The sequence below is a fragment of the Squalius cephalus genome (genome assembly GCF_949319135.1).
Source record: "Squalius cephalus genome assembly, chromosome: 9".
Lineage (NCBI taxonomy): Eukaryota > Metazoa > Chordata > Actinopteri > Cypriniformes > Leuciscidae > Squalius > Squalius cephalus.
The window spans coordinates 14,099,352-14,171,440 of record NC_137130.1 but is presented as its reverse complement, the minus strand read 5'-3'; the positions used below and the strand labels follow the sequence as shown (position 1 = coordinate 14,171,440).

The 72,089-nt window shown below is 37.4% G+C and overlaps 1 protein-coding gene across 1 annotated transcript; it reads right to left on the bottom strand.

Moving 5' to 3' along the window:
* Positions 1-22,590: 22,590 nt before the first annotated feature.
* Positions 22,591-66,773, bottom strand: satb2 (SATB homeobox 2; the record flags this gene model as incomplete). The annotated part of the gene is given in 15 exon segments (XM_079881164.1): positions 22,591-26,471; positions 31,811-32,005; positions 34,281-34,433; positions 35,220-35,306; positions 36,223-36,435; positions 37,192-37,769; positions 37,881-37,916; positions 39,114-39,216; positions 39,933-40,056; positions 41,568-41,694; positions 51,025-51,207; positions 54,617-54,832; positions 64,927-65,114; positions 66,656-66,687; positions 66,690-66,773. Coding segments are annotated over 15 exon segments (2,940 nt in total). The 3' UTR covers positions 22,591-25,850.
* Positions 66,774-72,089: the final 5,316 nt, after the last annotated feature.

Sequence of the window (72,089 nt, the reverse complement as noted above, 5' to 3'; positions counted from 1 at the left end):
TGTAGTTTAAATCTTTTAGAGGTCAAATAAACAATTAATTTCTTTTGTTGTTTTGTTTTGAATCTTCTATAAGTTGCATTAGAATTAAATATCATATCTATAGCATATCACATATTACATCATATCATATTTTCATATAACGATAACTTTTATCACAGTATTGAAATTTGTTTGTTTAATACCTTTTTCAAATAACAAAAAGAAAGTTTAAGTATAATAAAACGATACACAAAAATGTATAAAGTAAACCGATTTTCAAACAGATTAAATAGCAAAAGAATTACAGAGCACAATAGTTAACATTTTAAAGTGAGGTATATGCCAATTGATATATATATACACTATATCTATCTATCTATCTATCTATCTATCTATCTATCTATCTATCTATCTATCTATCTATCTATATATATATATATATATATATATATATATATATATATATCACTAATAAATCCAGTTTCAAAACAAAACTATTGTTTTGTCTTTATCATGTAAAAAATCTAAAACTATTTCTTTCACAAAAAAGTTAAATTGAAAAAATATTTATAATTTTTTTATTATTATTGTTATTATTAACAATTTTAAAAAACATTGCAGTTTATTGGTAACACATTTCAAATACGGTTTAAGTTGCTAGCATTAGTTATTAGAAATATTGAGAAACATTTTAAAGTTATTATTTATTAATGTATAAATTTATAAATATTCTATTGTTCATTGTTATTTCATGATTGGAAGTTAATTTGAACAATATATATATACAAATATATATATAAATATACAAATATATAAAATTAAGATTTTTTTTTCAAATTAAAATGTATCTATATTAATTAAAGCTGTAAAAGTAGCCCATTCTTCATTGTTAGTTTATAATGCAATAACTTATGTTAACAAATCGAACCTTATTGTATAAGGTTACTTTTTTTTCAGTCTGCATGTGTAAATCAATTAGTCTATTTGTCGAAAAAGCAGATTTACATGAATACAGGGACCAAACCATTAAGGGCAGGCTGCATTTTTCACATAATCTATTAGTCCTGGTTTGGGTGGACAGTGTTTGGTCCTGGAGGAGTTGCGGTAATGACAGGGAACAGCGCACGCTCGGCACTGAATGAGACACGGCCGCGTCTGCAGACACGTCGGCCCACAGGCAGCCCTCCAACATTCAACCTCAACTGCTCCTTAGGGTCACTTTAGCCAGAGTGCGTGGTTCCTGTTCCGCCCTGTGTCGATCACTGTTCACACATACACACAAACACACACACACACGCCAATGAAGCATTGTTCTGGTTCATAGGCACATAAACGGACAGTTGGTGTGTTTTAAGGAGAATGTAATTAGTATATTCATAGAGAGGAACAAACATCACGGAAACAATTGCCACATGTATTATTACGCGCACACACACACACACACACACACATAATAGAGGTTTGTTTAGACAGGGTGGGTAAATTGTTTCTGTTTGGAGGATATTTATGATGCACGGCATGGCCCTGTGGTCCAGTGGCTTCTGTAATGGGTCTGATTAATGGAGCCTTATTAACAAAAGGTGGTTTGTTCAGACCCCGCAGGCGCCATGTAATACTGCCACTCAACACTGCTGTAATGAGCTGTTTGAGGAACACTGTGATTAAACACCATTACATGCATACTAAACTCTTTAACTACACTCAACAGAACTGGGTTAGAAAACAATGACGCTTCAAAACAAAACGAAGGATGGACAGACCGATCAATTGAATGATGGACAGACAGCTGGCTAAGTAAGTGAATGAATATGTAAATAGTATGTACTAATTGGAACAGAGAGAGCTAAACAATAAATAACAATAGTTAATAACAATGAAAAATGATGCTGTAAATACATTCTGCTATAATCTAGTATTTTTGCGGTAGGAGGAGTCATTGATGCGTGTTGGCACAGTTCCAAACGCACTCCCTGGACAGACTCCTAATTACGGCCGCCCGAGCTGAGGCCGCCTGCGTGTGCTGCCACTAACCTCATTCCACAATATCTAGTCCTCGCCGTTAACTAATCCAATCAGAGCTCATTTCAAACTTCACACTGGAGCACTAATAGAATAATGCCATCATATCAGCTCTGCACTGAAGGGGGAGGCACGTTCTGCGACCTCTCTCTCTCTCACACACACACACACACACGGATAAGCCGTATTTCTGGCCCTCCCCCCTCCACATCCACTGGCACCACAGGGCTGGCAATAATAATTATTATGTAAATAAATACGCCAGCGGTAATCACATTCGTGCCACTGATCCAATTAGAGCACTGATACTCGTGGGCTCTGTGCAGACCGGTGCCTGATAGGTAGAGTCTATATGTCTGTTTGGCCCCTAATGCTGGAGCCAAACTTCTGAGCTCACCTGCTCCATAAACATCCATTTACTTACTGAACACAACTCGACCATATATTCCCTTCCAAGGCTGTTTTCTTTTAATCAAAGGCAAACATAAAAATGACGTGTAAATAAAAGATAATAAAGCATTTTAGGCTTATTTGTTAGTTTATTGTATTGTTTTTCTGATTAGGGTGTCACTTTATTGTTATTATTATCAAACTACTGAGAAAATTCTGAGAATAAATTATTACCACCTAAAGGCCATGTCAAAGTATAGGCCTAAGTGGGAAAATAGTTTATTCTTAAATCTGTCAAACAAGTACATTTTTATATAATATAGAAATTAGAAATATTTATTAATTTATTAATTAGATATACAACAATATATATATATATATATATATATATATATATATATATATATATATATATATATATATATAATTTAAATTATAGGCTATGAATTTAATAAAATTATAATAATAAGAATGTTTATTGACCTACAAATCATCATATTAGAATGATTTTTGAAGGATCATGTGACACTGAAGACTGGAGTAATGATGCTGAAAATTCAGCTTTGACATCACAGGAATCAACTATATTTTAAAATATATTCAAATAGAAATCGGTTATTTTAAATAATATTGTAATAATATGTCACTGTATTACTGTGTTTACTGTATTTTTGATCAAATAAATGCAGCCTTAGTGAGCATAAAACTCATCTTTCAAAAACATTAAGCAATCTTACAAAGCCCAAACGTTTGAATAGTAGTGTATATAGATTGTTTTATTAAAATATATATATTTAAATATATTAGTATTTATATATAACAAGCCTGTATATATTGTATGTATAATATATCTGTGTATACCTGACAACAACAAAAAAAAAAAAAAACACCTTAGAAAGATGTACAATATAAGTTACATTAGCTGTATATTTTTGCGGAATTGTACAGTATGTGAGTTTGGCATTTGAATTTTAGACTTCTGCTTTGTTGTGTTCACTGTTGTTAAAACAGATATATATTCTTATTATGATAGTATTTTATCAGCATTCCTACAACATATCAATCTTGTTTTTTATAAAGCACAGCATTGAAGGCACTTGCTTTTGCCATCACATCTGCTTATGATTTTTGCAATTTTTTTGTTGTTTATAGTGACTCTGAATTGTGCCATTGCATTTGTTTCATGTATATGAGCAAACTGCTGTATTGAGTTACTCGCAGAAAGGCAAAGTGTAGCTTCAGAGGTGCTGTAAAAAAAAATGCTGTAAAATAACAGGACATTTTGTACAGTAATTTGCCGTTCTTCATAAATGCAGTTGAATACTGTAAATGACAGTTACCTTTCATGAACAAACTATTAACAGCAAGCTACTGTTTAGTCTTTACGGTATAATACAGTATTTTATCATTTAGTCAGGCATGCGCACGCTGTTGCTTAGCACGCTCGTAACTCATCTGAGGAAAATCACGACATCAAGTCCCATCAACAGTCAACAGGCCTACAGTCAGATATGTTTAAAATTGCAGATCTATTTTATTAAAGAGAGAAGAAAGAATACAAAGCATGATTAAAGGAGAAGATTTTTATATTTTATATCCATGGGTCTTAATGGTAAACAAATCGGCAAACTATGTTAGATAGCTTGTTCGTTAGCATTTATTTGCAATCTAATCAAATGTCTGAGGTATATGTTTTCATCTCGATTTGTTGTCAAATCTGCGTGAGAGACTGGGCCTTATTTGACCATTAGTTGTGTGATTTATAGAAATGTGCACTATGTAGCTCACAGTTACTCAACTGGCTGTCTCTGTTTTCAAGTAATTTATTATTCTGTGAGAGAGTACCTTCAATATTGAGTTGGACTAGTAAGATTATTTTGCTGTTAAGGTCTGTAGGCTGCAGTATAAAAATGATAACTTGTAACATATGTGCTAAGACCTGTAACAACATACTTTGTATATGTCAGGCACATGCAAACTCGTAGTTTTCATAGTTTCACGCAAACTCTTTTTTTTTTTTTTTTTTTACTGTTGTAAGTTTTGTTTAGTGTTATTTTTATGCCTGCTATGACTGTATGCACAATTTCATTCTTAAACAGTATACCATTGTCCATGATCTACAGATGTCTGCCACTGCACAGATCAGATCGAGCCCACCCTGCAGTCCACAACTGATAATGCTGGGTAAGTGTCAGATAAGCAAGGCGGAGTATACAACATATAAAACAGTATTGAACAAACCGTCTAATTAATATATTTCTTTAGAGATCTTTCTTTTTCATTAACTGTATTTGTTGTCTTCATCAGTATTGAAAGCCTCATCATCTGTGAAGGCATCCAGCAAAGCTTCATCACAGGGTTTGCCATCTTGCCACCTACTATGTGTTCAACTTACAATACAAGAGGAAGCTTCAAGGATATTGAATTTTGTTCAAAGGTAAATCCTCTGCTAGTCATTAAAAATCATTATTTGGATATTTTGCCCCTCTTCCCAGCTCCGTTCAGGAATTTAGAATTGCCATTTAATTTTAGGGTTAGTTCACCCAAAAATGAAAATTCTGTCATTAGTTACTCACCCTCATGTCGTTCAAAACCCGTCAGACTTTCGTTCATCTTCGGAACATAAATGAAGATCTTTTTGATGAAATCTGAGAGCTTTCTGTACTCTCCATTGACAGCTACGCAACTTCCAATTTGACGCTTCCAAAAGTTCATAAAGTGATCATAAAACGAATCCATATAAAAGCCTGAATTCAATGTTCATCATATAAAGCGATCGAGTCTCTTTAGAAAATTTGGACTAAACCACTCAATTCATATGGATTAGTTTTGCGATCTCCTTATTAACTTTTTGAAGCGCCAAAGTGTAGCTGTCATCTGTCAATGGAGGGTCAGAAATCTCCCAGATTTGACCAAAAAGATCTTCATTTTTGTTTCGGAAGATGAACAAAAGTCTTACGGGTTTTGTAGAAAATACAGTCTGCATGGTTCTGTCACTGGCAGATCTGTTCTTGCTATTAAAATGAAACTATCATTGCACCAGCCATGTGTAGAGCTCTATGCTACAGCATGACCATTCTGAACAATACACTTTAACTAACATAGTTAATTGCTTTAAGGCACTTGTGTGTTTCGGAGAAATAAAGAGAGAGAGTTGCGAGAGGGAGGTAAAGACAAAGAATTTTATTTCACATTCCAAATACTGGTCTGAATTTATTTAAGGATAGCATTGTAACAGACATTTTTATCTTCAAGTTTACAGGCCATAGTCCTAAATATCTGTCTGCTTAACACTACTGACAAAGAAATATGTTGCCGTCTACATTACTCAAAGATACTAACGTCTCCTAATGTCTCAAATCGTAGTTAAAGATGAAGATGACTCAGATAATTGCATAATGCAACAACTTATATGGTGAATGTAATGGGTTTTTTTTCTGTCTTAAGTGCAATTAATCTTACCTCAACTAGTATCTTATATTTCTCTATTATTGCATTTTAGGCTCATCAGTGTAAACTCTTGAGATGGTAGAGAAAGGCTAGCCAGGTGAATGTTGTGTCCAAAACACAGGGAAGCTTGTGCAGAAAAGGCAGCAACTGTGAATCCCCATGTAAAAAACATGTAAAAGTCACAGTATTGTTCTACAACCAGATGCTTATGTTAAGTCACAGCATGGTGTTCTGCTCAGTCCATTCTCACTGGTGAAGTGGAAATTTGATACAATATTAGCTTTAATGAAAGCATAATGTTTTAAGGTCATTTGTTTGCAAGCAATTTTTAGACGTTTTCATTTTAGAATGGCAGTGATTACAGTACTTTAATACATTTTATAGTAATAGATAGTTTTATGGAGATTAGAGTAGGAACATTAAAATAACAGTAAAATGGCAACCACCTGACAGTATTATACCGTACAGCTTATATTTATATATCTACAGCACAGTACTGTCATATTTTTTACAGTAATAAACTGTCGTTGCAGATGTACACTGTGTACAGTGTTATTATTGTTACACTGTAAAATTACAGCATTGTACAGGTAACTCTACTGTAGCTGCCTTGACTGTAATTTAACAGGGAATTTTTTTTTTACAGTGTATGGCACATCACTAGTAGGTGGTGAAGTCAATCATCAGTACTTGCACAACAAGTCACAAGTAAACAAGAAACAGCCAGTCCTCATGAATATACTCTGTCGTGCCTCTCGAATGAATATGTAGTAATGAGAAAGGCCTATTAGTTTAAGCGGTCCCTGTTTAGCGTGCATAGTGCCATAGGCCCTGCCGAAAACACTATGGTTAATGCATCATTCTGACGAATGGCTCCCAGAGCTGAGTCCCTGCCTTTTACATCTCAATCAGGTCATTCCTGTTTATTTATGTATTGTACGGGAGGAGGGGGAGGGGACAAGCCCAATGAATAGTGCATATTTTTTTTCTCTCTATTTAGTAAAAAGCTTTCACAATGACTGCGTGCATCCATACGGATTCAACATCTGAAATTTCCCATTCCCTCAGAGAGAGAGCAAGTACATGCGCACACACCGAAAAGAGAGGGCAGAGGGGCTAAATAGATAAAAGAAATCTTATATACAGATGTGGAAAATGTCTGCATGAATTTCCCCCATATGTATTCTTTATATCTACTTTCTCCCTCTCTCTCTGCCTCTCTTTTTTCTCTTATATCCTTCTTTTTCCCAGTTGGTCGCACGCTATTAAACAAACACTCTTAATATTTGGGCTGGCTGGCAGTTTGAATTTCATCTCATGGACGCATCTTGTTTCTTTCAAACCTTGACTGTTTTGACATTCGCTTCAATTAAGATATAAACAAGCAGGCCTCTTGATGGTGATGGCGGAGCCACTAATTTGCCTAATTGTTTGCAGTTGTCTGGGAAGCAGGGGCCTGATCGGCTGAACCAGAGAAGGGGAGACGAGGAAGGAGAGAAGGAGAGAGAGGGGAGGGAGGGAGGACGTAAGAGAGAGAGAGAGAGAGAGAGAGAGAGAGGGAGGGACTGAGTGATTAAGGCTCTAAAGACTTCCTTCGCCTGTTTATGTGCTAGATCAGCTTCAAACACGGCCATTAGACCACAATTACAGATTTGGACAAGGCAAGAGAGGCTCTGGGGAGGCAGTGGAGTGAGGATGTGGCCCTGGAGGGTGGGCATCCCAGACCCTAGGGACTAAAAGATTCATCCAGATAAGCACCTCCAGTAAAGTGGTGATAAGAATTTATCAGCTGCTTGGACAGGCGAAAGAGTCGAATGACAGAACTGAAACATAACCTTTTTGAAGGAGACAGTGGGGACTGGCTATGAGACCATAAGTGTGCTCAGATTTTTTAGTCAAGTGGATTTTGAAAACAATTTAAAAACAGTTGTATTAAAAGTATTTGCATTTCTATAAGTTGTATAGTTAAGTTGATTGGTAAAAAAGTATTAACAAAGCAGTCAAAGCTGATGTTTCAAGTTTAGTTGAAATGTATTTATGTATTATACTGTAGATATGTTTGTGTGTGTATACAGTATATATATATATATATATATATATATATATACTGTATACACACACAAACACAAACATATATATATTAGGGCTGTCAAACGATTAATCGCATCCAAAATAAAAGTTTGTTTTTACATAATATATGTGTGTGTATGGTGTATAATTATTTTCTATATATAAATACACACACATGCATGTATATATTTAAGAAATATTTGCATGTATATACTGTGTATATATATTTATATTATATATAATTTATATTATATATAAATATTTTATATATAAATAACAAATTTTTCTTAAATATATACATGCATGTGTGTGTATTTATATATAGAAAATAATTATACACCATACACACACATATATTATGTAAAAACGAACTTTTATTTTGGATGCGATTAATCCCGATTAATCGTTTGACAGCCCTAATATATATATATATACATATATATATATATATATATATATATATATATATATATATATATATATATATATATATATATATATATATATATATATATATATATATATATATATATATATATATATATATATATATATATGAGAGAGACAAAGATTGTACCTATATAATAACCTTTATAATAAAAAGCCTTTCTATTAAGTTCTAGTATGTTTTTAAAGCAAGTAAGGAACGTTTGAACCCAAATAACCTCTAAACACGATGATCCCTTTGTGAAAGATAGTTTCATGTACATAGTTGCATGTTTCCTAAATTAAATGATTAACTTTTATTTGTCATTGTACTAAATCCAAAATAAATGATTGAAATATTATGTGGAAAATATTTTAACACTGTTATATTTTAACAGTGTTAACACTGTATCTTTTTTCTACAATACAAGAGAAACATTTTTCAATTCAGTCTATTTGAACTTTTCACAATAAATATCATTAGCAGGTTTAGAGAAAACTGTGCCATTCAACTAGTGAACAAATGAAAGGAAAAACACTCTGAAAAGATGCGACAAATAGGCGACAAACTGTTCTTGATTGTATGTACTGTAAGTTTCATTCAGTTCCTTAAAAATATGTTATTGAAACATTTTTTTCATTGTAGGCATTCCAGGGGTTAAGTGTCTTCCTCAAATGCGTGATGGTTATGGCTCATAGCTTTCTTTTTGCAGTGCTCAAACTAACAACCTTCCAGTTACCAGCCTTGAGTTTTGTCCATCACACCACCTAATAATTAAAGATGCCAGGTATAAGATATCAACTTGACCAGATGTTGCAAAACCAGAAGTCAGTTGCGAGAGACAGTGCTGACCTTTGGCTGAATTTGTCACCTCTTTCCCTGGTGAAAGTGTCCTTAATGAATAAACCAATGATTCATTCACAGATAATGATGTGTGTTGGGTGAGTGATGACTGTTTGAGTGGTCATCTATTAGGGAGAAGGTCGCTGCCCTTAAAACCCATACAGTTCCACTCAAGTGTGGAGACCCGATTCATTATTAACACACACACTTGAGCTGAAAGTGAAAAGAATCATTACCCTAGTGAACTGTTGACAATTCAAATTATTTTTGCCTTTTTACTATCAGTGGAACAGATAGGGCAGGAAATGGATTTCTGTCATGACAACTCTCTCAGTATTTGGCATGGTAATGGGTATGACAGTGTTGATATGTTTGGTCTTGGCGTAATAGATCTGCTACGCTGCTGCTGCTTTTATTGCTACAGCTGCTGCAGAGTAGGTTTTGCCAATACACTCAACACGTTGCTGTGAGTAAGTAAGAAATGCTGCTGCTGTACAACATAATGTAGGAATTACCCATAGCAGATCTATACAGGTGGAGCTGGGGAAGGTGGAGGGTTTCGAAAAGCATCGTATCTGATGCTGACTCCTTTTATGCTTCCGGAATTCCTCCGTGGGGCTCGAGACCAGTGTGGCTCTCAGGTGACACTCATTAGCACTCATGCCACCAGACTCGCTCCATTTCCATGGCTCTCCGACCCGCCTCGTTTACCACAATAACTCGTATTGCAATCTTAAAAAATTCCAAAGAACCAAAAAGCAACATAAAAAACTATTTAAGTTAATTTAGGTGGATAAATGATACCCCTAAAAACTTTGAACAAGCCACAAACCATAAGTACTAGAAGTAAATCATGATCCTGGGATTTACAGGATTTACAGTGGATTAGAAGAGGACACTTCCCTGTTAGCTCCAGTTAGCACTGTTTTCATTGTGACCAGTGTTTGTCTTCCCTCTATTGTGATTATTTAATGCAACCCTAACCTGTATGACCTCTGTTTTGGACAGGCCATAGTAAGGCAGTGGGTGGCCGGAAACAGTTTGTGCCCTTACTTGCTTTTGCTTGGTATCGGGCCAGGAGATGTGCAGCAGATGAAAGTGTCCCGGTGCAGCTGTGAATGCTATCATACCAGCCATCTGCAGACAGAATGCTGCATGCTGGAGCTGGAGAGGAGACAGCAGCTCAATGCTATCACCGGGGCCATCAGCCAATGGCAGCAAACAAGAGAGGCAGCCCTGCACGCGCTCAGTGGCGGCTAATTGAGTGTGACCGTGGGGACATGAGGCATTGTGCCGCACAGGTGAGCTAATACAGCCGCCCACACAGGGTAATGCAAAGACAATGCCCACACGCACGATCGCACACACTCATACATGCATGTACGCAAGACTCAAAATAGCGTATCGCACACACTCACACGGCATGTAAGCAAGACTCAAAGTAGCGTACAGTTCAAAATATCTCACATCAAATCTTAGCATGAACATAAATAAATGAATGGACTGTGAGTAAGGTCTGTATCTTGTAGCCCTCTTTTCTAGTTATCATATTTTTTTTTTTCGCCTGGAAGATCTCCATGATTCCTCTGGCCGTATTTATGTAACCTAGACTGAAGGTAGAAAGGTAATACCAACTGCTCAGACTGTCTTAATGACTGACATACTGTATAGCCCTTCACTACTGTGGGGTCAGAAATCAGCAGTGTTTCTCGTACATACTGGCCTGTGAACTCATTGATCACCACTAAAGGGAAGAGAAAGAGATGAGGACAAAGAGTAGTGTGAGAAAATGTTACATATTGATTCACATATGATTCTCAACTTTTGTTGTTGTCTTGGGTACCTCCTGTGCCCAATCAGTAAGGCTCACATACCCCTTTATCAACACCAAAGCTTTATCATTATTATTACTAAAATGTCCATTCATAGAATTAATCACTTTTAAACTGAAAATAATGCTTATCTTCCACAAGTTTTGAAAACATTTTTAGATGTGCAAAAAAACTTTCGGATATTCACTAAATTCATACAAATGGTAGGAAGATAAAAAAATTCATACAAATCTTTGCTTCCTCAATTAGGTGCTGAATATGTTAAGGCTGGGGTTTTCAGTCTTTTTCAGGCCAAAGTGCCCTTAGTGGATAGACAGACAGAGCAGGACATCCTTTACATATTTTATTAAACTAAGCATTACATTTACATTTCGAGCCTTGCCTATGATACGTTGGGCCCTATTTTAACGATCTAAGCGCATGGTCTAAAGCGCACGGCGGAAGTTCACTTAGGGCGCGTCCGAATCCACTTTTGCTAGTTTAACGATGGGAAAAATGGTCGGCGCGCCCAGCGCATGGTCTAAAAGGATTGTCACTATTCTCATAATGAGTAATGGGTGTGTTTTGGGATTTACGTGTGTTAAACCAATCAGAGTCTCATCTCCCATTCCTTTTAAATGCCAGTTGCGCTTGTGCCATGGCAGATTCGCTATTTACATGATGGAATTTGATACCGAACGCATCTCCAGAGCGCAAACGGAACTGCTCGTGCGCAAGGTAAAAGTGCGCAAGCAGACCATCTACAGGACAAGCCGGATTCCACCATATCTTTATGTACACAATAATAATATTTTACATTGTAATCCTTTTATTTTAAATATTTGGCATGTCTGTGTGCTGCTGTGCATCCCTGTGTGTTTAATTGTGGACCCGCCTATTACTAACGCCTTCATTAAATAACAAAAAAGTTATTGCGCCATTGACTTTAGACCAGGTTTCAGTTGTCGGTGGCGCAGTCTATTTCTGTTGCCTCAATATAGCAATGCGCCAGAACACACCTCATTTTCAGACCAGCACGCCCATGGGCGCACAAATGGGCGCAAATGAATTTGCTATTTCAACAATGTGACGCAGGACGTGAAAATGATAACTACGCCGGACTGAAACTAGCAAAAAAACACTCGTGTCGCGCTTGGCGCTGCATTGCGCCGGGTGTAAGATAGGGCACATTGTGTATAATGTCATGTACTGCATTTACATGCTTCACAATGTTTGCCTATTGTAATTTTTCTAATCAAAGAATATTGTGGTTTTCTATAGAGTATTGTACTTAACATAGAGTATTTGGTTTACTTACTATTCCTAAATGATAAACCATTTCAGGCACATTTCTTGAGAATACATTTCAATACAGCTTTTCTGTTATAAACACTCAAACTAACAAGCAAATAATGTTAGTTGGATTTTTGCACTAAAGAATATACAAAAATTATTATAAAAAAAAAAAAAAAAATTGTGGTTCAGTCCCATTCGCCCTCTTCCCAGCATACAGTGGAACATGGGTCATTTATGTGGTTGCATTGTTTGACTATTTGCCAGTTTTATTTACAAAGTTATTTAGTAACTGAGTTTTCTTACCACTGTTGTGTTTCACATACCAAAAGTTGATGTCTGTGTGTGGCTTTTTTGTGTGTTAATGGGATATTGTCAGCATTTTAATAAAACAGGCAGGCACATTGTTCTTCGTTACACAACACTCATAGAAAACTTGAGATAAAGTTCATAATGATTCCTTGAAAATTATATACATAAAGGCTGCAGTTTGCGTACATCTTTTGTAAGCTGATACAATTTAATGTTTCAGTTGGTTATTGTTATAATGATGGCAGATTATATGTCATGGCAACTTGCAATTTTAAGACAATCCCTTAAACTAATTAAGTAAATGAATTCAACTCAGTAAAATCCATGCATTTTTCTATGAACACCATTTGAATACTTTGTATCAGGGAGGGCCGCTGTTCTCTCAGCTTACTGGACTCGGGCTATTCTGAGCCCTGTTTACGAGCTCTGTGTCTTTTGCTCGGCATTCAATGCTGACCTTTAATACCATGAAGAGGCACAATGAGCACCAAGCCCATCATTATTTCCTATTTTTTACACAGACTTTCCTGACCAACAATCACTGAAGCCCACAGATTGTAAACGGCACCATCCGCCACAAGTGTCCACAGAATGTGGCCTCACGGGCGATGTTTAAGACGGCTATAGATAGAGCCCCTCTAAAAAAACCTCCATTCCACAGTGGCTGGGTTAGCAGGAGGGGGAGATTAGAGACATGGCTGGCTCTTGGGGTTGGTCTGCTCTGTCAGATGTTAACCAGCGTAGGGTGATTGAGTTGGCGGAAGAAGTGTATTATGTGACAGCTTGCTGATGAATATTGAATAATGTGTGTTGCTACATTAGCGTGGGATTGTGTGGTAATGTGACAAGTGTACATGTGTGTGGCACACATATACAAAAGAGGGTTCAAATATTTTCTGTGGGTGTGTGGATGTAAGGCAAGTTGACCACATGACCTGGTGCTTGCCGCTAATCTCAGACTATTCAATATTATGCAATATGCATTAGTAATGGGGATTTTTCACTAAATCTTTCTGCAGGTTACATCGTCACATTAATAGCTAGCAACAAGTGACTCACTTTATGAGTGAGTCAGTGAATCATTCACTCAACCGATTCAAAACACTGATGCATTCAGGAACAAAACAAGTGACTGTAGTTATGAGTGAATGTTTGAATAATTTATTCAACGATCAATCCTGATTCATTCAGGATTGAAACAAGTGGCTGCATCCGAAATCACATACTTCCCTACCATATAATAGGTGAAAAACAGTATGTGACAAGAGTAGTATGTCTGAATTCACAGTACTCATTAAAAAGTACAATGAATTCAATGGACACTTTACTATCCCATGAGGCCACGGGAGAGGATTTGTCAATGGAAGTGAACTGACGTAATGCTGGTAAATGTAGTACGTCCGGATTAAACAACACTCGCTCATTCTGATTTATTTTACCAGGGTGGCTCAGTGGGTAGCACTGTCGCCTCACAGCTAGAAGGTCCCCGGTTCGAGCCCCAGCTGAGCCAGGAGGCCTTTCTGTGTGGAGTTTGCATGTTCTCCCCATGTCAGCGTGGGTTTCCTCTGGGTGCTAAAGACAGTCTAAAGACATGCAGGTAAGGTTAATTGGATATGACAAATTGTCATAGTGTGAGTGTGATTGTGAATGTGTCCCAGCACTCTCAGTGACAGGAAGGGCATCCGACGTAAAACCTTTGCCAAATCATGTGTGAGTGAAGCGGACCCTGCAAATGAGCGGGAATAACGCTAAGACAGAGAGTCACTAAGAATTTATTTTACCAACGCTTATTATCTTTTACTCGTATTTGGTGCTTGGTGAGTTCTATTTTGTCCCTGATCATATTCCTCTACCACAAATGTATTCCCAATAAGGTGTTAATTGTAACCATTAACAGATTTCAAGCAACCCAAATGCTGCATGCCCTTATTGTGTGTTCGCACAGGGTGTCACACTTTAGTTCTTGGTATAAAGTTATTTTTGCATAGTCAGTCTTTACAAGTATCTGCTTACTTGGCTAAAGGAACATATTAAGTTTAATATCAGGCTGTGAAAGACACACTCTGATAGATAAAAGAATGACAGCCATCAGTCTGGCTTTAATAAGGTAAACAATAAAGGGACAATCAGTGACGGGGAGATGGGCTGCTCAGTCACGTCTGGTACTGTGGTTAATGTCTGAAGCGAGTTCAGCACTTGCCAATGTCACGTCTGAATGGGTCAATCATTCATGGATGATGTGTCACTGCATAAGGAGGATATTAGAGGGAGCATATGGAAATGAGAGAATTACATGTTAATGGACAGCCCATTGTTTCGATACCATGTCCATAGCTTTGCTCGTTTGCGGGTGTGTTGTTAGGAGTACTAGTATGTTGATCTTTCATGTTTTCAGGGTATAATTTCTATTAATATTTAAAACTTGTTTTATCTTTTTTATCTGTTTACATTTTAATTTTAGTTCAAGTTTTAGTAATTTAGTTGTGCGTCTTTATTTCAATATTTATTTATTTGTCATTAACACAGATGTCTCAAGAAATGTCTACAAAGTACTATGTTCTGAACTGTGTTAAATTTTGCAGCTCTGTCCTCATAAGAGTGCCCAACTGTCAGAAAGCATCAGCTATAGAGAAGTGGAGGTGATACACCCCGGGACCCCCTCGGGCAGGCCTGCTCCGCACACCTGTCATCATGCCCTGGCCGCCTTTGGGCATGAGAGCGGAGGCTGTGATGGCATCTCAGAGGAAATCTGTGAAATGCATTCCTTTATCAGAGCCATTCACATACTCAGTACTCCTATCGATCTTAGCCTGGTTCAGGCTCATAAGCTAATACAGGAGATGTGCTTACATAAAAAGATGTTGAACTAGTCATATGTTTTCTGTGGGTCATGGGAGCTGAAGAATGTAGGCCTTTGTGTCTGTGAAGAATGTGTGCCACTTGTGGCACAAAACAGAATTGGAAAAATAAGTAGTGTTTCTAAACGGGTTTCCCAAACATTAATACTGTCTGCAGTCAAGACTATATAGAATTTAGCTAATTTCTAAAAAGGTTATTACAAAGTTAAAGATCTATCCAGGCATACTCTCTTCTATTTTCCCCTATACTCAGATATAGTTTACTTGCAGTAGCTACTATAAAGAGGTTATAGTTAGAATAGTTAAAAAAAAGTTGATAAAACTCTAGAAGTTAGGTCAATTTAACAAAACCTTTTACATATAGCTCATCCCCATTTACTTTGTGGACGGTGTAAACTAATCTAATTGAAATATTATATGTTCTACAATGGTTTTTTACCAATACATTCTTTCTGAATTACAGGAAAACTGCAGATTCTGAAAAGTTGAAAAATCCCATCATCTGTAATGTAGACGAGGAGTGGGCAGCGCTGGTTAACTCTCAGATAGTGTGTGGCCGTCTAATGTGTGAGCTGGTGTGTTTGTTCAGGTTTTTGATGGATGAAATCATTACATTTCCTCTCATGTTTTTTTCATGTTACAGAGGAGATTAGTTATTCTGGGATTTAGAGAAATGTGGCGCATTATACATTTTTAATTGCAGCAGCTGTTTGGCCTCTTATATTGAATATTGTGCTTGACGGGGATACTGATTAAATCAGACAAATCAAAGCCACTGCAACCCTTGTTATTTTTTACCACAAATAGCTTCTTTTTTTTTCTTTTTGCCACACGTATCTGACCCCTCCCAATGCATCTCCTGCGCGGACTACATAAACCAACCAAATCTAAATATCCCACTTAGTGAACAAGGTATCCCACCAGGTCCTTGCTTTTGAGGCCAGATATAACTTTGCGAAACGCGGAATAAAAGTATTCCTGTGTTTGTCAGAAGCCATTTCTATTTTTGCTGTCAAGCTAATTAGGGGCACCAATCAAACGGAGACAGTTTTGATTTTCATGCTCGGTTGAGGTAATTGAATGTTTGTTCATGAGAGCTGATTGGGTTGTGCTCATGTGAATGTTGTTGTTTGGTGCATTAGTGTCGTCGTATGACACTCTGATACGGGCCAGTGACAGATGCCCTGCTTTTGCCCGATCTCCCTTGGGACATCATCATGACAGCTCACATTTCCTCCCATCCTCAATCTCTCACTCAAATGATGAGCAGGAACTCCACTGAGCTTCTCTGGCACTTATTCTAGTGTCAGAGATCTTTTCGTCAATCTTGATATTCGTGCTTAAAGGGATAGTTCACCCAAAAATGAAAATTCTGTCATAAACATTTTCCAAACCTGTACGACATTTAAAAAAAAAAAAACATGTGGAACACCAAAGAAGATAAAAAAAAAAAAAAAAAAAAAAAATTCATTTGACCCCCAAGGGGCAAATCACGCTCGCTACCCACCCCCCTAATCTCACTCCTGCACATTAATACACACACTGATAAACACGCTAATACCCAGAGTGTGCTTCCTCTCAAACTGTTTGGCTTTTCTCTGCTCCATGTATGTCTCTAAAACAGATTTGTTTTTGGTCACGTTTAAAAATGTACACAACATTATTCCGCATTGTTTTTTCAAATATAAGCTATATTAAATAACCCATTTGTTCAATTCCATGTTTAAATAGATGGTTCACCCAAAAAAATCTTATTATTTTTCACTAAAGCAACAAATACTAAAAGCCATACTGGTTTGGAACAACATGGGAGTGAGTAAATCAGTGTTATTTTATTTATTTTATATGCTATTATAGTATTTCATATTTTAAATTAGCTTTAATTTGTATATTTTCAATTATTATACATTATATATTTTCAATTATTATATATTTAATTTAAATTTTAGTATAAGTTTTAAACAATAATACATTTTTAGGTTTAGTAATTTTAATACTTTACCTGAAAATTTTCAGTTAGCTGCAAGACACTAAGTGGACATTTTTCATTTAATTATTATATTTTATTTTAGCATTATTTCAGTTAACAACTTTTAGTATTTGTTGCTTTAGTGAAAAATAATAAGATTTTTTTGGGTGAACCATCTATTTAAACATGGAATTGAACAAATGGGTTATTTAATATAGCTTATATTTGAAAAAACAATGCAGAATAATGTTGTGTACATTTTTAAACGTGACCAAAAACAAATCTGTTTTAGAGACATACATGGAGCAGAGAAAAGCCAAACAGTTTGAGAGGAAGCACACTCTGGGTATTAGCGTGTTTATCAGTGTGTGTATTAATGTGCAGGAGTGAGATTAGGGGGGTGGGTAGCGAGCGTGCCAACGGGAGACCACAGGTGTGTGTTTGCGCTTCACCCCGCTGAATTCTGGGTAATAACAGGCATTGGTGCACCTGCGTCCTGTGCCGCCCCCTCTCTCTCACCTCTAATGGCCCCTAATCACGCTGCCATCAGGCCCTAATACCCCAGCAGCAGTGCCCTGGCAGCTGCCCCCTCTCCCCTGGCAGAGAGCTGTCAATCTCAGTTCATCTGTTTTCTGTCCATCACCCTCCATTCTGTGTCTAATCGCTCAGTTCCCATCTAAAAGACACAACATCAAAACTCCATTAATCTCCTAGACTAGATGTGTATTTGATGTCATGCAATCCCGTAGTGTTGCAAACCATTGTTTTGCAGGATGTTTTTGTCACTTAATCAGGAAATACGAGTCCCTGGTACAATTTAAAAAGCATTAACGAGGGCTCATACAACAAACAGAATCAAAGTATTTGTCAAAAAGGCCACACACAGACCTGCTCACAGACACATTGATGTAAACACAAAGCAACACAGTGTAACCGCATACAGCCACGACCTCACAGCTCTCCGTCACATGGAGTGCGACATCTAAACCTTTCCCACAGAAACAATGATGCCTTTTATTGTGTCCGCTTAAATCCCTTGGCCACATGGGCCCCTTGAGTTTCCTCACACGCACTTTTCTGTGGTTTGATAATTACAAACAGACAGCACAGTTTTAGCAAGTTTGGATGGTGCTTTGGTGGGCCAATATTTATTCAGGGGTGCGTGCTTCGCTCATGCCCAAGTGATGCCCAGTTACCCAGAGGGCCTGACCTGATTATCATATCCACATGACAAACTGAAGAAGTTGCTATGATCCCTCCAAACAGTGTCCAAATGAGCATACTGTGAGCATACAAGTCAGAATGACATGCAAAGCGACCAACCACAGTTACATGATTTTAGATTATACTTCAGTGATAGGCTGCATCCGATAATAATCGTAAACTTCCTTACTATAAAGTAGGCGAAAAACAGTATGTGACTCATAAAAGAGTAGGCAAAAAGTGCCTTCCAACGAGAAGTGTGCATATGATGGACACTTTACTATCCCATGAGGCCACAGGAGAGGATTTATGAATGATTCCAGATTACATTCGTACTACACACTCATACTATATCGAACATACTTATTTTAGCTGTCGTGAAGCAATTAATTATTCAAAATAAGACAGTTTGACTACTCAAGAAAGTGTGCGATTTGCCCATAATTTAATTCATTTTTTCAAAAATCATTTTATTATTATATTAATATTATTAATGTGATTGAATTCACCCCTTGAATTCACACACCCCTGATGGTGTGAGCATGCACATATAGGCTTTTAGTGGTTTGAGGGCTTTTTTTTCCAGGCTTTTTTTTTTTTTTTTTTTACCTTTTTCCTATTTAAGATGGCCAGCATTCTTTCCACTGGGCGATGCAGTATTTGTGGACTTTTATGAATGATCTCAAAGAGCAGGCACTGGTATTTGTTTTTTTGGGTCACATTTTATATTAGGTGTCCTTAACTACTTCATACTTCATACAGTACTTATTGTGTTCATATTGTATTGCAAAACTGTAATTGCTGCTACTGAGGTGGGATGCGGGTAAGGTTTTTGTATGAGTGGGTTAAGGGGTAAGGGTACTCAACAGTGTAATTATAGATTTAATTACAGAAATGAATTTCAGGTGTAATTACATGTAGGTATTTTTGAAAATATAAATACAATGCAAAAACAACACAATAAGTGCATTGCATCAAATGTTAGTACATAGTTAAAGGAGACACTTAATATAAAGTGGGACCTTTTGTATGTATTTTCTGAAGACTTACAAGGCTGCCCTTATATTCACTTTGCCACAGGATAATATCCATACAGTTATGGAATAACTCTGTCCTATTGATATGCGATAAAGAGCATCACACAGATGGCCATTAAAATATTTACATCAGAGAGAAAGAAACAGAATGAAGGAGCAGAGAGAGAGATCCAGGTCGCAAAAGCTATCAGCTGAGACTAAAACTCATCAGCCAGAAAACAAACTGGGCCACACATCCCTCTCTGGGTGGTCTGGCTCCACTGCACTCATAGAATGAGCGCTGACTCTCTTCCAGCGGATGCAACTGCAAATCCTGCCAGGGACCACGGGTTTATTGCTACACCCCTCCAGCTCCTGACGCTCTCGCTGCGACCGAAAAATCCTCTGGCTAATGACATACAGGCCTGAACCTGGAGGGGGAGAAAGGGTTAAAGCAAGCCAATTGAGCGAATAATAAGTTCAATTTAGGAGATTGGAGGGCTGGTGTGGAATGAAAACCAGAGGACACCACTGCAAGCTGTTCTGGAGAGAAGGGAACCATGGGATGGAGGGAAGCCTGGCAGGTGGCCAGAGACAGGACGCTGAGCTTGGGGTTGGCTTTAGTTCTGCGGGGCTGCATGAGGTCAAGGGAGTGATGGGGCCTCACGTAATTAAACCAATTCTTACTATTGCACAAAATAATAAATAAGAAAAGTGGTCATATATGCTGAGGCAATTCAGTGGGGTTAACGCCAGTGGAAGTTTATCACTTGTATGCAAATGTGCATTTCATAACCCACAATAAGCCCAAGAGAGCACACAATGGAATGAATGCAAAGAAGCCTCCAGTAATCACGTTGTAAAATGCAATAAGGCGTGGAATTATTGATGCAGGAAACTTTTCCTCAGTGTAGTTCTTGTTTATTGTGTTGAAATGAAAGTCAGGTTTGTTTTCAGTTGGGACAAAATGGATATTTTGAATAATGTCTGATTCTAAGGAATTTACTTATGCAAGAATGATTTATAGAGACACTTCAGATAGACATTGAAGCAATATGCTAGAATATTTTTCATTACTCACTAGATTGCAGTATCAAGTGGTTTATTTATTCAAATTCTCCTAAATGGATAAGCACGAAACAGTACATTGTCATTTCCAGTAACATTTTTCCTATTATGGTTTGTTTGATTGCTTTAATGTACAAGCGAAACTGTATTTTGTTTCTTTCCACTCATTTGTCTCCACTTCTAATCCCTCTACTAAATACAACATAGCATTGTGCATTAGTCACTACTTTCTTTTAAGTTCTATGACTGTAATGTGGACTAAGGGTAAAGCAATTTGAGCCATAGACTTGTAGACCACCCAGTTCAGTCAAGAGTTTGCAGGTAGAACAAACCCACACGCAATAGTTCTATAATTCCTTGAATGCACTTTATTTAAACAACAGCATTTGAAAAACAAAATCAAAGAACAAAACATTGTCATACAAACAAAGAAGCCAAATGATGCACATAAGTTAATTATCACTTAGTGATAATGACAATGCATTCGATTGACAAGGAAAGTACCAATTCAGGAGTTGCAATCCTGATTCACATTGTAGGCGTTTATGAGTACAAAAACGATGAAAACAATGATGAAAATTATGAGATCGTCTAATTTTGTCATCTCCGAAGCAAAGAACTGGAGCATTGTGCTTAGTTCAGAGGCACTGTGAGATAAACGAAAGCATTAGCAAGACGAGCAAGAGCATCCTTCCTCAGAAATCCATGGGATATTGAAATTTTCTTCCTCTTTTGTATGTGATATTCTTGTGTACCTGTACATTTAATATCTAAGTCACACACTATAAACACAAGGAAAATCAATGTTAGGAACATTGTCCAAATCTAATTGTCTAAATAATGTGTGTAAATATTAGAAAGTGGCAATGGAGACCTTCAGCTTTTCCACCCAAATCGTGAAAGTCAACCTAATGTTATAGTGGCTTTGTAGATGAACAGATACCAAACTAATGACTAAAGCCTTTGTCTTAACCGCAACACTTCTCAGACATGCCACTCCAGGAGCCTGCTGCCTCTCAAGAAACGTCCCTCTCCACAAGACATGATCACCTCCACTTAACCTCGACACCACAGCATGAGAGACAACGATTACTTTCCCGCCTGGTGAACGAGAAAATGAGGGAACCGAGAGATGGTACAGAGAACTGAAAAGACAGAATGAAAATGAAAGACGTGGATAATTGGGCAGTGACCTTGACCTAGTACTCATCAGGGACTCTTGGAATCTTCTTTGTTTTCTCTTTGGCGTCACTCTCACCACTAACTCTGACAAAGATGAAGAGGAGGAGGTGATGACGTAGAAGAAGTGCGTGGTTGTTCGCTCCCGCTGAGTGGTAAGCCACCCCCATGGTAGGTTAAACACCAGTCTAGGACACACAGACACATGCGTGCACACGCTCTCAACATTTATGAGGGTAATTTGGGAGGTGTATATGGACAGACTCATCAGAAGTGCTTGTCTCCAGCTGATCTTGGCTCAGCAGGGTGGCGGGATTTGGAGAAGATGCTCGGAGTGTAACGAAAGAGGCGGTGCAGGCCTCCAAAAGTGACTGATGATTGACGGGCTTAAGTAAGATGTAGATCAAGCAGGCAATCACTACCTTGTTATTAAAGACCTTTTGCAAAACCTGCAGGTATCCAAGATCTCCCAGTGAATATTGTGTATCTTGTCTTTCAATGCAACATCCAGCATTCGTTCCATTTAAGGTTCAGAAGAAGACAAAGCATGTTGACCACTTAGAGGGGAAGATAATACTTAAATGTAACAAACTTTAAAAAGTTATATGGTGAAATAACCTACGAGACTGTAGACTGCTGTCAGTGAACAAGAAGAAAAGTTGCTGATTTAAGAATTTAAGATTTTTAGGGGGATTACGATGACAGACAGGGAGGTACGTACTGTAAGATTTATAACCACTTATGATTGACCATAAAGATCCGATTTGGGCAAATGCAGACCTGGGAAAACTCAGACAAACAGCAAGAGTGCAATCAAAACAAGGAGACAATGCAGATGGGTAAATTGGTTAGAAAATGGCTAGAAGAATTCAATCTCTCTAGAGAGGTGAGCAGCAGAGAACCACAACACACTCTTGGGCTGTCAATAGTTGCCAGGTAAGCACACCAGGCTCTTATGCCACTAACACTTTCATGTGAATTATTGTTACTCCCTGATCTTATCAGCTAGCTCAAGTCTTTAAGGCCTTACTTTGTTCTTCACTTGAATATAAGTGAAAAATGTAGCATGTGAAATCATAAAAAGGTACAAATGATCAGCGCACTGGATAACAACTTCTCAAGGTTATATACTTACAATACAACCCAACAGACATAACAGTGTGACGTTTATCCTTGTGATTGGGATGCCATTTTCTATAATTTCTGATAAAAATATGTTTATACCCATTTTTAACTAATGTTCTGCTGGAATGCATTACTCATAGGCATGTGCAGGTGTGGACACTGTGACTGTGTGAAAAGGGGCTTTCGCACCGGGTAGTTCCAGGAACTAGCAACCAGGGTGGTTCCCCGAGAGTTAAATGTTCCTATAGGGTCGTTGCATTCGCACTGCCAGTAGGAACTCTGAAGTGACGTAAACCGCACTTGTTGTTGTGACTTTTATTTTGATGGCGCGACGGACATTCATTTTGTAGGCGCTGAGAACGCCAGAGCCTGAGCACACAACACTCGCATTCTCCATCTTCATTACTTCACGATCTGTATAACATTCCTGTCGAATACGTTATTAGATAGAACTGTTATACAAAGAAAGTAAACAGTGTCTGAAAAAGTATTAGTGTTTGCCATGTGGTTGATGTCCAATGTCGCTAGCTGAGTCCCCTCAAAGTCGTATTGCATTTTCTCAGTGTAAAGGTAGAGTTAGTTTGTGGAGTAAATATACAGCCTATAATATGTGTGTGTACATGGATTTTTAAAATGGCAGGTGCTAGTGTTTTGCATGCGCTCGGCCAATCAACGTACAATTACTTCACTGGTAGTTCCTATTGTGCTGGGTTAGACCCTTCTCTGAAGTAGGAGCTAATTTAGTTCCCCCCCAAAAGGCATTCCTAGAACTAAAATCATTCCCAGTTCCTACGGTGTGAAAACGGCAAAAAGTGGGTACTTCCGCCATTAGTTTTAGGAACTATGAAAAGGTTCCTCCGGTGTGAAAGCCCCTAAAGAGTCAGGATGCTCAAAGTAATTGCAAGAACTACATCAGCATTTTGCACATTAAAGATTCTAAATAAAACATTTCCATTTGAAATAGACAAAACATGGACATAGACCACAATTATCACTTGTTTAAAACAAAAACAGTTTAAGGGTTAGCATATGGTTAACAACAATATTTTGTCTATTATCTGTGAAAGAGCAAGTAGCAGCTGATTTTTTAAAAACAAATCAGAACCCTGGATCCAAATGTTTTGCCATGGTGTCATGGACGATTTGCAACAGGTGGCCATGTTGCCTCAAGTTACACTGATCAAATTTTCAATCAGAATGCAGAGTTCATGCTTGCTGAGTTCTGATTGGCTCAAAAGAAGGATTGTCATCTTATGCACAAAAAGATCATAGAAATTCCAACGATTCCTCTTAATTCTATTGTTTTAATATTTAACGCCTCATCTGCCAAGTGCTGTTCTCTTTGGAAAAGTACATAATGCTGATAGAATTGACAGTATATATCACATGATTCACTCAGTAACTGCTTCTAATTCTTTCCTCTGTGTTTTGGCAGTGTTTCTTTCTTTCACAATGTCTATCATCACCAAAACATCTGCTGCAAGCCAAGAGCTGATATTAGACCATGAAAATAGAACTAAAAATAACAGCAAGAACAACCATAATAACAATAATAACAATAACAACAATAATAATTGAGGGTGAAGATAGCAATAAATAGTGCTGTGGAGATGGGCGTGGCTAAGTGTGGTCAAATCAGGACATTGTGGGCAACAGTCAGTAAAAGAGAGAGCAGTGGGAGGTGACGGAAGAGAGAAGGACTACCGCACTTTCTCACAAGCGCATTTGCTTGAAATGGTTCATTTTTCTCCACTAGGTCAGAAGCAGATGCTGTTAGACTACACCCTCAACATTGTCCTTCTGTCAATAGCAGTCAGTCCTTCTGCCTATTACGTTTTATTCTCTCTGTCTCTGAGAGAGCAAAACTCTAATGAAACCAATGGTTTAAACATATCTGTATAAAGCAAACCTTACAGATTAGTGATGTTGTGCGCAGTCTGTGTTGGGTGTGCATAGGTGGTGGGCGTAAAGGAGTGATTTCTTGAACTGTGTGGGACTGCTTGGAATGGTCGTTGTGGCTGGTTGTGGGAGGGATGGAGCGGTCTTCAAAAGCGCCATTGCGCTAACTGTAGACCTTTCAGCACACCACATGTTTATAGTAGGGTTCCTGGGCTGGGCTGATGTGTACACCCAAGAGCTCATCTGTACCTCCAACCCAACTGACTGCTTTAGCAGTCAAGCACGGCCCTCCGTTGGCGACCGACAATGCCCCATCATGGAGGGGAAGATGAGGACAGCCACAGCCGCCCACTAGACTCCCTGATCGGGAAGGAGTAAAGTTGTTGGTGTCCTATAGGAGATCCATGGCTCATCTAAAGCTCTGTCCCTGCCATTTTAACCCTGTAGAGGTGAAGAGGGGTCATGGATAGTGGTATCTTATAATAGATCCTCTGCTTTCGGATTAGAAATGAAATACTTGGTGAAAGACTGTCTTAGCATGCAAGTTCGAATGCTTGTGACAACATGGGGTTAAGGCAGCCATCTTGAAACCTGCCTTAATTTGACGATTTACATCTAGGAAATGAAAGCTTTCCAGCACGCCAAATACTTTCCTTGTAGTACACTGTAGGGATACTGTAGCTTCTCTACCATTACATCCCTGTAAGTAACTAGTGAGGTATGAGGCCAGGAGTAGCTCACAACTAATTTTTCTACATCAACACTAACATGCCTCCTTAATCAAAATGCAGATCTTGTTTGATTTGGTCCTAAGAGGACACTCTGTCTTTGTCAGTACATTTCTAATCTATCCGCAGCACTCTCCTCTCCTACAGAATAGTTGTAAGTGCTCACTCCTTGCCTCTCCCCACCTACAGTATAGTCTTTGTGGAGGCTGTTTTATCTCTGATATTCTGCCTGATCTCGGGGACTTGAGGATGAACCACATGGGGGCAGGGAGCTGGGTCTGGCTGACCCCAGAGGCTGGCCTTTGTCTTTATTCTCATCTTGGCCAGAAGAAACAGCTGGAGTTGAGACAGAGTTGGCCCCTCCGGCCGGCACACTCTCATGCCCACCGTAGATCTCCTCGTGCCCATCTTCACTGGACTCTGCATCCTCTGAACTGGAGAGCAGCTCCTCATCGCGGTATTCGGACACGTCTACACCGCCGCCCTCAGATCCAAGCTCCTTCAGTCGGCCATGATGCTTCACATGATAGCGCTGGTTCTGAAAAAACTTAACGATGGTGTGTTTGGGCAGATCCAATTGGGCTGAAAGGGTGTGAATCGCTTCCTGGTCAGGGTAGAGGCCCACATCTTGGATAAAGCTCTGTAAAATGCCTAGAGCCTCTAGAGAGATCTTGGTGCGGGAGCGAGGTTTCTTGGTAACGTTGCTAACCCCTCCACTGTTGCCTGAACCTGCATTAGTCTGAGGGTTCTCTTCGGCTCCAGAACTGGGAACCGGGTCCTCTCGGATTGGAGAGTGGTCCTTTAGCGGCTGCATGGGCTGTCTGTGAAGTGCCTAGTGAGAAAGATGAGAAGTTTTATTAGTAAACTTATAAGCAAGAGTCAGCAGTATGGAATAATTGAAAACTGCTTAAAAGTTCAAAGTGTCCTTTCAATGAATGTCTCTTGGAGTTAATGTCCTCTCTGCACTTAAGTATGTGATCAACTCTGGTAAAAATCAAACCAGACTGCCCCAGGCTATGATTGTTTAACTTTTTATATTGTACACATAATTCCACAAGATTTAATATTTTGACATTGCATCGTGTTTTGAGGGCATCAAGGCAACTAACAGCATCTGAGCTGACACATCAACCGCATTTAATTCAACAGAGGAAGAAGCTAAACAAATACTCGCCAAAACCAAAATAAATTGCATCAAAAGAATCTGTTATGAAGAAATGAGCTTTAAAACAACATTACATTTGATGTATAGTGACAAGTTGGTTTTCATGTCATTTTGACAGGGATACATCCCGTCCCTGTTAGCATAGACAAGTGACTGCTAAATTTAACAGAAAAAGTAATGCAAACACCAAAACACAGACAGCCAGAAATGACACTTTTGACTTTGACATGAGATGTAAAATTGTTAGCATATGCTATATGATATTGTCTTGTACAAACACAGGGTAACTATTAGCATTTTCCAACAAGTTAGCAGGCTAACAGAGCTACACTATTGTTTTTACAGAGGTTCTGAGGCCCTCCATATGTTTCATATGTCAATGAATCTGCCATTTTCTTCTTGTGTGGGTGGCAAAATACATAGGTATAGGGAGAGGCACGGAAGGGGGATTGGGGGAATAGAGTGCAAAACAGTGGTAAAATAGGATTAGGAGTAAATAGTATATATTTAGTACAGGAAAGAAAGAGGTAGGCTATCTGTGAGCTCTGATACAAGGGAAGGTGCAGTGTGTCACAGCTGAGCTATCAAATACTGTGGCGCTGTCCTGCTGAGTTTATGACCAGGGTGGGGTGCCCAGTGCCTCCACACTGGAATGCTAAGCTATAAATCTGCGGTGCATTAAAATTAAAGGACCTACATAAAGATAATAGTCATGCGCCTCTCTCTCTGTCTCTCTCCTGCTCTCTCTCTATTCCCTAAATAATAACAGGGTATTTTTTAAATAATATTGAGGGCAGGCCAGACCATGAAATTGCTCCGATTTCACTTGTGGGGGCTGTTTTGGGCTGGCGCTTTACAGGAAGTGTGTAGGTTTGTTCTTTTTTTCTTCTCTATTTCTCCATAATGTATTACTTTCCATGTCTCAGAGAAACAAACAGAGGCCACAAGAAAGGATGAGAAAAAGAAATTTGAAGAAGTTTAAAGATGGTGAATAATTATATTGACCACAAGGCATAACAGCACAAAATACTCGTTAGCTTAGCTAAAGAGACCACACACACACACACACACACACACACACACACATTGACAAACCCATTCATCCTGTATATGTTTGCTTGTTGTGTATATTATTTTATGAAATTCTGGGAACGAGTTAGTTAAGTTTCAAAGACACATGTACAGTACAATCCAAAATGCACAACACACACATTTAATAGCAACTTACATAGCATTGTTTTGGCATCCTAAGAGATATTTTCAAATTCAGAGATGGAGCGTGAGTCCTCTAAAATCCCATTCATATTAAATCATCTAAGAGGCCTGTTCCTGTGCTCTAATGGTGGACGCTAAAGAAGAGTTTTTCTGCCAGGCCAGATGAGTAATTCCATTTTTAAAATCCTGCTTTAGCTATAAAGCCAACCTCCGATTACCCCCATCATCCAATTCATTCACCTACTCAGTTCTTCTCAACCACAGGAGTCACATTTGGACACAAGGCCATTTTATTTTCCTGAACTCTTTTTTTCTTTCAATGTTCCATTTTCCCCCTGAACTCTCTTTTCAGTGTTCATCTCCATCGCTTCCTACTTTTCTAATTCCATGGACTCTGAATTCATTGCATTAAGAAAAGTTTTTTTTTTTCTTTAAACACAAATCAAGGCAAATTATGGTGAAGTATGAAAGAATTATAGAACATTAAAAATTCAGTTGATTCTTAATGAGGACTGGCCCTCGTGGGGGCGGAGGCAGGATTAAGTGGGGCTGTGTTGCCACTGGAGATGCCATTAACAGGCAGATAAATATGTAATGATGAGAAAGACACTTTCCTGTTGGTTTGCTTGTGCATGACTTCACCTTCTCCAATTATCATGTGCATCATAATTTTTCTTTGCTACATTGCAATACCTCAGGAATGGGCGAGTGATGTATGTGTGTGTGTCTTGATATATTTTAAGAATAAGTAGAGTTCAGGCAATCCACAAAAATAAAAGAAACAGGCAAACTAAGTACAACATGATGATTAAACCTTATTTATCAACACAGCACACATTAATCACTCATCCTAGTATAAAAGCATGTTACTGCCTCAGAGTACAAAAAAACTTCAATTTTATCTCAAAATTTCTATTATTTTCTTTGTAAATGCAACATCTCACAAAGTGACTTTATATCTCGTAATTGTGACTAGTACTTATTTCAAACTTAATCTTCCTATTACCTTTTTTTACTTTTTCACACTGAGGAAGAAACAGGCTTCCATACCCTATTAAATTAAATCAATACTATATTATATTAAATAAGATAATTGATTAAACACTAGCTGCAGGAATAAACTTGTTCACTGAGCTCTGAATAAGTGAATATCTTAATATCTTTATTAGAGGGTCAGTGTTGTCCGTGAAAATGTTTGCCATGCTAAGTGTGTGTATAAGCAAGCAAGTATGTGCATCCAACCCCAGCACTCAATTGGGGTCCCAATCCACATGGCAGGGTCTAGGGGGCACTCCAGTGCACATCGCAGCATCCAATTTAGCAAAAACAAAGGAGAAATTATTCATAAGAAATGTCCTGCCAAATGAGCAAAGAGAGGCACTTAAGACCACGCACACACACTGCAGAAACAGCGTGAAGACGATGTGGGACCGGGTCGGCCATCTAGATTGTGTTAGTGTGACTGAGTTTGTCCCTAAGGTGAGATAAGCTGCACCCAGGGGCTCACACGGACCCATCCTGGAATGGTTGAAACCTTTAAGCTACACGGGGGGACAAAAAGAAGAAAAATTTGCCATGATTCATTTTTTAAAAATGGGATGCAACCCGCATCCCCTTGGGTGCTAGAGAGTCCGCAAAAAAGGTCAGACTTTTTTTGATTTGATAAAAATCAAAGACAAAAAATACAAAATGAATGACAACATTCTTTATAAATCTGATTTGGAACATTATTTATGTTCATTATTTATGCTCTATAAAAGGTCTAAATGTATTCTAAAAGGGTAGAGAAAACATACACTGTTCATTTTATACAAAGCAAATAATAATAGTAGTAATTAGCTTTTGCTTAACGACAATAAAAAATTCTGCAATGCTCTTCTTTTCAAGGATATCCATATACACACCAAGCATTGTCTTATGAGACAACACAAATTACCTGATTTATTTGGTCTGGTCATGTGGTCATGTGAATGTAACAGGATTTCATGGTTTAAACCAGAGGAGGACTTATGTTTGATTATCTTATAAGGTTAAAATAAATACATTAGTGTAGTCTGTTGGTCACACTGAGGTGGTTCCTGTTAAATAAACTGTATACATGTATGTGTTGCATGTGTATTCATTCATTAACATGCTCATGCATAAGCAGCTGGGACACATGTGTGGTGGCAGGCAGGCTGGAGCCGAGGGGGCTGCTGGGGATCTAAAGAGGGTCCCTCATTACTACATCAACAAAAAAAAAAAAAAAACCCAACAACAGCAACATGCTCATGTATGGTATTTATGTGTTGACACAAAACAATATTGTCAAACCTGTCTAATTTTTACACAAATCTATACACAAAAGTGTCAACAATGGCTCAGTGAAGTGTAATTTAGGAATTTATTTAAATGATCAATACATTAATATTACATCACATTAAAAGAATACTTTAAAAAGTGTGTGTGTATGTATATATATATATATATATATATTTATAAATTAACGATAACTATGAATATGAATACAACAATGCTTTAGTAAATGCTGACTTTCCTTGTTTTTATGAAAAAAGTTGTGCAATGGGCCAAAGTCATTGTGGAGTTTCTAAAGAAACTTGAGTCATTACACGCGCGTGTGTGTGTATGTGATTTATGTCTGTGCGAGTGTTCCTTCTCTTCCCGTAATTATTAATATCAGGGCTGTGGTGGCACTGTCTGTCAGGGTGTGTCCTAATGGGGCATTTCCTTCTGCGCCCAAAACACATAAATGAGTATATTTACACACATACACATGCTGCCAGCAGACTGTTTATTCCACTAACATAAAAGAGTAAGCATGCGAGAGAGAAAGAGGCGCAATGGCCTAGCACAGTAACTGAGAGTCACTCTGTCTCCATTTGTTAGTACTTAATCTTAATACGGCTGCTTAACTTAAGTTAATAAATGTTAATAAACAGCAACCATTGTGAGTGAATTAAACCGCAATGCTTTACTGGCAGGGTGAGAAAGAAGAGTAGGTTAAAAGAAGGTGGAAAGCATTGATCCCAGTGTTTGTAGATTTATGTGTATGCGGTTTGTGTGTGCATGTATTTACATACAAGTATTAGTGTGTAGATGTGTGTGCATACTGTGAATGAATGCGTGTTAATACTGGAAAGGTGTGTGTCCACAGTCTATATTATAATGACCCTGGCTGGCATAGGGGAAAGTCCATTTAATCAGTAGCGCGTTGTTTGGAATTCTGTGTATGTGTATGTGTGTGATTAAAGAGGTTGGGGTGTGCTGGGTTATTAGATGTTGGCAGGAATGCTGCATGAATGATGCTGATATTAAAAATGAAGTGTCAAAGAAGTGTGCCTTCACACAATGAAAACACATTCATATTATATTAAGAGAATTATGCTTAAAATATTTATGTGGAATTCGCTTTTTTTTACTTTTAATATTTGATAAAAAAAAATATATATATATATTTGCAAAAAAAATGACAGGCAATAGAGAGAACTTTAAAATAAAATAAAATAAAATGCTGAAAAGTTAGATTGTTAAATTATTTATTTTTTAATAATAGACTGAATATCTGGTTTTGACATAAATGCAGGCAGTTTTGTTCATTTCATCTTCCTGTCATCAGAAAGTTATAGAAGATCAAACTGAACATTTAATAAATGGTCAATCTGTACTGAGAGGAATCAATGAACATTTCATTTCTCCTAATATGACCATCCTGTAGTGCAAACGCCACATTCAACTGCTTTCTTTTGCCATACGTATTTGAAGTATGCAATCCGATGTTACAAAAAACTCACCTGAGGGTCAGTGGGCAAGTGTAGTACAGTGTGCAGCCGTTCGCTGTGGTGATGGCGGGACTCTTCCTCGTACACTAGATCCCTGTCTGTCTGCGGAAGGCTCAGAAACCTCCGGATGGTACACAGGTTCTCCCAGAGAGTCCTGTTCTCTGGGCTGGGACTCTCTTTCCACCGAAGCAGCTCGCATAGCCATCCCTAAAGAAAGGAAAAGGGTTCATTGCATATCTTGTTTAGCTGAAGGTATTTTTCCAACAATATCACTAAACAGTATCAATATATGCCTTGTCTACTTAGTTGGAGCGGCTACCCACTAAAGCTCCGCTATAGGGACTTTCTTCTCTTTTTGTGCATTTATGTCACTTTAATATATAGGAATGATGGGTAGAATGTGATGTGAAACAACTCACCCATCATTCATGTTTTTTTTATGACTGTAAAGTTTACTTAACAGTAAACAAGTACCACCACAAAGCATCACAAGTGCACTGAGAGAGCTGAGAGTGTGTGAAAGAGAGAGTGAAATGGTGAGAGATTAGGAAGATTTAATTATCTCTGCTAGACTGGTCCAGTCTTTGACACCAGCTGTTGTGTGCAGCCAACCTCTTCCAGCACACATTGTTAATGACCTGAGCATCTCTCTCTCTCTCTCCTTCTCCCTCAGCTCCTCCTGGCCAGCTGCAGCAGATGGGTGCGTTCAGCCGTGACCCCCCACCCGACCCCAGACCTGTGAGACCTAACCACATCTGTCACACACATTCATTCATATATATATATATACACACCACCAGAGCAGCACTTTGCTGACACATCTCATACACGCAAACATGCAAAGATGCCCCTGAAACATGCCTTTAGATGAGGTGGTCACACCTGCAAAGCCATGCCGCAATGACACAGAGTTCCTCAGTAAAGTGAGCAGCAGAGACCAAAGCTCTCTCAGGCTATTACATGGTAAGAATTAGGCGCAGCTGGGAGTGGGATCATATTTGACTAAATCAATTATCTCTCTTTGATCTAAATGAGACAGAGACAAACAAATGGTCCAATAGCTTTTGAAAAAAAAATCTTTATCAACACTCTGAAATGAATGCCTTTTCCAGCTAAATAATTAGCTGAAAGAAAATTAAAGAAAATGATCATTGTTGTCCTTTGCACTCAGACAATGTGGCCATTAACCTTTTTTTATACCTGTCAATGAAAAGTGAATTTAAAACAATTGGATATATGGATGGATAGACAGATACATAGATATCCACTACTGTTCAAAAGAAATGTCCCCAAGGCTGCATTTATTTGATCAACAATTCAGTAATATCAGTAATATTGTAAAATATTATTCAAATATATATTTTTGGGGGGTTTGCCAGGTGTTAATTATGGACTCTGGTCAACTTTATGAATAAGCTTAAAGCTTATAAAACATAAAAAAAAAAAAAAAGTAAAAGTAGATTCCCATGATGTGCTTTTTATAAAGCTACAATGACAGTTTACAGCTAGAAAATATTTGAGATTTTAAAGGCCTCAAAAGCACTGACTATTGCACTTGTATGACATACACACATACTTCTAGTCACAATATTATGCATTCTTTATATGGCTATCTGGAAACATGTGTCAATGTAAAAGGTATGAGAACAGTAATCAGATCAATCTATGGAACACTGCATGCACGTCTGTATGACAACATAAGTCACGATGACTCATTGGACAGAAGAGAAAAGCACTGAAGGAAAGAATGAGATCCTTTGGCAGGATCTGGAATGGTAAACCAGAGATGAATAAATAGAAGGCATTTATCAGACTATCTGTTGATGTTGATGTTTTTGTTTATCAACTACAGAGACGCGCCAGAATCAGATATAAATTCCTGCACAGACGGACACCGTTACTTCCCCTACACTGACTGAGAAAAGAACATGTAAGCTAAGTGTAAGCGTAGTCATTTCAAAATAAAACAAATCACATTGAAATCACTGGCTCAAATATCCTATCCCTCAATATTTTAAGCACATAAAAATATATATTTTTAAATTATATATATTTATTAATTATTTAATTATTTCCATAATAAAAGGGTCCCTCAAGAAGCTATATAAGTTCATAAATCCATTTATGCAGAACACCTGAAAGCACCTCATGTAACCAACCTCACTTTTACAGTGTACACTTAGATGAATTAAATGTATTATTAACAATTATCATATGAAGATACCAAGTTGATTCAATTCTCCAGTACAATAAAATACAATGGAAACTTATGTATAAGATGTCCTTGAAAAGTAGAAGACAAAAGTATTATGTTTTCTCTGTGTATTAGTTATTTGAAAATAGTTCACCGAAATTAGAACTAGTTATTTAAAAAAATGTAAGTTCAGTTGAAGGTTTAGTTTTGCCATTATGTTATATGAAAGGATGGAAACGCGTCAGGATTATGAACAATGGGGTAAATAATTACTGAATCAGTTCTTACTTGGCTCTTATTGGCTGCCACCTTGGCAAAAAGTGCCTGAGACACTTTTGCCCGTTTCATCTCCTGCTGGATTTCATCGTAGACGGCTGAGGTGATGTTAACCAGCGGCTCCAGTTTCAGGGGAAGGTCAGGGTTAGGACCACAAGTCTTGGACTGTGAGGGTCCAGCGGTCAAAGTTAAAAGTAACAAAGACGACAGATTGGTTAGATATACATTCATACTGTAATTGCTACAGAGGGTACAATATAAGAACCTTCATGGATGATATTTCAGACCCTTGTTTATACCTACAATGTACTGAGATTTCAGCAGATAAATCATTAAAGCATCCATAAGTAAACTCTTTGTAGTACATGTTTGAAGTATGGTGTATTGATTTTAGAGTGGTGTGTTTTCTCATTCAATGTTTGAAGTTGCTCTGCAGGCACAGGCAAGTAATCTCACATTCCCCAGTAAAAACGATTGCAAGATAAACACATACAGACATAATAGTAATGATAATACACAACCACATTCCCTAAGACCAAAGAATGAGAACTTTGTTCTCGTATCAGAAGGATTTTTATAATCTGCATGGGCTCATTCACAATGGTCCTGAGGTTGAAAGCAGACGCATTCATACAAGCATTCTAGAAAGTCCACGCACCAGGTTCCAGGTCATTTAATATAAACATGCCATGACAGGAGCAAAGCCATGCTTTCCTGCATTTGTAATTTTAGAGGATCAAGGACAAGAGCTTGTGAACCTGAAGTTTTAATGGGTGTGTGAACCCTGTAATCTCTAACAAACATTAGTATAAACAGTATACATTTGATCTTCTGTAGTAGCTTGACTTATTGAGCATTTATTTTCAAAATGGGAAAAGTGTCATGCCTACAACTGATCACTACGAGGTACACTCTATGAGGAAATGAAGTGAGTGATGATGTAATCCTCACCGAGTTTGTGATTTTGGTCTTATTCTTCCAAATAGATGCCCACGCGTCAGGAGTTAACTGTTCATCGATGCTGCGCTCCCACACTTTCTGCATTGGGAGGTACGGTGTGACATTAGCAATAAGAAGGTAGCAATCAGATATTAGCTAGTTTGACCCTTAAAGGGCACTTTCTTGAAAGTCAGGGTGGTTGTTTTAGTGAATTATCCAAATTGTTATTCTCAGTATGTCAATATGTATTAATATTCAAAGACAAAATATAATTTACATCATACTAAAATAATAGCTGCGGTAATAACACTGACTTAAGGCTGGAATACACTACAAGACTTTTGCCCAGATTTTTGCCAGACTAGTCGATGCTAGTTGCCAAAAATCAGAGCCACTCAGCATGACTTATGACTGATTTTGTGGCATCACTCATGATAAGCACAGACTAAAAATGTTTAGCTCCAGACTATGATTCCATCCAGTCGAAGGATATAAAACTTGTTTGATATTTTGAGCTAATTTTAAAACATATTGTTTTCATTTGTCATGCATCTTCTAGCAAAAAAGTTTGTTGTGTTCTGAACGACTTGAAGGTCTGGTAGTCCGTGAATGTTTAGTATATGAAGCCCAGTTTTTTTTAGAACTATTTACAAAGTCGGCACGTGTGTGATGCCTAGTATTTTAAAATCTCTTCAGATTTTAAAAGTCGTGTAGTATATTCCAGCCTTTACTAAACTCAGTTTTTCTATTTGAAAAACGTAGCTGTATAACAACCTGATACGGATTACAAAGAAAACAACACAGTGTAAGCCAAACAAAACAAGTATATAAATCACATGAATTCAGGCAAGAAACAAAAGCAATCTCATAGGCCTACAGATAAACAATTCAGAATCAGACACAACAAAAGCTTTCAGGTATTTTTACACCCAGTCAATAATACACACACAAATGCAACAGGGGAAGAGGGATTTGTAGGGAACTGAACCTAGTCAAGTGTGAGAAAGCGGGGTACCTGAGAGAGGCGGACGCCCCCAGGGCTGGGGTTTGTGCTTGGGGGCAGACTCACAGGAGGGTTCATGCTGCGTTCTCGCTCTTCCTGGTAAATGCGGTCCCTCTCGCTCTCATGTAAGTTCAGAAAGTTCTGCATCGCTTTGAGGTTCACCAGCAAGGACTGAGAGGCTGAGCGTGGGTCTTCCTCTTTTCGCAAGATCTCTGACAACAGGCCCTGGTGTACACATATAAACACATACGTAAACACAGAGGAAGCAATTTTTTTTTCGCAACACATTTATGCAGTTACTTCACCTGCACCATGTAGGTCTCTACCCACACTTTGACTGACTGTGCACGATGTTGGATGTAATTGAACATAATTTAGACCTGCAGTGACTCTGTGAATTCACCAGGTGTGTTTTCCGCTGAGAGGGTGTATGAGAGGATCCAACCTCTGGATACCAGAGCAATCACGCAGAGCGACTCATAGATCTGAAACCTCCAACAGGACAACTTTGACACCTTGATTATCCTCTTGTATTTAGTTCAGTGCCAAATTAAACTTGATTAGTCCTGATTTGTACATAATTTAGTCTGTGTATGGGATAGTGACCAGGGCTAGCAATAAACCTTATAGATATTATGTTGTGATATTCTTTTTTTGTGATAGATGTTTGCTGACATTCAATATATTTCTCAATATTATTTCAATGTATTTTGCATTGGTCATTACAAAAAGACCATTAAGATTAAAAGAGTGCATTTAAATCACTGCAATATTCATATGTTACACAAGCCAAATCATTATGAAAACATCATGAATATTCAATACATTGCCCGCCTAAGTGATTGGTATGTTCTAAAGAAGTTCTTTGCTATTATACTTGGTGGACCTTCTTTCTTGTACCTTGTTTCCTCAAGGTTTCTCTTTGAACTGTCTCTATTCTGCGAACAATATGTGTACTATTTCAGCACCACTTTACTGTACCTGTGTACGGTTGAAGGCAACTCGAGCGAACACTGCCTGCGAGACACTGGCCCTTTTCAGCTCATCTCGCACCAGTTGGTAGATATCAGATGAGACTTCTGCAGCCGAGGGGTTGGACCCGGGCTCTCCAGGGCCACCAGACTTGCTAGGCCGCGGGATGGGTGGGTGATTGAGAAACTGCTGGTTAAGAGCCTGCGGGTGCTGATGCAGGAGGCGGCTGACGGCCAGCTGCTGGTTGATAAGATGGGCCATGGCTAACTGCTGTCTCACCAGCTGTGGACTGAGCTGGGGTGAGAGAAGCCCTCCGGGTGCCAAAAGAGGTTGCAAGGATGCAGGCGGAGGTGGAGGAGGCACCTGTGCCCGTAGTGGAGGACTGTGATGGAGCTGCCCATGAGATGATGAAACTTGCGGCTGCCCTTGGGATGGAGGCTGAGACTGGGCTGAATTCTGAGGTTCTCCAGAGCCACCTTTCACAAGAGAGCTGGTGCTGTTCAACGGACCGAGCTGTGCTAGACCAGCCAGGTGAGGGGGCGGACGCTGGGCTAATACACAGAAGTCGGCAAGACCGTCCCTTTCAACTGTAGAGGGATGGATATGTGTATCAGACACAAGATCAACTCTGTAGTGTTTTAGTTGACAAATCAAATACAGGTCTTTTCCCAAACAAACATCAAAATGTAGATGCTTACCCTTGATTTCCGAGCTTCCTTGCCACAAATAATCCCCTAAAACAGACACAAAGAACGCATGGTAAATGACAAAAGCTTTCACTTACTTACTCAATCATGCTTACAATGAAACAATAACATACTTTCATGAGTAGAAAGTTTTACAACTTCGGCTTACAATCGTATGACTGACACGTGAGTCATCCAATGGGGTCTCGCCGCACTGGCACACACATCTGGCAATGCGGACTGAGTGTTTAGCTCTGGGAGGCAAAGAGCAGAACTAATGGAGGGGGCTCGGTGTAACTCAACACCACTTACTCTGTCAGCGTGCCGAGGATCGCTTTATTCTTTGTTGGCGCTCGCTCTCTCACTGCACTTGGGGTTTAGCCCCCACTTTGATCTGTCCTGCTGTGTAATTATTTCACTTTTTGAAGAGGCAACGAGAGGAGGAAAATTGTCACAGGCATTTGGATGCTAAGAGGCTTAAACAGCGGAGCTGTGGGGCGACTCCCAGTAGGACTTGCCGCTGGGAGACCCCCTGCAGCATTTTGGGGGAAGAAACAGTGGTTTCTATTAGGAAGTGAAGAGGCTTAGGTTACCCCATCCTGTGTAAGGAGTCATTAAGAGATAATGTATAAAACGCAGCACAAAGCTCAAGACTTGCTCATGACCCTGAACACCTTACCACGCTAGAAATGGGACATCTCATTAAAAAACAAAAACACATTCACTGTGTCTGAATACTTCCCGACTATATAGTAGGCGAACAATATGTTAAAAAGAGTAGTATGTCCGAATTCATAGTTTTCACAAAACAAGAGTCGAAAAGTACGTGGATGACCTATTGCTTGACAAAGTACCCAGATGATAGGTGAGATTCTGAAGTGAACATCTAAGGGCCAGTTTACTACTCCATAAGGTCACAGGAGAGGAGTCGGCAGTTGCAGTGAAATGACGCAACTGATGCCGTAAGTCAATTGACAGTGACAACCTGACGGATATAGTACGTCCGGCTTTCATTCAAATTATACACATTCAGACAATATAGAACATAGTGTTTTATTGGTTACAAAGTAAGTTCTTCATCAAATGTAATACCCACTCAGACATTATGCGATTTCGGACGCAGCTATGCTTTCCTGACCAGTCTACTGTGCAGATGTCAGGTTAGCCTTTTTTCCCCCCACTTGTTTTAAGATGGCACCATATAACAAAAAATATAACCAAAAAAGTAATTAGCAAAAGCCTTACCTTTAATTTTTTTGTACTTCTTGTACCAGCGACCAAACTCTTGGCATTTTGCAGTTGAGACGTTAGCATAGTAGGAACTATTCACAATCGAGGAGATCATACTCTGGAAAAAGTCCAAGAAATGAGAGAGCTCAGTAAAAAGGAAGAAATAGGAGTAACGACAGAGGATAACGGAAATAAACACACATGGTCAAGATCTTAAAATTGCAATGATAAATGGCCTATGAAACACATTACTGCGGAAAGCCACCCAGGCAAGGCTGATCGCGAACGCCGCGACAAGCTTCAAGCCGCAGTGACACAAGTAGAGATGAAGAGCCACACACATATGCAAACAATTGATATGAGGATCAACACCCACACAGAGCTCCACTTAAACACATCATGCACAGATATCACATAAATCTCAAAGATTGCTTGCTTACTTGGAAATGAGCACAGCAAGAATCTCGGATGCACACCCACATAGACACACGCATACTCTCTCTCTCATGGTGAAGTAATTTCTGGGTTTTAGAAATGGCCCATGAATGCGGGGAATTTGAGTAAATTTTGAATTGATGAATGAAACACTCTAAGACAATTTAGGCAACATTAAGCATGTACTGACGATATAGATTGGAACAACTGCAATCACAGAGCAATATTGAGCCCAACATTTCCTTCTATGTTATACTGCTAAGTTATTAGTTTTGGCATAGATGTACTGTACCAGCAGTATATGTTTTACATATCATCTTAAATGACATGCTTTACATATCCTCTTAAAGCCAAATCTTTTTCTGTTGGATTTGAAAAAAAAATGGGTAGCAACTGTACCTGTGAGAGGGGACATTCTTTGGCCAGGGTGCTCTGGTTCATCTCTTTGAGCAGTTCTTTGAGGGCGTTGCGTACTGTAGCGTGGTTCCACTGTTCTGATGGGAGGTCCTCCAGTTTTGCAAAGCTGTATTCATAAAAAATTATTACTCATCCCTCCATTACAGTAATCATCTTCAATTCCAAATCAATAAACCATGCAGCAGGCCAGGTCAACAATAATATCACCATGAAGATACAGGGAAACAAACCTGGATAGTACACAACTACACAATGCCTACAATCCTCTCTTTTGGAGTCTATGTTTATTTCCTCAGCATCCAGAAGTAAACTGCAATCAGGAGGCATGAAAGAGCTCAAAAGTGCAGATAAAAATTGACCCTGGCCTAGAGTATCTCCTGTTCTTATATATGCACAGAGCTTTAGATGCTTGCTCAACTGTCTATTACTGACAAAAGAAAAATAATCCCCTAATTATCTGGCCACTTAAAATGTTATAATATATATTGAAAAGGGAAACTTTTGTACGAGTTTCCTCAATGCACAGAATAAAATAACAAAATTATTAATAATACAATATATAGTATAACGCCAACTAATATGAATAAATTCTTAATCATTGGTAATTAATTAATTATATAATAAATTATTATATAAAACAAACCAATATTTTACTTTCCCATAGTTTGTATACAGAGGATACAATATTTATCAGTTACATAATATAAAAATTATGATTTCACTTAACAGCACAAACATTGTGACACTTTCCAGTCATCACAAGACCATCAGGAGAAAACTACAAAAACTTAAAAAGTGCTTACACTTCACTTTTAAAATAAAATCAATTAAGGGTTTCAATTAGAAGGGTCTTATAACCTGATACTACAAGGTATCCTGTTTAAATTCCACAAATAACTTTTTTTAGTTGTTTGTGCTGGTGATTTAGACCTAAATTTGGACCTGTAATTATTTATATATTTCTATAATAATAATTTGTATTAAATATAATATATTTTAGAATACATTCAATATTAATTTAAAAAATCTGTTTTAAATAATATTTATTATTTATTTATTTAAAAAAACATACAACCATTAAGGTTATTGATATGCAGAGGGTTCTCTGCTGAAGCAAGGGACTTTTGAAATACCTTTATTTTTAACTCTTTCCCTGCCAGCGTTTTTGAAAAAAGTTGCTTTTCTAGCTTCATGCATTCTTTTGTTATCTACACTTGTCTTGAATGTGGGTAAGTTTCAGAAAAATGCAACGTTTTGAGCAAAAAGTTGAGAAAATCGTGGTTTTGTCAAAGACTACATCTGGATGGGATTCAGAATGATGATCAAAACACAGATGGAGTAGATTGAGTCCATCAACACCCACAAAGCATTTCATGTTGATGATCGCATTATTTTACATATGATATCGCTAGTTGTTTCTGCTTCTTCCTTGCCTGTGTTTTGATCAGGAGATTCTGTACTCTTTCAGAAGATGCCTTATAGCGCCCCCTACCTTATAACAGTGAAAACACAGGAAGCTGGTAATTTCCGTCTATGGCAGGGAAGCGTTGTCTTACAAATTACGGAAATTTCCGTCAATGGTGGGGAAAGGATTAAGAGTGCTCTGTGGTCTCGTACCTCTGTAGCTGGATGCGTAGCGTGACCATGTGGTAAACGTCCAGCAACATATCAGCAACCGTTGCCTCTGGAGCATCTGTCAGGTAATGGATGGGCAGGGGGTTCCAGCGGCCCACCTTAATGATGCCTGTAAGAAGGAAGCAGAGAGAGGGTAGGAGTCGATTAACCCCACTTGATCTCATTGTGCCGCAAATTTGTGTAGCATATTTCCATGACATCATCAGAGATGGCCTCATGTCAATGATGGCTGTAATGAAATCTCAATAAGAGAATAAGTTAGGAGGGGCTCCACTCCACTGAGTAGGCAGCTCCACCAAACCAGAACCAAAGCTGGCACATTACATCATCACACCAGCACCCACTTACAGCAAAAATCATCATTAGAGGGTATACAAAACATGATGATTGAAAGACATAGAACAAGGAGTGATTGAAAAGAGGGGATTAATGTAGGTGGGAAACCAACATGATTTACTGCATATGGCGAAATATATGATTATACATAATATTTTTAAGTGACAAGGAAGCATATTGAGAAATTAGTCATATATTTATCATTTGCGAAATAATTTAGACTACCTGTGGGTTATTGCATCAAACTTTTTGGAAATCACACATTTCGGAGGACTTTGTTTCCTTACTTCTTGTTTTCTGCTGTGCTTCCTTTTGTGCTATAAAAGCAGACAGCAAGGAACAATAACACCAATGATAAGGCTTTATCTATTAAATACTTATCAGGTCAGGAAGAAGCATCTCTCATGCATACTGAGGGCCACACAAATAACTACGGGCCCAAGGGGCGCCTGTGGATCTTTTATAACCGAGGAGTATATATAGGAAGCAGGAGCTCGTCTAGCACATCGCAGCCTCTGACAATTACGTCCACCCCCAATCCCCCCACCCCCCACCCTCCATTAATGGGCCGTCATAAACACAGGTCAATGATTGTATGATTAACCCAAATTGACTGTTATAAATGCCTCTTGTCGTGCAAAGGAAGAGACGAGCATTTATGGCTGAGGAGTAATCTGTAATCGGGGTGTCATTGTGAGACAAAGCCATATTTATGAACGATGCCATCTGATTGTTTTGTAAATACTCCAGGTAACTAAGGCCATCCCACAATGACCTGGGTGAAGGGACGTCAATTGCTTCCCATTTTAAAGGGATAGTTTGTGCAAGTATGAAAATTCTGTCAGCATTTACTCATGTTATTGGCAACCGAAATGACTCTTTTTCTTCTGCAGAACCCAAAAGCAGATATTTTGAAGTATGTTTCAACTACAGCTCATGCAGTGAAAGTGTAGTTCCAAACAACATTGGACCTCACTGACTGTTATTGTGTGGACAAAAAAAAACAAGACATTTTTAAAAATATCTTCTTTTGTGTTCCAATTAAGAAAGAAAGCCATACAGGTTTGGAATAACATGAGGGTAAATGAGTAGATGATGATAGAATTTTTGGGTTAACTATCCCTTTAATGTTTAATGAGAAATGTTTTGATGTGTTTAAATATTATTAAACACAATACAAGCAGTGATCATCTTTTTAGACTTTTTAACTTTTTAAATGTATTTTTAAGGCAATTTCAGTGCATTTTTTCTTCATTGACATAAATTATTGAAATTATACTGAAGCTGAATAGGTTAAAAGATCAGGGTGAGGATAAAACCTAAGCAGCAGTGGCATCTACTGAGGGTGCCATAATTTTTTTCCAAGAACCACACTGTGCTATTAAAAATGAATTAGCTGAATCTATTATGCCCTCCGCTCTATTTATTTCCAGATGTCGCAATCATTGTCAAGATGCGCTGTACATGTAAACTGGACCCTGTGCTCACTGCATTATTAACCGTTTTCCAAACACTGCACACGTCCGTAAACACTTTTCAACACGCACTGCTCGTGTGCATGTGCGGTCAATGTACATCCCTTGTGCGAATGTATATATTCAACACATCCGACAACAGGACGTGAACCTGACCAAAAACCAAGGGTGTGCAATGAATAGATATACAAAACACATCCACAAACACTCGCACAAAAGTATTTCCCATGGTCTTAAGAGGGACTGACTGAAGCTGTGAAAACTAAACAATGCTAATCACATTACTATCCACTAAATGAGACCCAGACGCTACCCAGCTTCCCTCTCTCGCTCTCTTACTCTCTCTTCTGTAATTTTTTTTTTTTTGTGCTTTAGGCTGTTTGTGTCATCTGAAGAGCTCCAGCTGCTCAATCACACACAGACATGCCGATGGATCACTTACCTCCATCCAGACACTATATAGCCATGCCAGTGCTGCCACTAAAGCCTGATTGAATGAGTTCATTTTGGACAGAAACTGTTTTTGTAAATTAGCAAGGGCTCCATTGTTTCTCTCAGTTCAGTGTTTGTGTTTTGACTAGAGATAATAAGACATTCTGTGTAACCCATTCCACCACTTTTTTCCCCTATTGGCTGATTGCTTCTTATGTGGGAGTTTACCAGTGTCAGAATCTAAACAGGGCCAATGATCTCTGTATAATATCAGTCATTAAATGCAAGATATTTAAAGTGTACCTAAAGTATATTTGCAATAGTTCCACTTTAGCACAATCAAATATACTTCAGCACTATTTCCGGATAACTAAAGTGCATTAAGTACAGAATTAGTTCCAATTTAGCAGACTTTAAGTATATAAATTTAGTATAGAAAAAGTACAATTTCAGGGTATTTATATTAAGTACATAAATATGTAAATGTATTTGAAGCATACTTAGCATAAAATAATGTGTTTCAAATACATTTTAATATATTTATTTTTGACTAGGGTACATACAAATAAAAGTTTTTTTTGCAAATAAAGAGAAGTGTGTAGTCAGTAAAATATTTGGGCAAGAAATATGGTACAAAATAAAAATTAATTATGCATAAATATAGTTAAATAAATTAAATTATATATCAATAAAAATATTGGCAAAACTATTAATACATATTTAATCAATATAATTACTCACAGACTCACAATAATAACTCATAATAACTCACAGACATTATAAAACAGATTTATCTTGCTTCTCATACAGTATTTCTCATCAGCAGTGCTTGTATTCCTTCCCCATATTATTCTTGAGAAAGTGTGACAAGCCTTATGCTTTAACAGATGCTGATTCTGTCATCCAAAAGTGTTTTTAAACATTAAACGGTAAGCATACTGTAATTGCTGTAAGCATATGCATTTGTTTCATAATATTTCATTTATAATTAAATCCATAATTTCATGCATTCATCTATTAGAGGTAGCCTACAATGTAAAAATGTGTATTTGATGTAAATTTGTTTGTCTCTTTAAATGTAAGGCGCGAGAATGCGTCACTTTAGCGGAAACGGCAAAATGTTGCGTCGCCCCCGATGGACTGATGATGAGCGGACGCCTAACGAGGCTCTGAAAGTTGAATTTAAGTTTAAAATAAGTTTTGTTTCAAGTCAAAGTGGACAGTAAAGAGGATTTTTGTAAAACTAAGGACTCAAGGACCTCTTTTCATGACAAGTAGCCAACGAGGTATTTGTTTCACATGTAGGCTATATTTGTTTGATGTGTGGAAAGCATTTTTTTTTGCATCTCGTTTCCATTAAGACTATATTGTATAATATTCTGATGTGTTTATACTATATTCATTTATGAATGCAGTTCTCACGGCGTAAACAAGATGAGCCAAAGAATTAAAATGCCCGTTTTAAAGAACCGACCTGTGTCTGTGTTGTTGTGAAGAGAGCTAACCTACACATACCAAAGACCAAAATAGCCTCAGTATACAATTTCTTTGTTATTTTCTTTTTCTATCAAATGTAAGAAAATGTTTAAGTGTGGAATCTGTGAATACTGTGACGTATGGGTGTGCAGTGCTTGGCATGAATAAATCATGTAAATTAACATTACTGTAAACTGTTGACAGGTTACTGTTTTCTACTTTCATTCAATGCTATTTGAAGAGTTCAATGATTATAGAGGGAATGGTCTAACTTAGTTTTGTCAATTGCTTCCAGTTATGATTGGGGGCAAAGCTTTCTTATGTCAGAATTTATAATGGATTTGTTAATTATAGATTATTTTGTGCGCCTACAAGTATGTTGGGCCCTAGACAACCACAACATGACAGGCCGTCCCTGCTGGTGACCCTTGTAACAGCAGTGAACTTCTATCCTCTGAGACACAATCTTCTTGTCTTTGTTCTAAAGGTATTTGTGGAGATGTATTCCCCAGACAGTGAATTAAAGAAGAGAGGCAAGTCAGACAGATGAAGAGAGGCAAGTCAGACAGATGAAGACAATTTGTGTGATTGTGCCCCGCCCACCTTTAGATCTGTCCTCCTTCTTCAAGTCTGTGTTTATATTACTGGTTTTTGCTATGATTTGAGGAACGCTGCTGTTTTGTCTTATTGTGCAATGCTGAATGAATGCCCACCGCAGACGTTTTGAGTATTCAAGACATATAAGACAGATGATTCCAACTTTGAGCAGTAGCATCAAATAAGACTGAACTGAGATGCTCTAAATGTACTTTAAAGGGATAGTTCACCCAAAGATTTAAATTAACCATCATATGTGTATATGACATTCTTCTTTCAGATGAATACAATCGGAGTTATATTAAAAAATGTCCTGGCTCTTCCAAGCTTTATAATGGCAGTGAATGGCCTTTTCTGTTTTGAAGTCCATAAAAGTGCATCTATCCATCATAAAAGTGATCCACACAGCTCCGGGGGATTAATAAAGGCCATCTGAAGCGAAGCGATACGTTTGCGTAAGAAAAATATACATATTTTAAACTTTATAAAGTAAAATAACTAGCTTCCGGCCAAACGAACATACGGATTCCACTTAGACTCAAGCGCAACTTATGCGAGTAATGCGACGTACTGCTGATATTTACGCTACGTCATGACACACTACACTACTTATAACTTCACAAGTTGTGTAAGTTGCTCTTTAGGTGTAAGTATACTGCGTATGGCCGTTTGGCCGGAAGCTAGAATTTTACTTTGTAACGTGTTAAATATGAATATTTTCTCCATTCACTGCCATTATAAAGCTTGGAAGAACCAGGGCATTTTTTAATATAACTCCAATTGTATTCGTCTGAAAGAAGAATGTCATATACACCTAGGATGACTTGAGGGTGAGTAAATCATGGGCTAATTTTCATTTTTGGGTGAACTATCCCTTTAAGTTATGCTCTAAATGTGCTTTAAGTGATCCATTTCAATTGCTGTCGAACACTTCAAAAGCCCCGAACGTCAGCGACTTTACCCCATTCACATGTTCAGTGTTGAACAGACAGCTCATTGCAACCAATCTGAAAAAAAGCAATGAGCCCTGTTCCAATAAAAAGCGGTAAAATGTATGCCTATTTACAGTATGAGCTAGCATCATACAGAGACTGTGGTAATGTCATTAATGAATCATTTTTAACTTGGAAAGACTCTGTTCCTTGTCATTTTCCTCCTCCAGTACAAACCATTGTTCCCATTGCCACATTAAAATTCCTCCTCCCAGTGCTGGGCTTTCATGTGGTTGGCTGGTGGCTTGGCTAAAGCTTATGTGTATCCATCCATACACACTCACACACACAAACGCTACCTCACACACAGTCTGAAAATGTTCCCTAGCACACATACTCTTTTCGGCAGAGCTAGTTTGGATAGATGCACTGAACTCCTAATGCTTGCTGCTCTGAATGACTTGGCTCCATTGAAGGGATGCCCCACTCGTGAAAACCATCTCTATAGTGTCATTATCAATCATTATACACAGGAAAAAATAAAACAGGAACAGCAGGCCTAAGAAATACTTTCAGAATGTATTATGGTTTTGGTTTTACTATAATATCATAATATAAGCATCTTACATCTGTTATGATATCAGATTTTTGAAAAATGTCTTGGTGCTTTTTGTACATACAATGAAAGGCAATGGGGTCCAATGTTGTTTGAAAGAAGAAAGAAAAATACATACAGGTTTGAAAGTTTGTCTGGGTTGTCAAAAATGAGACAGAGAGGTGAAGACCCCTGGCAACAACAATGATGGAACTGACTGGTTTCTGATTGGCTGCCAGGTGTGTCAGATGGCAGATGGAAAGCTTACTCACTTTGGTCATAAATCTAAGTAAATCAAAGGATTCGTTGAAGACTGAGATAGATCATCACCCAAATATTCTTCAAAAATTCTCCTGTAATTTTCCATGGTAAAAAAAAGCATACAGGTTTCGAACAAAATGACGCAAATTATGTCAGAATCTTCATTTTTGGGTGGCCTATCCCTATAAGTAAAGCATTTCTGCAAATGTCCACATTAAAAGAGGGAATAAGTTAATTATCATTACTCAAAGAAGTGACGGTTCGGCCTCTATCAGGCAACAAAGCGTTTTTTCATCAAAATGCCCCAGTTCGACCTGTTGTGGCTGCATGTCAAACGTGGCAGCACAACAATGCGCTAGTGCTGTAATCCATCACCACTGTTAATTGTCTGAAGCCTTAAAGTACAGGTCTGTCCATACAATTCTATAAAAGTACTCAGACCCTTATAATTGAAATAAACAATATCTCCCAGTTAATTACTGGTCAGGCTAATTAAAGAAAGGCAGCGGTGCTGGGAGAGGAGCTTAAATATACCACTACGAGAGAGCTATGCAGGACACAATTCAAACAGGGAGAAAATAGATGGGACTCTGTGTAATTTTGGTTGTGAACCGCAGAGGAAAAAATGTATAATTTAAGCCAGAAATTATTCATTTAACATAAACGCTTGCTTTAAAAACAAAAAGTATTCATTTGAGAGGAGAGCTCTCCCTCTTTCCTTCTATCGCTCATTCTTCTATCGCTCATTTTAGGAATAAACTGAAGTCAGTGCATCTTGCTAGTGCGCGAGCGAGCGTTCTTTTAGCCGTATCCCTCACCTTTTCTTTTATCTGGCCTCATCTGAACTGATGACTGTGCGGGTGTGTGGATATTATTGAGCCTAAATTGTTTGTTTTCCACTGCTGTCCTGTCCTCTCCTCCTCCGTGTCCTTTTGATATTGTTTTGCGACCGTGCAGAGGTGACCTCTCGTGTTTCTGCGTTCAGAGGAGCAGAGCGTCTGGGACTTCCTTACAGATGTGGCGCCAATGTGTGGGCCAGACAGGACTATTCTGCCTTTCCAATCATAATGCCGCTTCTATCAATTTGCATACTTGTTTATTTTTATAGCACATTACGGTATTTTGGGAGGTTACACAAATGGCTTTAGGAGTCGCTGTGTGGGTAACATATTGATCCTGTTTTTGGCTCTTCAAAGGAATCTCTAAAGGGAGTGCTTTGAGTGAATTTAAAGACACGCTGTTGACCTGCGAGTGACTAATGTTTTTTCTTTCTTTCTGTTTTCGTTACTGTTTATATTTAGTTGTCACAAAAAGAGAAAGGATGCTTATTTAACATTATTTTGAATAACAAGCTGCAGTCGCACACAAACACAACCACGCAGCATTTAATTTTAAAAACTACAATCACTACAAAAACGTAGCAGACATTTCATCAGCCTGACTTAAACGATCATTTAATTAAAGGTTGAAACGTGGCCTTCAATTTTCGCTCTCTCTTTTCTGACAAAACTTTTCAAAATCCTTTCAATAAAATGCAGCACCATCAAATCACACAACAAACTTCTTTCTGGTCAGACGTACAGAACGTGAACTGTGACTACAAAAAAATAAGTTCACATAAATGCCAAATGCTCAACCTATGAAGTAAATCGTGATGTCTTTTGTTACCGTGGATCAACATGAAGTAATGGCTGTTTTAAATTTTCTTCATACTTCACAGAATACAAGTAAACTCTCAATCTTCTGGGAGATGACAATCATGTGCACAACAATAAAGTAAAGCATTATATTGCTTCTTTGGCCCACATACTCATAAACATTCTCCATATACACACACAAACACACACAGAAAATGGACACTATGCGAGTACAAAGACCTCGAGCAGACACAAACATGCATTCCCATAAAGTTACCACATACACACAAATACAGTTCACACGCATCTTTTTGTGACGTGAAAGTACCACATTCTTTGCCTCTACATTTCCTTTGTTCTTGTTTAATGAGATTTTCAGACTGTCTGTTATTCAGTTATGTTGAGCAAAAGGCCTTCCTCCTCATTGTTCTCAGACACATAAGCCCAAAACAGTATATTCTCCTGTCAACATCTCAACAGCCAGACCTCCTCCCAGCACTTCTTGCCACTCTAATAGCTCTGAACTGTAATGTAATGGCATACTAGCGTTTTACTCCCTGCATACTGTGCAGTGTATACTGTTCCATACTGTATACTGCCTAAAATAGAATGTGAAAGAGTATGTCTTATGGAATGATTACACATGCAGGTAAAATGCATGTTTAATTCAGGCATCTAGTTATCAGAAATAAATATAATTATTTTTGCTTTTTGGTATCACTTTTCTGTAAGTTCCATTTCATTCACATTAGTTAATGCATTAGGTATAAAAAAACTTTTTACAGCATTTACTAATCTAGGTTCATTTCAATTTCTACATAAACTTAACATTATCATTTTATTTTGAATAAATGAACATGAGTTACTCTAATGTATTATGAATGAATGCCAGTTAACAACAAGCTGTATATTTGTGAATTAATATAGATTAATAAATATTGTAAAACAATATAGAATTAAGATATAAATATATATTATATATATAATTACGATACATTTTTGTTATGCATATCTCATACATTATCTAGTGATGATGAATGAATCGTATTGTAAAGTGCTTCCTGAATGAAAAAGATGTACACTTTAGAAAAGTGCACGTATTACTGAAAGAATATAATTTAAATGTATCTAATTAAGTGCAAACTGAATGTAACGCTTTCGGACACGTAACTGCATGATAATTGCAATTAAATGAAAATGTGTTATAGTTTAAATTAATTCAATTCAAATTCAATTGTCGAATGTACTGACAAGCATTTATAGTAAACTAAAGTATACCTTAATGTCATTTCTATTGAATGAAATTTAGTACATTTAAAATATATTCATTTTCAAATAACAAGCAACAGTTAAAATTATAATTAAGTACTTTACATTTGAAATGATTACAAAGTGTACTGTTTTAAAAGTGTACTTAAGTCACAGAAACAGCCATGAAAGCCAAGTTACAAACTTAAACACACATATATATATATATATTAAATTATTGTAAACTACAAGGGACTTTTGTATAAAAACGTTTTAACTTTTGGCAGCTCGATTAAATAGTAAATCAAGATAAAATGTTAAAATATCTGATATTGCTTCTGGTTTGTCACACTGAAAATGGAAGTAGAATATCTTTTTCCTTCTTTTTTTTTAATGAAATTGTATATGTAAATTCATCAACTGTGTTGAACTGGGCACTTTTGAACTCACCATGTGCCTGGGCTGCAGAACTATGGGAGTAGCCAAGGGCGAGAAGTGCAGTCTCAACAAGCTGAGTGAAAAGGATGTCCTTCCTGACCAGCACAAACTCGGCATGTTCCTCCCGGCTCTCTCCATCTGATATCATCCCTCCATCCATCTGCTCCACCACGCAGAAGACTGGAATCATCAGACCTGCAAAACAGTTTTTAAACATTAAATATTTTTAAAAAATATATTCCATCCACTGCTCTATTTCTCGATCAAGTGTATATAGCATAATTTTGAATAGTTGCCACGTGCTGTTCACGAGAAAAGTCTTTTCATTTGAAATCATTAATGATTAATAGGTTCATCATTGCATTTGAATAAGGTGGACAGGGTCAATCAGTTGTCCACCGGCCCATGCAAATACTCAATATGGACAAACCGTCCAGATTGTGTATCAAACCAACCATCAAACCAGCCACATTATACTCCATTAAAGCTATCATTTTTTATGATGCCTCCCTCCACTTTGTCAGGGCAGCTGAGCTGATATCTCCTCAAGTCAACGGACTGCGCGCTAACGGCAGGGTCACTTAATAAAATTAGTTGCATGAGCCTCCAACGGATATGCAAACGTTTCTGCCTTGTTCGAGGTTACGGCTCATTGCGCTGTAACTTAACACATTATTTTAGTAGTGTTGACTTTGTTAACATTTAAGTAAAAAACGTTTATGATTAACCTGTAAAATATGTTGGCAAGTGATTTGGTGGGTACAGAGTCCCGTCTTTTAATGGGATGTGGGGATGCATAGTCATTCACGGCTTGTTGAGAAATAGTACGCAGTACCTAATGATGCCTGAAAAACACACATCCCACCCAAGTTACCTGGTTAATCTAGGCCTAACCAATCTCCGTTGGTTTGTTCAATTTCCCTGAAGTGCTCAAAAGCCTTCAGACTATTAATTAATACCCCTCAGAAATTATAGGCAGAAAGCATTAGGCAAAATCCCAGTTGTACTAATAAGAGCAGAGCAGTACTAAACTCTCTCTCCTAATTTACACACACACACACACACACACACACACACACACACACACACACACACACACACACACACACACACACACACACACACTTCCATACAAATACATATACATTTACGCATGGCTCCCAGAGCCCCTTGGTTTAATCAGTCAATTCCTATATTTCTATTTCCTTTCCATTAATCACCCTGGCTTCCAGTTCAGAATGCTCTTGTGGAGTGAATTACAGACCAGGGGCCGGTGCCAATTCAAGTAAGTGAATTTCCCCCAATAGGGAAATATAACTGTCAACACACAGCAGCTCCCAGCAGTCTCTCTCTCTCTCTCTCACTCTCTCTCTCTCTTTTTTCTGCTAGCTCCCATGGGCTCATCCCTGTATACCCTGTATGAGTACGGTTTCATCACAAGATAACAGCATGTGTGCGAAGCCCGTGTCTGACTCATTTTTATGTGTGTGTGTGTGTGTGTGTGTGTGTGTGTATGTATGGGTATATGTTTAATTGTGCTGCAACACTCACTCTGAGTAAGTCTCTGTGTTTAATTGTCTGTTTTAATGCGCTTTAATGCCAGAACATATTTTTTCGACTTCTGTAGGAATATTAAAGTATGTCATTTGTTAGAGTTATAGACTTATAAGCATATCTGTGGACTATACTGTTACTATAATTACTGTGTAATTGCTTTAAACTGTATATAAAAATGTGACACTGCCATTGATTAAAGTAACAATATTAAATATTTTGAAATATAGCATTCTGCAAATGAACATTTTTAAATCAGCATTTTTGTTGGGTTCCCTGTAAGAATAGATAAACAGCCTATACAATTTTTATATTTTTATCAGCCAGATAACAGCAAAATTGCATTAGATAATAATAATAATGCTAATCATAAAATATTTATTGAATTAAGTTTATTTTTATAGTTTGTTTTTAAGTTCATTCCATTGGCATTTTTTTTTTTTTTCAATAATTTGCTAAAGAGGCAAAACATAAGATTTATATTTTCTCAGAAAAACAGACTTAATGTCTTGTGCAAATTTGCAAGTAAATTAACTTTGTTTGACATACTTTATCTGGACAACAAGACAAAAAAAAATAACAGATTAGGGATTTTTAGCAATCCAGGCATGTGTCTGAGTGATTTTGATTCCATGTCTGACTTGTGTGTGGCCCACTCTTTATTGTTCCATTGTGGTTTGGAGAAGACTGCTTCAAGACAACCTCTTATTAAAACTAACCATTCGGCCCATCTGCCAGGGCACAGGAAGAGAGAGCCCCACTACTTTCCTCCTCCACCTATTCCAAAAAATTCTTAAGAAAAGAATCTGTTGACATAGATATTTTGTCAAATCAAATCTGCTTCAGAGGTGTACTGCAAATGATACTCACACACACACAGTCATGAACAAACACACAGTATGTGTTGCTTGGCCCTGAGAAATATCTAATCTATATCTGATATGTGGCTTTATGATTGGCTGCACACATTGCTCGCTGTCAGGGTGAATTACAGCTTGACCTTGATGACATTTTGGCCCAATGCATAACATAAGGGATTACAAAGTGTGAGTGATGATAGAATATAACACTTGTGTTGTGGCTGTGTGTTGTTGGACACAGACGGCATGTTTCCTTAGAGGACAATATGTAACAGCTTTATTGTCAGAACCACTTTACCTTCATGTGTAACTGTATGCAGGGTTGTGGACATGATAATGAAGCAGTCACAACAGTATATATTGGTAGTGTATATATATTTTTATATATATTTTTAAATTAATTTGTCAGACCAAAGGACTATTTAATTGACCTTTGTTTCAGGTGTTTCTCTGAGCATTTTAGGAGAAAAAAAAGTAGAAACAAATGAGATAACTGTTAATAATTTGGCCTAGATACTTTTTTCCTTTTCTCTGAGAATCATGAAGATTGATCATGCAAGTCAAAATAAATAAATCTATCTAGAAAGAAAAAAAAAGTGATATCTGACTTGTCATTTATTTTGGGAGAAAATCTAGATGAAAACCTGAATTAAAACAGTTCATGTCCATGTTATGTGTCAACTACCCGTGTGTAAAAACATATTTAAAGCCATTCAATAATCACAGCTGTGACCAAATATGTGGCAATTCGTTAGGATCACTGTAATCAATATGACCCCCCTTCTGATACACACGCTACTGTTGCAATCAATAACTGGCCATGGGGAATAAATCAGCACTATATAGTGCTACTTAATTCACTGAGCTTATAGAGGCCACAACACTCCTGTGAGCTGAACTACAGTGGTGTATGGGATTAAATTGATCTGCATCGTGCACTATGGGCGGCTATTTTAATAATGTCCGATAAAATTGAAAACCAAGCTGAATGTGTAGCTAGATGTGCTGTCTGATGTTTATTCACTTTTAAAAAAACATGGTGTGCGTGATGCTGGTTTGAATTTGGCCTGCAACATGTCCTGTTCCCATCTCTCTCACCATTATTTTCTCTCTTTCTCCACTTTAAGACTAAAAAAAGGTAATATGATATAATAGAAATGGAGGGATAGAAAAGGTTGTGAATGTCTTACCGCTGAGAGGTCTCTGTGAGGCCCCATTGTGGCGACTGCGGTGACCTGTAGGACTGCCATTGAGTTCCAGACGGCCCATCTTTGGTGGGGGGCCACCGATATCAGGACTGCTGCTCCCACGTCGCTCGGGGCTCTCCCGCAAACGAGGGCTCTCTCCTCCGCAACGCTCCATCCCCCTCCACACTACAGAGGGAACACCAGCCAGAGGATAAGGACCTGAGACAGAGAGGGAAAGAGTGAGAGACCTAATGAAAACAGTATCAATGCATATGCTTTTTTTCTGAACATCATAAATTGTATATCCAATAACAAAAATGAGTAGGTATTAGCATTAGAGTAAATGCATGGGTGATATAATACAGTTTTTCTACAATACAGTCGCGTTGGTACATTTCTCAGATCACAACTGAAATTCTCAAAACTACAAATTATTAGTTAAAAAAAATGTAACCTCCACATGATCTAGTCACTTGTGCGCATCATTCTTTTGAACAAATAGCAAATGCTTTGGTATATTCATGTAATTGATTATGCACAAATGTCTGCTGTTTCCTACATTTTGTCATGTTGATCAAAAATATATTATTACTGTTTCCCTGTTGAAGTCTTACCCCTCAAAACATCTAGGCATTAGTTCCTTGCATAAGTCATTAAATGCAAAATGGTGGAACTAGTTGTTATAAACTGTCAAGCATTTTCTATAAATTTCAAAGACTAGACTAAGACTACATTTCTTAGACTTTTATTTTGTAAATGTGTCCTGAATTAATGAACTGCGGAGGTGAATTTTGAATTGACAAAAGAAGGGATATGTAAAGGGCTAGATCAACCAATGATCAACTAGTTCTCTAAAATAGCTCAGAGGTGCATCTCATGAAGCTTCATTTGGCAAGCATATACACATTTAGACAGAGCACAACACAAGTGTTACAAATTCTGACTATGGAAGAACTACAAGGAAACAAACAGGGTCAACAGCCGGGAAGAAGAAGAGGAGTAAGGATGTGTGGTGGAAGGGTACGGAGGCAAAACAGTGGAAGAGGTAGAAGAGGCCAAGATTGTAGACATGTTTCTGATGAAATAAGCACCACTATTTTGGACCAAGTTCTCAAATCATGACCTTACAATGGTTGAGGCGGGTCGAAAGGAACAGCTGAATGTTGGGAGAACAACCGTGTCCTCAATCATTCAAATGTTTGAATGTTGGGACATTCAAATCAATATCCCACATAGAGTAATGTGTACATTTGTGCTGTTGAAATGTATATATGCCATACAGATAAAGTGCAGAATTGTGTAGACATAGTTTACATCTGAAAATACTGACAGAGTACACTGTTATACTGACAACACGACTAAGCATTTTGACTATCTTGTTTGTGAACAATGACACATGGACTTATTCTGATGGCACTGATATGTTCATTGACATAAAAACTTACTTTTGAGAGATTAACTAAGGATTTTGAGGCTTTTGCAGATAATCCATTGTGTGGTGCTGTTTGTACAAATTGTTTGAGAAATGCACTTTAACTGGTTTGCAAATCTTAAGGATGATTCAAGAAATGTACCAAAGTGACGGAGAATTGTTTTTTTTTTTTCAATATAACGACATAATAATACATTGCAGTATGTTCCTGTATTTTATTCCAATTCATGGTCAAATAGAAAATATCACATATAAAAAATAAATAAATGGGTGTATTCTCTAAAATCTGGGCTGTCAAAATCGTAAAACGTAAATATAAAATGTACTGTAAGAAATTAGGATTCCCCCACCCCAAAAAAAATTTTTTAGTCATTTGGTCATAAATCATTAATTGAGTCCAACCCTAAAAGGAATTAAATAAGAACTTGCTAAATAAATAAATTGAGATTCTGAAAACAAGTTATCAAAGTTCTTAAAGATCTTATTTGATTCTTAAAGGACTGCATACAAATTATGACTGAAATCCGATTAGAAAATTTTAACAAGAAAACTCACACATCGCTAACCTTTACACACAAACTAAACAGCTGCTGCTAACAGACAACAACACAAGGACATCCAACTCAGTGTCCCAAAATACAGGGAATAGTTTAAGAGGATGCTGGCATCTTATCAAGACTATCAGCAAACAGAGAAGCTGAGGCCCAGTGTCTAGTTCTGCTTCAGCGTCTACGGGGAACGTAAACTGATGTGTGTGTGTATTTATATGTGGAGCCAAAACGTCAATATATGAAAGCAAAGATGCTCAACATCTTTTTAGGAATTATTAAGTTACTTTAAGATGTTCAAATGATATCTGTATGTGTGTGAGTGTGCGCAAACGTAGTATTTTTAAATGCACGTGGATGCCTGTCCACATTTGTCTGAGCCAGGGATTTCCGTGGGGACAGTTTCCAGAGGTCTTTGTTTTACAGCCAAAGCTTTAATATTGGTAATGCCCATCAGAGTCAGTGCCAGGCTGTACTGAGTCCGTGCCAAAAGTTAAAGACTAGAAACATACTGTACTCTCCACTTGAGCGCTTTCATTTGCATATCACTTATACAGAGGGATGATAGATAGATACTGTAGATAGATAGATAGATAGATAGATAGATCGATAGATAGATCGATAGATAGATAGATAGATAGATAGATAGATAGATAGATAGATAGATAGATAGATAGATAGATAGATAGATAGATAGATAGATAGATAGAAAGATAGATAGAAAGATAGATAGATAGATAGATAGATAGATAGATAGATAGATAGATAGATAGATAGATAGATAGATAGATAGATAGTCCACCTTCTCTGCTATTCTCCTCACAGTGGTTATGCAGAAAACATCAGTCTCTTCTCTGGACTTGACGAGAAAAACATCATTATGGAACATAAAAAAGTCCAATGAGAATTACAAGCTGGAGCTAAATTTTCAAAATGAATAATAAATTAAAAACATTAGCCTCTGCGTGATTAGAAACCTAACTCGGGTCCAGAAATCAAGTGTCTGAATTCTTTACAGTTTAATAAGCGGGTGGGAGGGAAAAACACTTTAAAAGCATTTGAATGGAAAGAAATGTGTTTGTGCGCTGCTGAGGGAAGAACTGATGGTCCACACTGTACTTTCACACTTACGCGCGCACACAACAAAGAGATTTACAGAGCCTTTGAGACAGTTTAATAAAGCTCAAGTGTGAACATACTCTACAACAATGGACATGCATGCTTATGAAAACACTTGCATATTATATACAAAATTAATAGCATCCATTAAACACAGCTTTCCAATTAAAACTGACATTCCCCCAGTGCATATGTAGCCATTACCTCTCATTTCTGTTGTACTCATCATGCCAAACTTTTTTAAAATGGCAAATCTGAACTGCGCTGCATCTCAATAACAATAGAGGATAAGGTCCTGAAGTATAACAGATACAACGCGCTGCTGTGTAAGATCACTGTGATCCACTTCAACTCTATGAGGCGAACAGATCTGCTTTTAATTAACAGCTCGTCTGTGGGCTTGCCCATTAGACTTGCAGTCCCAGGGGTAAAATAAAATCTCTTCACAAAGTGTCTCTAGATGTTTCAGAAACTTGCACAGAACCAAGCGAGAAATCTAAAGAATGAAACCGCAAACGGACACAATGTCCATTGTGCTTGATGTGTTCACTGCCTTAAATGACTGAGAGCTTTTCATCTGTTTGCCTACAAGCTGCTCTGTATTATCAACCCTCAAAGTCTTTTATCGGTCTTAGTTCATCTGGCACTGATGGGCTGTCTTTGTTCTTTCCCTCACTGGGCTTCACAGGTTCAAACCTGTCTGATTTTAATGAGTCTTCTGATCCCAATCAAGAGGTTGTCTGAATCTCTTCTCCCATCTCTATGCCAATCGCACTCTCTCTCTCGCTATCTCTCTGATCCTCCTTCACCCCAGCACCAAATATTTGATGGGTAGATAAAACCAGCTCTAGTGTGTCTGCCGTCAATCACGTACGAAGATGACAATGGCTATGCAAAGATGGTGCTGTAAAAGTTTCTTCTGGTCAATACACACCGGCTGTGACAGATCAATACAAGCTTACTGAAGAGGCACACTAGTTATAATATACTATTTTGGATACTTTTGCAAAAAAAACTACTGTGATTCAAAGTTTTGGAATTCATTAACTCAAACGCAAGGTGAAATAAATTGTGTGATTAAGATAATAAAAGCCCTATAATGCAGCACTAAAAGATTTTGCTGACCTAATGGTGAAATGGCTTCTTCAATGCTTTATCAGCAGAGAGTGTATTCCTCTATTTCATCAACAGACTAGAGATAAATTAGTTGTTTGTGTCTAAATTAAAATGAACTATTAGAAAACATACACTGGAGAGCTGTTAATAAATTAAATTTAAGTTTCGTATTCAGAGAAATTATGTTCTTAAGTTCTTAAAGTGATTGTTCACCCAAAGAATTTAAATTCGGTCCCCACATGCTGATATTGAAAATATTTCGAATCCCCCCCTCTCCAAAATATATTTTTTCTGCTCCACAAAAGAAAGTCACATAGGTTTGGAATAACATCAAGGTAAGTAAATAATGACTTTTTACATTTTAGGAGGGCTATTCCTTTAGTTTACAGTCATCATAAAAGTGTGATTGGTCTTAAGTGCTGTCCTTCCGATTGGTTGACATCAGTTAAAAAGAGTAATAAATGTCTAATCAGTACAAGGTATCAGGAATATTCAACAAAATTTATGAAGATAAAAAAATGAAAGCAAGATCTTGATTGAACCTTAAGAAATTGCTTACAGTAAGGTGATTGATAGCAAGAAGCCTGTAAAATAAAGAAGTTATAGTATTTAAAATAGTATTACAAATATGCAGTTTTTGTGTGCTAATAAAAAGCATACATACTAACCAGCCCTCCTGACAAATGACACACAACACGCAGCACAACTGCACCTTACATTTCAATGTTGTACCAATAGGTATTCACAACCAGATACACGGTTCCATTTTTATTTGTAATGCTTGCAGCCACACATTACAAACATAACTAATGACTGTTATGTTTAGGGGTAGATGAGAGAAGCCAGACAAGGGAGTGGAACAGAACTCCGATCCCATGAGACTCAAATTTCCAAACTACGACGACCACACTGCAGAGACTCTCTCTTAAGCATGCGATATATACATTTTCTGCTCTTTCCCTCGCTAACCTTCCTCTGCCTTCCACATTGCACTTTTTTCTTTGGCAATAAGAGTGGCCTCTGCCAGTTGTACCACACGCAGGAAACTGAGGGCAGTAAACGACACACTACTGATCTGACTAAGCTCACACTGTCAGTCAGTATACACAGAAGAGAAAGAGTGATATCGAGAAATCCTGAGAAAAAAGGCAGATGTTTGGGAAAAGAGAGAGACAAAGAAATGCTGCCTACCAAGATTACAAAAAAAAAAGCAGTTTCACAATTAGGTATGGAAAAGGTTGTTTGACAAGAGTGTCCAATTTCTTGCTGCTTTCCAACTCAAAATAATAAAAGCCCTTTACCCGACAGCAGTTAATAACAACTAATAGAGACAAGCATGCAAATGAGTAATGAGATAAAGCCGTGTGTTGTTACAGAACATGGTGGTATCGTGGTATCTCTGTGTTGACGACATGCTAAGGCGTTAACCTTATTTACCAGGGAATAGGGCTGTGATACTCATTTATTGCAGGGTTATTAAAGTATCGGCTCAGTCAGGGTACAGATAAAGCAGGTGAAGATGGTTGAGGGATTCGTATTGAAGGCCCCTCGGTGTCTCACAGGTGTGTGCGTTGGGAAGGGAAGAATAGATAGATAGCAGCTTATCAACCATGAATTTGATGGCAGATCAAACTGTAACCAAGACAGATGATTACACTGGAAACATACATAGTAAGACAAGCTTGATACTGGGACTTCCTTGGATATACACAAACACACACATACATATTTTATTCAGGAATAAGACCATGTCATGTTAGATAGAAGGGAATAAGTGTTAATAAGATAATAATGAATTGATTAGTGTGAGAGTAAAGAAACAAATATAGTGCCATAATGTGGATGAGTGTGCAAACAGAAAATATGTCGATTTAGATACAATGAGAGGGCGCGACAGACCTTCCGGGGAGCACGTTTAGTTCGCTAATAAACATCTTATACAGTACAGTAAAAGATAAAGAGTAAGCAGCAGTTTATTATGTTCTCCCTAAATCTCTTGCTCTGACTCGCACATAGACAAAAGCGGACAAACACAAGTGTACACAAACACTCAACGCACACAAACCACAGAGCAGGCTCACTGCACTGACACTTCCAGGGACCACACACTGACTCACAAAAATCGCACATGGTAGACTACAATGAGCAGGGCTATAAAACACACATGAACACACACATATTGAGTTGGTGACTGCGGTCTAGGTTTAGGTGTGTAGTGTTAAATGGTTTGATAATATATAAACATATATATAGGGGCTAGTTGTTACACAGTAAGTTGTTACAAGGATTATTTCTAGCTGTAAGGTTTTGAGTCAAAAAGTTATTTCTCTATAAGTGGTTTTGCAAGGTTTCAAAACCCCTACTTCAAAACCCTCCTAAATTGGAATATTTTTTTGTGAATTCTGTCCTTTCAAAAAGTTTTAATAAACACAATAATGCCATACTTGCATATTCAAGTAAGAGTCAACATAACGTAGACAGATTTTCATTTTTCAACTTTTACTAGGCTATTTATAATAAAAAGTTGTCACGTTTAAAAATAAAAAAAGTCCTTTATGAGTAATATTTGCTGGCCAAAATTCCGTAATGTACATTTGACACTTTTGCTGTTTCAATAGGCTAATTGTTTTGTGTTTGAATTGTTGTTTTACTGTTTAATTTTTTTTTTTTTTTTTTTTTTTTAAAGTAGCCTATATATAATTATGATAGGGCGCTTAATAACAGTTTCAATTGTGACAACTTACCCGCATATAGTGTGAAATGAACTGCGTGAACTGTATTCCTTGGGCAACAACGATCGAAATAATAGCTAGGCTATATTGTCTTAGCCAAGACTTGATAGGCAATTCAAAAATTGTCTTTCAAAAATAAATCTATTCTGAGAAAAATGTTGCCTAATTTAGAAAAAAAAAATATTTTATTTAATTATTATAATAAAGTTAACAACAATAAAATGACCAAATTCGATTGTCGTCAAAGTGCCATGTGGTTGCGGAGAGGCGAATGAATGGCATACAAATGGCAATAAGTTAGGCCCTGTCGAGCTATTGGCTGAGAAGAATTAATAGCTATTCTACTAAACTAGTAATAATTCTGGTCCTGTGTGATTGTCTGCCAGTGTTCCAATCCTGCTATAATACAAAATATAAAAACAGATATGACTAAACACCTGTTAACCTGTCTAACGCACATCTGTATATCACTGCGCAGCACCAATAGGCCAGTTTAACAGGGACTAGATGTTGTAGCGGAAGAATATGGTTTTATGAATTTGCATATTACATAGATATTAGATAATGCTTTATTGAAAATGCATGAAGTACTAGTATGAAGTAACCTTTCATAAAAGCAATAAGGCAATGCTATATTGTAAATACGCAGAAGGTCGCTGCGTGCCATTTTTAAAAATCTTTTATTATTATTATGATATTTCCGAGGCACTAAAAAAACTCTTCTGCTTTCATACACATGATCCAGCGGCAGGTGTCTTATGTATCAAACAAAAGAATTAACAGGTATTGTAAGTACAAGCTAAAAAGGTTATGGCGCCAAACTTTCCCTGAAGTCGTAGGAGCTGGAGAAAACATGCCGTGAATAAATGTTGGATTTGATCCATTCTGATGGGCTCCCCAAAGCGCGAGATTAAAGGATCCTCAGCGGATTCCATCTATTGTAAAAATGACTGAGACCTATAGACCTCTCTGTTACGGAGACTAATTAACTTTTTTTTTCCCCAGCCTTTTGGACTTGGTTAAGAAAACGTCTCCGCTGGCTATGGGGGCCAAGTTTGTGCAAATGCAAAATGGATACATCAATGTAACTTTAAAAAGAAACAGAAAGATCTCTAACGCTGATGGCAGCTATATAGCAACCATATACCTCCCTCTTGCACAGGCATGATTTTGTGAGTGACTCTTCAAATGCACTGCTCTAAAGTTTTAAAGTGATGTATACATAACTCGGAGTTTGAACTGACAGGGGAAAAAATAGCGAATGTAACATAATAACAAATCATGTGCACTCGGCATGCGTTTTTGTTTTTGATTTAGCCATTTACTTCATAGTTCAGAGTCTAATAAGAGTAGCCTACAACTGTGAACTGTGGTTCCATTACATGTAACGTGTATTGTATTCGACAACTGATTTCATTACTTAATTTTGAAATGTTTTTTTGTTTTCTTCAAGCAAAGACGGTTCACTTACATCCCCCAATGTTAAAGAAAAATTCACGAGTTCTGTATGGAAAAAATATCTAAATTACATTAAAGACTTGTATCATTAAAAAAAAAAAACCCATTGTGCTAAAAAAAACAGTGACGAGATATTTTACTCGAGATGTTCTCTATTTAGCTACATTGAGTAGACAGGTTTTTGGTTTATTTCGTCGCATTATTATCGATCTGACAGATTTAAATAGCCTATCTCGGAACTATCAGGTGATAAAAGAAATATTGTATGGTTGTCTTGATTTATTCTGTGCTGTAGGCTATATGTGTTAAATTGTACTCCTAAATGACCGTTTTTCTAGAGTTTCTAAATTGGTTCTGGACATTTTAATCAAATAAATGTAATTTACTTTAATCAGTTTGAAAACAATTTTACATTTATCGAAAAAGAAAAGTGTAATTATCTTAGAAATATCTTTGAATAATATTCTATAATACACTTTCTCTATTGCTTCAGGTTCTCCTAACAACGGCTCTTTCTCCTCCTTAAAAAAATAAAAACTCAAATAGCAGTTGTTTAACAACGTGAGGTACCTAAAACACAAAAGGTTCTCCAAAACATGAACCATCAGCGAAATATCTCGTTACCTTTAATGAACGCTATCATAGTTGCAACCTTCAGGAAAAACAGCAATATGCAATACGCTAATGTTGTTAAATGAAAGAAAGTTTGCAGTTAAACAAATCATAAACGCTGACACACTGAACATAATTAATAGCTTTGTTTTTATTTTGTTTTGGTCTTGTTCATTAATTTTACTAAATAATATAAGCGTGACATTTTCGATATCAAGTCTCAGATTCCCTCTCTTAGAAAATTAGGATATCACATAAAATAGGTCTGAAAATGTCCTTTACCAAATAGGCTACACACACACACACACACACACACACACACACACACACGGGGGCGATGAGACCAGAGAAAAAACGTCAAACACGTGTGAAGCTAGACTTGAGGCCTATAATCGTGTTGGGCTGTAATAAAACAGAATTTCCCCTTAAAAATCTTTCTGTATGTCTCATAATTATGCATTATTTCGCTAGTCCTTTGAAATGTTTAAATAATAAAAAAAGCTTAAAATTATTTTTAAACCAGCTCCACCTCGAGGCCTTAAAACTCTGTTATCAAAGACACACTCGTAGAGCGTAATAATTTATTAGAGAATATCGACAATCTGCTTTATTAAATAAATGGTTTAACTTAAACCGAATATAATATTCTTTAAAGAAAACGACAGTGCACAGGGTGCATGACTTTGGTCCTCTTGTCCTAAACATTCCTGACTTTGTAATTGAGTTTTAAACTTTACTGAACGATGACATAATTCGTGTATCACTTTTTTTTTTTAATTATTATTAAATTTAGGCTACAGGAAAAAAACTTAAATTATTATTAATAGGCTGTTTAATAAATTAAATTTTGGTGAATATCAAAAGTGTAAATGTTTCATTGGCAAAAGTCTCCCTCTCGTCTATTGCATTCTGCATTTTATTATTTCAACGTCATTCACTATCTAAGCTAAGTTCGATAACTTTCAGCAAATTACTTGTTAAATAAAGAAAATAACGTGACAAAGGTGTTGCACATGTCTTAATGACAAGTAGGCTGTTATTAGGAATATGTAAAACATCTGGCCTTCTCAGCTGCTATTTTGGGCCTATATTTATTTTCTTTATAAAGGCCTCAAAGAATTCACTTTCATATTCAAACACAATATTTATGTTATGTCTATATTTGGAATAGTTATAGTTAGATTCGAGATGTTACTTGGTTGCAATAGGGTATAAACCCGTTGTTACTGTAGCAGTTACATGAATGCGCTAAGCATCGGATGAAAGAAGACGAAAGTTATTTTCTGTTGCACTTACTGCTTATGGCGTGTCGGTACCTCGGTTGGCCGTTGAGAGGGCTCTGTCCATTGATTAAAAGTATTGAATCCAGGGCTGGGCTTCTCGCTGCCTCGCGGAGGGCTGAATACGGCAGGGTTCGGTGTTGGACACTTGGGCTCCGTGCGCTGTGCGCTGAGACTGAGCCACTGGAACTGAGAGACTCCGAGCTGAGGGGTACAGGTAGCAGGAGACAGACAGCATGAAGAGAGAGAGAGAGAGAGTGCGCGCGAGAGAAAAGAGAGAGAGCGAGAGAGAGAGAGAGAGGACAGTGCACGAGATTGAACACAAGCACAGAGATTCCGAGAAGTTCCGAGAAGCGACCGACGACAATCTCTCCTGTAGTGCGGAATCTTGTTCACTGTTTACCGCGAGTTTGAGTCACGAGTGTCCGTGGCAGAACTGAAAACCTCAGCAGCGGGCGCAAAGAGAGCATCAAAATCTGAAAGCGTCCAGCTACGTTGCTGCATGCACATAGAGAGAGAAACAAAAGCAAAAACAGACGTCAAGTAGGCTATCTGCTTTGTGCGATACGGACATTACCTATTACAACGGCGTAAAAATCTCAAGAGCAACAATGTGAGTGTGTCACTTTCAATCTCTCCCTTGAGCGGCACGCGGACTGACGGAGAGCCGAGAGAGGAGTGGGAGTGGGAGGAGGACTGGAGAGCAAACGTGGAAGTGTGACAGGGAGGGAGGGAGAGAGAGAGGGAGGGAAGGAGGGACGGGGCTGTACAAGGTAGGCTAAGTAATTAATGCATTTTATGTATAAGGTATCAATAAAGCGACATATATAGTTGAACTTGTTTTGAACAATATTTACTGCCTGTACGTTAACGTTCGTTTAGAAGCTTTAATTGTAGTTCAGTCATTTATTTCAGTCGAGAACTTGTTTGAGATCAATTGCACCCGGCATCCCTTTTCATTGTATTTGATTTTACGCGATCTGAAAGCATCTCTGTCGTGTCAGTTCACTTATTATTAAACTGACTGAAATGATACAGAAACGACGACTGATCTGCTCGACAGACGTGAAACAGTGATAATGACATACAGAAGAAAGTATCGTGCATTCTTAGGGAAAAAAATACATGGAAGGTTTTGTGGGTTAATGGGTTTAATATTAAAACGGATAATGGAAAAATCTTGTTTGGAAATGATTCAAGAGGCACTTTCACGTGAACACCGACTGCTTAAAATGCAGCTAATTCAGTTTCTGTGTCTAGGCTATAGCGGAGTTGTTGTTGTTGTTGTTTTAACGGAATCACCTTCAATTTTTTTCTATCATAGGCTATCACATTGAAAGTGACAGAGTCATTTTGTGAGATAGCGTTGGTAGAGATGACAAATCAAAGCACAAATGACACCAACTCAAGAAGCTGTAAACTATACAGGCTGGAGACCTTCTAGATTTTTGCACTGGCAGCGCTATAGTGTCCAAGAGGAACGAGCAGGAACACGGGGAAAAAGAGCATGGTGCATGTAGCTCAAGGTTTAGGGTATCACCATACAAGCTGTCAAAGTTCAACCTGAAAACTTAGTACTCGACAATATAGTTCCTAAACAGAACATTTACAACAGTTTGGCCTCAGTTTGGCTGTCTTTATCTCAGATAGCTATACTGTATAAGCTGCATCACGTGAGCGTTTAAAAGCATGCATACATTCCGATTTACAGGTATCATTCATATGCTTGTACAAAAGTATCTTACCTTTTTCCAGAGTGGTTTAATGGGAACTCATTAGCAATGGCGTGTGCAGCTGGCTGGTCTGCTGCTTTGAGACACTCTGGGGTGTGTGAGCGAACGCTGGCTGATTCTCCAACCTCATTCGTCACTATAATAATATAAGATAATGATCACGACGATGATGGTGATGCAGCGTTGCGTGACAGATAAATTGCAAAGTGGAATTGTGTTGATAATAAGGACTAAATAATACTATCGATAATGAACTTGTTAATACACGACTTGACTCTGTTACCTGCAGATCAGAATGAAGCCACAGAAAACACTTTAAAATATTAGCTGGATGTCACTTCTCAACTGTGTTCCTATGTGAATTTGACGTTCCTGACGCAAATTTACGTAAACTAAATAGGAAATACCCTACATCCTGTGTACCCTAATCTTGAATAGGTGAGTGCAAGTGTTCCCATTTTGATGTATTGTGGCATACAAGGTCACTAACAAAATGAAAACATCTACAAGAATGTGTTTCCCATCAGCTAAAGTTATGCTTGCTTCATCATGCTCTTTCACTCTCACAACTCCACTATAAAATTATGGCTAAGAATACACTCTAAAAAAATGCTGTGTTATTTCAACCCATGGTTGGGTCAAATATGGACAAACCCAACCGTTGGTAAATATCTTTTTAAACGCAAACGTTGGGTTTGTCCATATTCGACCCAAACATTTTTAGAGTGCACAAACAATTCGTTAAATAACAGGTCTATATTACACACACACAAAAAGAAAACCGCAGTAAAACATAAATTATTATTATTGTTGCTGTATAGGCTGTTATTATTAGCCAATTATTATTATTATTATATATCTGTAAATGTCAATGTCTTGTTCTCTTATATGAAAAACGGCACATTTTTAAGCCTTTGGAATTTTTATGGAAGCAAACAAAGATCCAATCAAAATTATTAACAAAATTATAATCTAAATATTTGGGTTTGTATTTTAACCCACAATTAATAGATCGTTGTATTTTTCATCTTGCATGTTTAATAAAAATAAAAAACATCAACGTCTATAACTTGAAATCGCAGAGCGCTTCTCTCTTCTCTCTCGATGAATAGTTTCTGTCTGTATTTGAACTGCATACCATAAATACGACTTCCTTGTGAAAATTAATATTTTATCGCCTGGGCCACAACAGCAGATTTACAGATGAGTAAATATGCCAAACTAGCATTAACTGAATGAATGAAAAGGATAGATAGATAGATAGATAGATAGATAGATAGATAGATAGATAGATAGATAGATAGATAGATAGATAGATAGATAGATAGATAGATAGATATTATGAACGCGTACTGTACAAAACTGTCACTATACGGACGATTTTTTTGTCATTTAATAAACTTTTCTGTAAACGTATTAATTGTATTATAAGAAGGACACCTTTTTGGTTAAAATATCATTTTACATTTTACATTTTACAAAGTCATTTTACAAGCTCATTAAGCTCTGTAAATATGATTATTAATTTTATTTTGTATGGATTTCAATGTAACAAATTGCTATGACACTGCTCCCCATAGTGAAGAAAATGGAAGTTTAACCAAATGCGAATGAACATTAGGCTATGTGGTATATTTGTCGCAGAGAATGCTTCTCTAATTGATGTGAACTTCTTGCACGCAATTGCTTGGTGTATCGAGCACATTTAAATTATTGAGCTCTGGTTTTGTAAACCTTTTTTGAGCATCTTTCTTACGGTCCTCATGAGCTCTCCCTTTTCCATTTCTTGGGTAACTGGGGATCTAAAATTAGCTGACTACTTGGAGTCAAAACTACATTCAAGCAGAAAAGTTCAAACCGTGAAACAATTAAATATATATATATGCCCGAGACTTCGAAACCAGGTTTCTCAGGTTGAGAAAGTAAATAATAGAAAAGATGTAATTTCCCCGATGAATCTGTAAAACATGACAATAATTACGTGGAGGTTTGGAACGCGCGGTGCTGTGAGACAAAGTAAATCATAGAGAACGTCTAAATTATTGGATTGATCAAAGAATAAACAATACATTATCAAAATTTTCAAAAGAAATGTAATTAATAAATTAACTACTTTGTTGCATAATTATGCAAAGGTTTTATGATTAGTTTATGCAGAGCGAAAACCTCATTTAATTTCAAGGAAGAAAATAGCATGGCCAATTATTTCTTTAGGCTAGCTATGGAGCAGTTTTCGCAAATCACCATACAATTTTGAAGGTAACTAGGAATTTACACTAACTTTACCTGACAAAAGGTAACACCATAATATTGAATCACACATGTTCGTCGTCTTGAGTGAGTAACGTGTGCTGAAAAGGGGATATAGTGCCTTCAGGTCATTACTGATAGGCTGACTGGTCTAGTATGTGGAAATAGCATCGTCTAGTGGCCAGAATCAAAACTACACCTCCAATTACTGAAGTAAGTGAAGTTGTATTATTTGTTTTATTGTATGTGATTTTTTAGGGTTATACACGGGGCTGAGGTGGAGTGGAGGTGGTGGGCGATTCATAGAATAAATTAATATTGTTTTCATTCTGTAACTAAATAAATGCACAAACCAACGGATAACGTGTAAATTGAAACTCACGTGAATCACTTCAAATTTCAAAGGTGACTATAATCAAACCGTGCAAGAAAGAACACAAGTTTTGTTATCAGAATGTCTAAACACAATTTCCGAAATTAGATTAGTAAAAGAAAATTAAAGACAATATAGGCTAGGCTACTAACGTAACGAGTAGCCTGCTACAAGTCAATATATAGAAACAATTAGTAAAATCATTAGGCTCAATCTATTCGTTTCGTTACACCGTAGGCTACCTTTGATAAATATTAATACTGTATGTAAATCAATTGTAAATCAGGCCTATGTTTACAGTAAACATTCTAACTACATTAAAGGAGACTTCAATCCGTTGTTATTCCACATTTATTTCTTAATATTAATAATAATAGCTACATAATACAAGTAGCCTATGCATAACGTAAATTAACTAGTCTCAGACCTTGCTTTAGGTAAAACAGTCAAAATCACTTCAAATTAAATTGATGTATTTTGATTATTGCAAAGCCAATATGCATATTTAGCCTATGAGAATAATTTTCGATGTTACAATAATATTCTGCAGTCTATGCATGCCACGTGACAGGCCTGAATTAAGGTAGGCTATAACTCAGTTTGTTTCATTGCATGTTGCATAATGGCAGTCACAAGTTGTACAGTGTCATTAAAGACCTTTCATTAATATGTAGCTAGTTGAGCACTAACATTTCTGATACTCTGTTTAACATTTCTAACATTTCTGATAATTGTTCAATATTCAATAATAGTCTATTTAATAGTCTTAATTTCAGAAACGTCCATGTTCGGAGCACTTTTAGACCTGGCAGCTCCTGTAACGATAAACATGAGTTCTTCTAAAGTAAAACGTTCGACAATTAAGATGATTTTAAAAGTGTGATTTACGTTATCGACATATATTACGTTATAGCAGATAAAAACAATGAAATACAAAGGAAGTCGTCACTATAGAAAATTAAATAGCCTACGTTTTGCTGTAGTATCTTAAATCCATGCCTTTTTATTTTTTTCTTTCCGTTACATTAGGACGAAAATAAAGGTTGTGAATGGTCTCGTGTTATATTATTAATATTGCTACAATTATAGGCTATATACATATTAGCTAACATTAGCCAATTATAATTAGGCAGAAACAAAACAACACCAAAAATAAATGTTAAACACATGTTTTGTAAACGAAACTCTAATTGCCAGGACACTAATTGCTTCCACTCAGAGGTCACGATTCCCCCTGTATTTTCCCAATAGTTTAAATTTCACTTATGACCTTCATGTCTAAATCTTCCACAACAAGATTTTAAGAAAACATAATAATAATAATTTATTATTATTATTAGCCTATTATTAAAATTGGAGAAAGAAAGTATCATGAGAGATTCATAAAAACAAAACCATTAAAAAAAAAAAAAAAAAAACCTATGACAATTAACCAAAATAACTGCCATCGATATTCATGTGCCGAAAAATATAGGCCTATTCATTTTTCAATGGACACATGGTTCTCCAAAAATAAAAATAAAACAATATATGTTCTTCTTGTTTTACAAATTTACGAGAACGTTTCGCACCGAAGTAGACATGCGCACTGCGTGAGACCCCGTAAAACACCCTTCACTAAATCTAAAAACTACAGATTCTGCAGGTCCTTGCATTAGTAGCCTATTTACCTGAAATGAAACCCGCCTGACCTGAGACATTCATGCAGGGGTTTGGAAAGCAAACGCGAGTTGTTAAGCGTGAGCACTCTGCACTATGTCATTGAGCAAAAGTATTTGACAGTTGGAATGATCTGTAAATACTTCATTAGACTGTGTATGAGTCCCCCTTGTGCCTCATGGTCCAGCTCTGGTAAGATTTACAAATGATAACATAAACAGAGTAAAAAGAAATTGATCCAGCGTTTGAAAGCGGAGGAGGGGCCCTTAAGAATGTGATCTGCCCACTTGACATGAAAACCAGGACGTCTGTTGGGCAAGATGAGTTTTTGACCCACCATAACTCGCGCAGTGCTGTTCCTAATGAATTTATTCAAGTTCAGCTGATAAGGAACCTCGTCAAAGGACGTCGCAAGTCTGTGCTGAAGGTAAGAAATTACAGCACAGTTACTGGACAAGGGGAACCTGCTATAATGTCGAGGGCTGTGGGTGTGCTTTTGCTGATCTAACAACCCATCTTCAACAATGGGGAAAAATGCTTTATGAAGTAGGTTAAATATTGTTGCTTTTTAGAGTATTTTATATATATTTTTTAAAATATTAAAAAGTAGTCTCTATATTTTTTTCTTTTGAATGAAATACTAATGTCTTTTATGAGTGTTAAAACCATGTGCAATTTATTTAGTAGCTTAAATTTCAATCGGATAATTCACAAAATTATTATTTTACTAAGAAACCAATTATGATCATTAGAACTTGCAAATTTACTGACAAAATTATATTTCAATGTATGTTGCAAAAACTTAATGCAACAATATTGCATATTTAATTAGGGACATATTTGTGTGTTTATGTATAAATAAATATTGTAAAAAAAAAAAAAAAAAAAAAAATACAGTATTATTGAACAGCAATTCTTCCTATGCCTATTTCTTTAAAAATCACTGTTCTCAGCAGTTTAAAACTGAACCCACCAAATGCAAGCCTTAGAAAGGATCTTGTTTCAGCTATCCACTGGCCCACCCTGACAGCATTTTTCTAAACCCCAACAACTCAATCTTAGAGTCTTAAGACAAGTGGAGGTTTTCTCTGCATCTCTAGGAAAACCACAGGGAGCACGAGAACAGGCAAGCCACTAGATGTCTAGACAAAGAACCAACATTTA